Here is a 70749-nt window from a genome sequence, read left to right on the forward strand (position 1 = left end):
CAACCCAGCTTAATGGCTTAGTTGGTCTGAAATATGATCTGCTCTATGTGAAAATTGGATATGTGCCATTTTAGACCATATTAATTGCACTTGCTTCACAAAAAACCCATTTTTTGCATTTACAAAAGGGAAAATCATTTATCTTAACCAAAAAATTAAAGCTCTTCGAAAACATTGTTTGTCATGACAAGATGCACCTCTACGAAAAAATGGATACATAATCATAACCTATGACATATAAATGACCATGACTTTGTTCATTTGGTGTGAAAGCCATAATCATTCATACTTGATAGGCCATTTTGTGAAGAAGTTTTTTGAGAAGTTCTCAAAATTCAAGTTTATCCTTTTTCATGCAAACTAGTACATATATAAGGACTTCATGCAAAAGAATTGATGTTTTTCACATTTCCTTAATATTGTTTGACTTTTCTCAATATTGGGTGTAAATTGTCGGCAGATCTTATCACGACAAGGTGTTAAATACCCTCTGTCAATCTTACATAATTTTTTACTTAGGTACCTTAAAATGAATTTTGGAGAAAAAATTAAACGCACTATCACACACTTGTAGTTCAAATTTGAATTACTTTTGGGAAATAGGTAGAAATTCATTTAAATGGGAAAATGTAGCTATAAAGCTAGAAAATTCAAAATCTTTGTAAACTAGCAATTAAACATGTCTACTTTATGTGAAAATTTGATATGTGCCATTTCCAACCATAAAAATTGTACTTGCTTCACAAAATACTCTATTTTTTGCATTTAAAAAATAGAAAAATTATATTTTATAATAGAAGGTTGTATGATTATTTGGCAGTATTGTGTGGAATGGCAAGATCTAAATTTTGCAAAAAAAGAATCACATTTTTCTAATTTTGTATGAATTAGATATGAATTTTTCAATTTTCAGTGGTTTCTAGGGGAGTCAGCAGTGGTGGGTTTTAGCTAGGACCCACCACTGATAGGAGGGTCATCAGTGACGGGTTCTAGACGTAAAAACCGTGACTAGTAGCGTGGCCACTAATAGGGGTCATCAGTGGCGGGTTTTAGAAGAACCGCCATTGATGGATGATTTTTGGGTTTCACGAGGAAGCCATCAGTGGCGGGTTTTAGAGACCCGCCACTGATAAGGGTCGCCTATAGCCAGTTTTGTAGTAGTAAAATCACTTTTGGCTGATCTGACATCTCCAAAATCTTAGATCTTCAGGGAATGCCATTTAGAACGTGCGTGGTTTTAATTTCTTAGTGTCAATGCAGGTAAAGATGAGATAAAATATCACAAATGAACAATATCTTATTGGCAAGCTGATTGGATCAGACCTGGCATGGAAGAATGCATTCACCGGACAGAGTTAGCTAAATTTGACACTTTCAAGCAGAGAGATGCACCAACCTTCATCGTTGTCCTTGTCACTACTGGCCCATAGCAAAAAGTGGAATACACCAACAGCCTCACAAGCACATGTATTATCTGAACCTCAACATATATCTACAACTGCATTGTCAGGTCCAAGGTCTAGCCTACACTTACATCTATAAGTAGTTCAACAGGCAGATTCTCCAACTGATGACAAAGACATAATGCAAACACCAGCGAAAATAATAGTTTGGGATATAAGTTTGTGTTATACCTGATTTGTCACAAAGCCTTTCATCATCTCCCCAAAATCCAAGCTAATCTCAATATGAAATATTATATCTTCATTCATGTTGTTTTCCTGCATTTACAAAGAAGGTTATTTCCGGGAAGCCTCACATAATCCATGCCAAGAAACAAATTATAAACTTAAAAATCAACATCAGAGCTATGTCCCAGGTGTCAAAAATCGAACATATGGTTTGATAACTTCTCGTGATCGATGTGACACGAACAGAGCAGCAACGGTATTACCATAAAATGTTGTAGGTATAAAAAGGACATCAAAGTGATCAACAACCGGCCCCATTGAACAACCAACAGGCTCTGGAGCGCTGAAACATATTGGCAGAAGCATAATTATATTTTCTAGAAGTTTTCAAAATTATTGGCCTTGCAGCTTGCATGAGTAAAGTAACTGTTAGGAAAACAAATGCAAACTGCACAAGGTAAAGGATGGTTATGATATACTACCTAGTTCATTAAATACACTACAAATATCGCATTTACGGACAAAAATAAAGGATTATATATAAAGTTTTATATAAAGGGTGCTGGGAAGGTAGCATTCCTTTGAAAGTAAATCACACGTGAAATGAGAGGGCTACATCTTGATATCGCATTTACACAACCATTATTAACAGTTGGCATTGAAAAGCAAGTTCTTCGTAAAAATTGAATACCCTTGATATGCTGGAAAATGGTTTTGTTGTACTACAATCTATTAAATTCAATAAAAAATTCAATTGTATAAATGTATTCAAGAAGAGACTATTGGCCCGATTGGAGCATGGATACCATCGTATCAGGAAGCACAGTACAATCTAAAGAGATAAAAAAAATTGTGCTGGAATAATTTTCTTTTGATCGGCAAGCTTAATTTCCATATGAACTTAAAATGCTATGAGGGAGAATCACATTAAAGGCGATCAGTTTAGTTCAAAATCTTGATCGGGAACAACTTTTAATAAAAACTTGATCAAATCTATCAAAATTGTCCATCAAATTCGAGCACAATTTATGTAACAGTACAGTAATACCAAATGAATAAACCTCAAATCCTTCTATGGTGTCCCTAAGGGTAAAAATTCAGACAAAACATAAATACCTCGTGATATTGTCCCTAAGAGTAGAACAATTTATGTGATATTGTGGTATGGTTTGATCACCGTTCACATGAAGCATCACCTGTACAAAATAAAAATAAAAATAAAAATAAAAATGGACTATCAAAGCTTGGATTTAACCATCCTACATATACAGAAGAATACAAAATTAACACTCTCTAGCTAATATGCAATGCATATTGACTTGAAGAACTTACACGCCGTATACCAATTTTTTTCTCTGCCTACATGCATTGTACATACACCTGTTCCGCTGTTAAAAAACATGATAGACAATGTATTATTAGTAAGAGGCTCAGAGGAAAAATAAACTTAAAATTCAGATTACCCACAGGTTTGTGATAATAAAATCGTGGTGATATCTCCAATGCGGACATGGTTCAACCTTGCTATTCTCTAGCTACACGACATCCCAGAAGCAGAAAAAACAGTCAGGTACTGCCGCTGTTGTCAAAGAAACCTTCAATCATTGCCGAGCCTACTCACAGAAATCACAGGTTTACCTAATCCACCGATTGGCAGCCCGCGGTACTGGTATTGGCCGCAGTTCCCGCGGCGGGCGGTCCCTGACGCGGACCATGGAGGCGGCTGATCCGGTCTCCATGGCGGCGGGCGCAGGAGAGGAGAACGGCGGAGGCGGCCTTGGCGGGCGGAGGTGGCGGCCGCGGCACGCAGGGTAAGGAGATTTGAAAAAAAAATTGTGTGGGCGCCTGGCTCACCCGCGCCCCCGTGAGGGAAATTCCGTCGATCGAGCGCAGCACAGATCGGATCGAGCTCCGCCTCCTGTGTCGTTTCCTTCGTAGCGCCCGCCTCTCCCGGCTGATCACTTCCTGTCGACTTATCTCCCAGTTCCGATCGGCAGCCAGGGAGGAAGGGTGGCGTGGCGAAGCCCTACCCGGCGACGTCGGTGGAGGTGAACGAGCGATAGTTCACATCGCCGGGGAGGAAGGCGGTGCGGCGAAGCCCTACCTGGCGACGTCGGTGGAACCCCTACTGGATTGCACGCACGCTGCTCCGTCGCCGTCGATCCTCAGGTAACTGCTGGTGCTGCTCCTTGCTTGATCATGATCATCGCCATGTCAAGGTCCGGCCGGCTGATTAGTCATCGATCTCTCCCTGATGTAGATTACATGCTCCACCTTTGAATGATGCCGTTGGTGGCGATCGTGGAGAAGAGGAACAACAAATAACACATGTTGGATCAGTGGAGAATGAAGTACCTAATGAGGTAAAAAAAATATAGGTAACAAACTTGACAGAATATATATAATTTTTTCTGTTACAGTACACCTTTAATTGACAATTCATATGTACAGGAGGTGGTTGATAAATCTGGACAAAATTTGATCACACCTAAAATTGGAATAACTTTTGAATCCGAGGAAGAGGCTTATGAGATGTACAACACCTATGCTGGACAGGTTGGTTTCAGTGTTAGAAAGAGCAAGACGAAACACCGCCCAGATGGTAGTTTATGTTAGAAACATCTAGTTTGTAGTAGCCAAGGATATCGAGAAAATGAGTCATCACAAAAGGATATCACAAGGACCGGTTGTGATGCTCGTGTTCAGTTTAGTATCAGCAAAGAGAGGGTTTGGACAGTGCAAAAGGTCGTATTAGATCACAACCATTATCTTGCTAGTCCAAATAAGTCACATAAGCTGAGGTCCCAACGAGAGGTTATAAAGGCAGATAGGAAATTAATTGGGCAGATACGACGGGCTGGAATGAAGCCAGCCCAAGTTTTTGATTTCATGAAGGAGCATTATGGAGGGGAAGAAAAAAATACCATTTTCTAAGATGGATTGCTATAATCAGTACGATTTGGTGCAGGTAGAGGTAATCGCCACGGTGGCGCCGATAGGTGGGCCCACTTGTCAGGTTTTGCATCAAAACGCTCTAAACCGGTAAATTAGTGCGCGGGAGTACCTCGATGCACACAACCGGTGGTAATTTGAAAAATAAAAAATAAAAAATGTGGTTTTCTTAGAAGGCTGCCCCAAATGGGATGGTTTTAGGTATTTTCTCTTTTATTAAGTATCAACAATCCTGAGTTTTATTTTCGTATCGGCCTGAAATCTCAGGATCGGGCCTGCACTGTTGGCGGTGCTTTTGGCAATGCAGCGACGTTTGGTGTGGTTGTTACTATATATCACCATTGTTGCTGTTGTGAAGTATGAAGTTGGATTGGGCAAACGACCTAGGATAGTCTCTTTGTTCGGATTGGGCACGAGGGCGATAGGTTAGAAGCTTTCCTAACTTGTTGTCATTTTGAGTTGTAATAATTGAGACATGTTTGCTATTTGCGGCTTCAGTAATATTATGGTTGTGTGCATCCATGATGCAGAGGACATTTTTCGAAAAACAAAAAACAAAATTAGATTCCAGTGGACTGGATGCCCACCCTAACAAGAAAACTTCAGAATCGAAATGTGTTGGAGTATTTAGATTTCAAATGAATGAATTGTAATAACTAGGAGCCAAACGAGGTGTTAGAGAGATTTCGGAATAAGTGAACTAGCGGCCGGCCGTGCGATGCAACCAAATCGACGACGGTTAGACTGGATCGACGAGCTGAGAATCCAATGCAGAGGCATGTACGTAGGCGTGCATATATAGATTGGTGGACAGTTTGCAACCTTATAAATTTTAATTTCTGAAGGGGGCAACTTTATAGCTTTCAACGAAATGAAACAACGGGAAAATCCTTCATTTAGTCCGTCATCGAGCGCTAATATAACCGCCTAGGTAGCTCATATATTGAAATCCGATTGATATATACGTACACAACAGTGTTCTAAACCAAGTATAGGGGAAATCGATCTCGAGAATTCGATCGAGATCAAAGTCGAGCTACTCCAGTAAATTTACGGATGGAGATGAAGAAAGGCATGGTGGTGGCAACCGTGGTTGTGGGCGTCCTGGGCCTCATCACGGTGATTCTGGGCATCGCTGGCGCGGCCTCCAGCGGCCGAGCGTGTGAGTCCGAGGACGGGGCCACGCCGGGGGTGGGCTGCGGCGTTGTGGCGTCGCTGCTCGCGCTTGCAACGCAGATCGTCGCCAGCGCCGCCACGGGGTGCTGCGGCTGCTGCCGGACATGGTCTATTCCCAGCGAGGCCAAACGCATCGTCGCCATCGTCTTGTCAACTTTCTCATGGTAACTATGATATGGCTCTCGCTAGCTGACCCATGGTTTTAATGTGGGCTATTGTACACTACCCTAAGATTAATTTGAGCCATCCATTAACTCCCTGATACTCTAATTTGGGCGTGTGGAGTATCAGGTGGAAACGAGACGGAGTATTCCGCAGACAGGGGTAAAAATGTATCCCGCCGATCCCCGTGGCCCCGATTGCAGGCGTCCCCTCCTCGATGGCGGCGGAGGCAGCAAAGCAGCGGAGCCGTCGAGTCCGCCGGACACGCAGGCGCATGGTGGTGGAACGAGCGACCTCGCCGGTCGTAGATCGTTCGCACGAGGGTCGTCGCGGCGGCCTCGCCGGGCCTGGTGGCGACGGTGGGCTGGGGTACTCCGCGGCCACCGCGCCTTCTCCCGTGTCGTCTCCACCTATCAGCTCGTCCACTGCAGACACTACCAAACCGCCAATGCAACGGCAGACGCCCCGCCCCCCCCCCCCCCCCACCACACACACCACCACAATCACGGGAGACCACATCGTCGCGAGGTGCACATCGCCGGTGTGACCGCTCAACGCCCACGTCGTAGCCGCGTAGAGAGCCCACTGCGTCTTCCTGCCGTCACACGCACCCCGCTGCGCCTTTGTCTCCCGACCGACGCTGGAGGCACCGCCGCGCAGACGATGTCGAGATAGTCGTAGGCGACCAGGAGCGCCGCGCAGAATAGAAACATCCAGAATGGTGACCTATGGTTGAGCCTGAAGAGCGTCACCAAGGACACAAACCCGGCAGCGAGGCACACCGCGCGCAGCACGAAGGTGAGTCGTTCGCGAGGTAGCCCCACTCCCCAGTGCCCAGATCAGGCATCCGTTAACCTCGTCCAGGCAGGAGGCCAGCGACGACGAGCGGTCGCCGGAGAGAGGGAGCAGAACGGCGGCGCGCTGTGATGAGAGTGGAGGACGGCGGCAATCTGTGACGAGGGAGCAGGGGGCGGCGCTCTATTCAATTAGGGAGGAGAGAAACTCTAATTTATTTTTTACTAATGTATGAAAATGTGAAAAGTCAAGATTGCCCTTCTCTAATACTCCATTGAGGGCAGACGGAGTATTAGTTACGTGAAAATCTGTCTTTAATGTGTCATAACGTGTGCAACCTATGCTATGACATGTACACTTCAAAACCAGGGTCAAAATTTTGATGAAAGCTTGGTGGGTACAAGAAGTACTGTTCTGACATCGAATATTTAGCCTAGATTTAAAATAATATAAATTTGTTAAAAAAAATCCAAATTCAATGAAATATCATTTGAATAATCCCTGATTTTTTGTAGGGACTTTAGTTTTTTTGTTACTGAAATTTTAAACTATGTATAATTGTGACATCGACATACATATATAATTTTCAGGTTCCTTGCGATCATAGCGGTGATACTGTTCATGGTTGCCGCCATTTTGAGCACGTCCACAGATGTATCAACTGGTGGCAAATGTGTCTCAGACGGCACTGGACCGTTCGTGGCGGCAACGATCTTGTTCATCATCACTGTGGTGTTTCAGGTCGTCTCATACATCCTGTTGCAGGCGACCACGGCCGCTTCATCTACGAAGCCACTCGGTCAGGAGTCCGGGATTGCCATGGGGAATCCCGTGAACCAGAATGCAGCTGAAACCACGGCCGCTTCATCTACGGAGCAGAATGCAGCAGAAACCACGGCCGCTTCATCTACGGAGCAGAATGCAGCTGCCAGCGGTGACCCTCCTCCGTCGGCACCTCCTGCATCGTCAGATCAAATCACTTCTCCCACGCCAACCGTGTTAACCAACAAAGCCAATGCTGACCCCGCAAACCAAGTTTGAAACTAGTTTATGGATGTTGTCTTTGTTCGCGCGGTTAATTTTCATGTTACCCTATGATTTTTTTTTTACATTAGCACTCAGTTTTGTTCTTGTATGTTTTTGGATAATAGAGATTTCATTTCTCTTGGTCTCTAAATTGCATAAGTACAAGCATTAGAAAAGAATATAATAATTCAAAACCACTCTTTCCACAGAACGCACGTGCCGGCGGCTTCGAACTGTCAGACCGGTTTTGTTCAAAAGTACTACGGTCCTTACAAAAATATCAGGAACAACATCCTTATAGTTAGAGCCCGACACAAGGTAAACCTCGAACAATTATTGCGTCCCATTTTGTATTCATGTTTGCTTCATAGATTGGTCGAGATGCACCCTTGGCGTGGTTTAACAAGTTGTATCCGATCCATGGTTGCGGATTCCGTTCTAGCATGTCGAGACGGTGCATAAGGATTTTTTTTTAAAACAAAACACGACCAACATATATTAATCACCCACGTCAGTCAGATTACAAGTAACACTAAAACTTTCTAATACATCTTCAGGGGCATTTCCAAACATGATGCCGCCCCGACGGGTTTGACGGCCCCGTTGCGCCAAAAGACGGGCACTAGTATTACAGAGACGGTCAACTTTCTTGGCGCTACATCCATGGGCCTGTAGCAGGATTTTAGCTTCTTCAATGGCGCCAAACCATGAGGATCTTTCCTTGCCGCCTTGGGCGAGAGAGGAGATGACTGCAGCGCTGTCAGACTCCAAAATGAACGGCTGGTTTAGCTTAGCGTGGCCAAGGCGAAGACCTTCCTTGCAGGCAATGGCCTCAGCCTCAGCAGCACAGCTTACACTGTCAATGAAGCCCCATGCAGCAAAGATGATGTTTCGGTGTTCATCGACAGCAAAAAAAACCCAAGCGCCAACCTTTTCTGTCGGTAAAAAACTGGCATCAGTGCTGATTTTAATCTTCCCTGGGCCAGGCGGATCCCAGGCAGGAAGCTGGACGGACAAGCTGCTGGGTTGGTTGATTTTTCTCCAGGCGACCGATTTCCCCCAAGGATTGAGGGACTGTGTATCAGCTCTCAAATTTTCTTTCAAGGCCATCAGGAAATGGACAGAGGCACTGACAGATTTCTCACCTTTATCGAAGATCAAATCATTGCGGAGGTCCCAAGCCCGCCACCACAGGAGCATGAGATTCTCCTTTTCATCATTTCGGCATTGATCCAGCAGAACAAGGAGCCAGTCCTTGCCCGTTTTATTAAGCTTGCTCTCCATGGGCAGATTCCATCTATTTCGGAGTTCATGTCTCAGGGCTTTTGCCTTTGGGCACATCATGACCGCGTGGAATCCATCTTCATCCTCTTCGCCGCAGATCGTGCACGTAGGGAGTTCCTTCTTAAAACGGTGGCTTCTATTTTGCTGCACGGCGGGAGAGTCAGTGGCCAATTTCCAAGTAAAGGTGCGGACTGTCGGGGGAACCTTAGCCTTCCAGATCAAGTCCCACAAGCTGCGATTGCCGAAGGGGGACGAGCTGGAGCTAGTAGGGGCCTCCTCTTGGGCACACATCAAGGCCAGCTTGTAAGCACTGCAAACAGTGAATTTGCCATTCGGTGCATAAGGATTTAGTAGTGGGAGAAGCTCAAAAAGAAGTGGAGCGTGATTCATAAAGCAAATATGATAAAGAAGACGGATTTTCTACTACCGAGCGTGTTGCTCCTCTTATCGAAGCCGCACGTTTCGCTAGCTAGATCTGTCCGTTCAGCAGGCTTCTTCTGTCTCCAAGCGGCCCTTCCTTCTTTCTCTCCCCGCGCCGACCACTGACTCTAGGCGCCCCCAAGTCCCCATTGTGACCCTGCGCTGTCTCCCACCTGCATCTTTCTGTCTCCCCCATGCCTCTGGCCATATGGCAGCAGGGTCGCCGCCCTCTCTTTCTCTCCCCCCCCAACCATGCAGCGGCCTAGTTTTGAAAACCGGACCGGTGATCGAACCGGCGAGGCTCTTGGTTCTGGTTTTTCCGGTCGAACCGTTCACCGGTTGAACCGGTCTGGTTTTTTAATTCAAAATAATATATTATAATTCGTAACTGCTGCAATAAACATGGGCCAAAATCGGGCCAGGCCGGCCAGCCCACTCTGTCTTTAAAGCCTCAAAGCTAGCTAGAAATAAAAAGGCTTAAGTTGAAGGCCTGGCCAAGAGGCCCAAGGCCAAAGCTGGCTAGGGCTACCAGACGAGAGACGGACTCGTTCTTTTCCCACGATACCAGCAGCACGTCGTCTCTCCCGATTCCTCAACTCCATCGTCGTGTGCCTGCAGCCTGCGCTCGTACCAGACGGCCAGACGGGCCCGTTCCCGTTCTTTCCCAGCCTCCGAGGACGGAAGGGAGCGGCGCCGGCTGCGGGCGACCGCGGAGGCACGGTGGAGCGCGGCCAGGAGGCGGGCGAGGTGGGAAAGGGAGCGGCGCCGGCGGCGGGCGGCCGCGGAATCGAGCGGCGGCCAGGAAGCGGGCAAGGCTTGAAGGGAACGGCACCGGCGGCCGGCGGCCCCGAAATCGAGCGGCGGCCTGGCGGAGTGCGGCGAGGAGGCGTGCCATCTTGGAATGGCACTTGAACCGGGCGGTTTGGGCCAAACCGGCCGGTTCAAGGTTTTCGACAAAACCGCCGGTTCACCCGGTTTTTCCCGGTCCGGTGGCCCGTCCGGTCCGGTGCGCTTAACAGACCGCACAGGGCTTCGGTTTCGGTTTTTTCTGGTCGGACCGCCGGTCGGTCCGGTTTTCAAAACTAAGTGCAGCGGCGGCTCCTATCTGGTAGCGGCGGCACGCCACGTGCTTTTCGCGAGCGATTTTTTCTTTGAAGCGTGGTAGACGGAGGCGCAGTGCGAGGAAATTGCAAGTTCCACCACCTATTAGGAACATTGTTGCGCAAAACATCACTTTTATGAAATTTTTGCAGATTACACCACATATTGGTCTAATGAGTTGCAGATAGGTCCTAATTGCGTATTAGACAAGTTAATCACGTTTCTAACCTGTGGGTCCTGCATGTCAATGCCAACATGTATCGGGCCCTTTGCCACTGTGGACCGGGTCAGGTTTGGAGCCAACTGGTTAAAAGAAAATCACGTCTGATTAGGTTCTAAAATATGGTAAATCGGGTGGGGTCGGTTCTGCCTCCACCGAATCGGGCATGATTTCATTTTAATCGGTTGGCTCAGACCGAAACAGTCCACCTTGGCACTGACACGCTAGGTCAAAATGTGGTTAGCTCGCCTAACACGCTATTAAAACCTATCTGCAACTCATTAGAGCAATATGTGGTGAATATTGCAAAAAAATTATACAAGTGGTGTTTTGCGTAACAACGTATCCATTAGATTACCGGTGGAACGTGCTCCCGGGAGTCAGCTCAGTGCTCTCGAGAGTAACTGAACTTTTCCCTTTGATAAATGTACTCTATCAGCGGCCTTGTTTTAGTTCAACCCAACACGCGCCTAGTAAAGGCCGCCCATATCTTTGTACGCAACTTCGGCGCCGCCCAAACTAGCTTAGAATACAAGTCAAGAGGAGACAATCTTAACTAGCTTCCTAGAACGAATCACCCGAATTCCACTGACGCTAGAAGCTGCCAGCAGCTGTTCACCACACATCTGTCTGCTCGAACGAGGGGTTGTGTACTGTCCTCGGCCGGCCATGGAGAAGAAGGCGGCGGTGATCATCTGCGGGACGGCGAGCCTCCTCGGCCTCGTCGCCGTCATCCTAGGCTTCGTCGGCGAGGCCACCAAGTCCCAGGTAACGCACACATACTACTGGATATACGTTCTGGTAGTTGTCCCCTGCTTCTCTCTAACAGTAACAGAGCATGATTCATGCGTGCTGCAGTCGTTTGGTGGGTACGACGGGGCGAGCTGCGTGTACCGGAGCACGCCGGCGGTGGGCTGCGGCCTGGCGGGCGCCCTGTTCCTCCTTGTGGCCCAGGTCCTCCTCTCCTCCGCCACCGCCTGCTGCGGCTGCTGCCGCCCGGAGACGCGCAAGATCCCGCAACAGACCAAGCGCGTCTTCGCCATCGCCATGGCCGTCGTCTCATGGTACTCCCGCCCCTTTAACTCTGTTTCACTTTCATGGGTACTTATATACTTACGGATGCACGCGTGATTACGAATCTAGGATTCTGATGTTCATCGCGGTGTGGCTGTTCTTCTCCGGCGCGATGTGGAACACGGCGAGGCACCGGAAGCCGGCGGAGGCGCCGTCCAAGGCCAACTCGGGAGAGGGGGAGTGCTACGTGCTGCAGGGCGGGATCTTCGCCACCGCGTCGGCGCTGTCGTTCGTCGTCGTGGCGTTCGGGATCGGCTCCTACTTCCTGCTCGGGGCGGCGTCGGGGCCGCCCGAGATGCCGACGGTGCAGCTGGGGGGGATCGCCATGGGGCAGCCGCGGGAACCCTACTTCCAGCCACAGGGCGGATATCCAACGGGTGCCAATTGGTAATTTGGTACACACGTGTATGAAACTGCACATCAAGCCATGAATGTTGGAACTTGGAAGGAAAGTGTCGACTCACCGTGATAGTAGTTCTAGTCTTCTTATTTTTTGTTCTGATGTCTTTATATACACATGAATACGGCCGGATTGATTGTAACTGCGAGATTTGTGAGAAAGAAATAAGGAAAACAGAGCATGCCATATTGCTATGCCCCGTCCTTTGCTTTAAAATCCATTCTTGGAGGCACCGGCCGTGGACTAGTAGTGTGGCCAGCGGGGATTAGTTAGCCTGGTCGCATGTGTGATGAGACAGATTAGAGGCAGGATCAAACACATTATAGGAACAACCCCTGTGCAGCTGTGCTGGTACCGCCAACCCAGTTAGTATGCTTCTCTAGGAACAACCCCTGTGCCCCATCCGATGGTAACACAATGATGATTAATCTGATGAAGATTCCAAAATAAAGTAGCCAGGGAACAATGCCCATACCAAATGTCCTCCCAAAACCTGGCCTTGTTAACCATTAGTCCATTACCCAACTTCCGCACGTGTAACCATATTGATTACTTGTACAGCCCAACTTCCACAGGTCTGGTTCTTATTAACTCGGTCATCACAAGTATGGTCATGTACATGCTCCTTTATTCGCTCAAAAAAAAAATGTCCATACTCCTTTTCTTCGATCTTCCTCGTGTGATACTAAAGTGTAAAGTGTACGTACAATTATTGTTCAAGATAGCCAGCATAAGAAGTATCGTCTTGCGAAGAGGAGTGTTTTGTGTCGGCCTAAAAAGCTAGGAGGCCAGTATAGGCGACAGATAACGTGAAGTATTAGACCCGATTTATAACGAACAAAAGAAACAAAAGCATACACATCTATGCACATCTTTGAGTTATCAAAGTAAATCAAAGCAATAGCTCAATAGCACTAATTTGCACAGTTCCAATTACTCAGAAATTACAGGGCATACCTGGAATTTTTTGGATGTTATAAGGCAATCAACGTGCACATGGACTGACGTACAGAAAGTGCTAGCAGTAGCATTTTTCCAGATCAACACACTTGAGCTTGGAATTTTCCTTCAGTCAGTGTGACCAAGATGTTGCTTGCTTGGACAGACATTGAATTCCACATCACTTAGTCACCACCTCATATTTTTTTCTCCCGAGACTTGACTTCCAACAAGACTTGCAGTCCAGTATCGGTATTAACCAAAATTCCACACAGTTTACTTTTAGCATCAGTACAATTCTAGCATGGCAATGTTCCACAATTCACAGCTGCATCGCCAGTCACAAGTGCTTCAGCTAAATCTTTTGTTATATGTATCTGAAATACGTAAAAGAAAAACATTGGTACTACAGTATAGAATAAGTTAAGACAAGCTGCTTCCCGATTCTAATTGAAATAGTTACATTTTATGTGTTCAGGTGAAAAAGAAATTCCTTCAGAGCAATCACAGATGATACCATCAAACAAAAACTCTACTGCAAATCTGCAAAGTTAAGTCAAGTCTATTAGACGGTAAATGCGTTAGCAGAGGCTCTTACTGTCTGACCTCTGTGACAACTGCGCAGTGCCCTCGCACTTAGTGTGACAACTGTGCGTTGCCTATTTGATCTCTTCTTCTTTTTTTTGGAAAAGAGGCTTTTCAGCCCAGCTTTATTAGAAAGCCAGAAGTCTTATGCTGGTGTTACCAGCTTACAACATTCAGCAAATACCGCCAAAACACAGCACCGTCTGAGCAAAAGTAAACAGTCAAGGCACTCCCTAGCAACCACAATTACAGACACAGCACAGCATCATCCCACGCCTTGCGCCTCCTTAATCGCCTCCTCCATGAGCTTATCAATGACTGCAACAGTCGCCACCTTTCTCTTATCCGGAAGCAGGGACTTCCATTGCCCCAGCAGCGCCACGGCCTTGAAGACCACCTGCAAAGCAGAACGGCAAACTTTTTGATTGAAAACCATATCGTTTCTTGTAAGCCAAAGCGCCCACGCCACTGCAGCAAACAACGACCAGAACTTATGATTCGCAACTCTCCCCTCCTGCGGCATAACCAACTCGAATTTTTTTGCACAGGAAGTCGGCGTCCTACCCCAGCCCAAGCAATCCCTAATAAAGCTCCCGCAGTAGAAAGCTATTGGACAAGTGAAAGTCAAGTGTTGTGCAGTCTCCGGTAGCCCACACAACTCACACAACTGACAACCTTCCTCCCCTTGCCAACCTTTGTGAAGTAGCTCATCCGTCACCTGGATACGTCCCTTCACACACATCCAAGCGAAAATTTTCTGCTTCAACGGGATATGAGACTTCCATAGGTCTATCATCCGTAAATCCACAATCCCACTATTCATCATAGCTCGATACATCGAGCTAGTAGAAAAGATCTTTTTGGGAGTTAGCTCCCAACGAGCCTCATCCCTTCCCGCCACTAAACGGACTGATGAGAGCACCTGGAGTAACTCTTGCCATTCCTCGGACTCCGCCTCCCCAAAGGAGCGTTTGAACGAAAGGCAAGGCCCATCCTCCAGGAGAACCTCACACATCAAAGCTTGTTGCTGTTCATTACAGCAGAACAACCTTGGGAAACGAACATTCAGTGGCACCTGACCGAGCCAAACGTCACGCCAAAACTGAATGCTTTTGCCATTATGAAGATTATAGGCGCTGCCCACCGAAAACCATTGTTTTACTGCATGCAGCCCTTTCCAGAATTGAGAAGACAAAGCAATACTGGATTGGAAAAAACCATTCTCTCCCATATACTTGTTCCGTAGCAGTGTACAACTTAGGTCATTATCCCCCCATTCCAACTTCATAATCCACTTTAGTGAGCAAGGTGATGTTCCTGGTCCTGCTTTCCACAAAGCCCAGACCACCAAACTCCTTAGGCCGGCAAAGAAGCTCCCACCGCACCATATGATATTTTCTTTGTGCACTGATCCCTTTCCCAAAAGAACCGCGCTCTAATCATGTCCATTTTATAGTGAATACCTTCATAGAGACGATAAACCCCATGATATAGGTTGGAAGGTTGTCCAAACACGAATCAATCAACACCTTCCTCCCGCCAACAGAAAGGCTGCCACTCTGCCAACCCTCCAGCCTCTTCTCCACTTTATCAACCACACCCTGGAAGCCATCTAACAAAATCTTTTTAGGGGACAAAGGGATGCCTAGATATTTCAATGGGAAATTGCCGACCTAACAATTCAACCATCTCGCTATCTGCGCCTGTTCCCCCTCCTCCACTCCAAGCACAAACACCTCACTTTTCTGGTAATTGATTTTCAGACCTGACATCTCCTCATAGCAATACAGCAAGAACTTCACCATGCGGATCGACTACAAATCATTATGAATGAAGAGCACCGTGTCATCCGCATACTGCAAGTGTGATATCCCCCCCCCCCCCTCAGCGCATCCCCCACCAAATTGAATAGAAGTGGCGACAGCGGATCCCCCTGCCGCAAACCTTTAAAGGTCCGGAAGTACTCTCCCAATTCTCCATTCAAATTAATACAAACTTTGCCTGATTCCACCGCCGCTCTTACCCAATCAATCCACTGTTGACAAAAGCCCTTCCGACTCAGCACCTCTACCAAGAACGGCCACCGCACTTTGTCGTACGCCTTCTCAAAGTCTAGTTTCAGCACAGTCCCTTGTGCCTTACTTCTATCCAGATCATGTAAAATCTCATGAAGTACCACTACTCCTTCGAGAATGTGCCTGCCGGGATAAATGTTGTTTGAACTTTACTAATGATCCTAGCAGCCACTGGAGTCAGCCTCAAAGTGCGCACCTTTGTGATAATCTTGAAAATTACATTGAGCAAACAAATAGGCCGATATTGCCGGATAACATTGGCATCCTGAAATTTTGGAATGAGCGTGATTACTCCATAGTTAAGACGCCCCAGGTTCAATCTGCCATGATAAAGCTCATCCATCAACTCCTTCACTAAATCCTTCACCTGCGGCCAAAATTCCTTGTAATATTGTACCGGGAAGCCGTCCAGACCAGGCGCCGTGTTGGTCTTAGTCTTCTTGACCGCCCGCTCAATCTCCTCCAAGGAGAATGGTTTACACAGATTCAGATTCTCTTCTATGCAGACACGCTGGGCCTCACTCCAAATATCCGACGCCAAATGAACCGACGTGTCAGGTTCACGGCCAAAAAGCTGCTTGTAGTACATCGTGATGTGCGCCTTAAGCTCCTCATTTTCCGTGATGAGGCCCTCATGTCCTTCCAACGAGATGATCACAGTTTTCCTTTTGCGACCATTAGCAACCTTATGGAAGTAGCTCGTGTTGTTGTCGCCTTGCAATAACCACTGAGACGCACCTCTGCGTTGCCAGTACAGCTCCTCCGCCGCATAGATTTTAACCAGCTGATCCTCAACTAAATATCTTGCTCGCCAGTCAAAGGCACCCCCCGGATTAGCCTCAGCGAATTTATCCATGTCACTCAACGTGATCAGCAGCCCCTGTTTCTTACACCACGTCTCCCCTCTAAGATTGTTCCCCCAACCCTTCATAAACTTGCGAATGACAGCCTGTTGCCAGTGCCAAAAATCAGCAGCATTGTCCTCCCCTATGACGGGCCACCTACTAATCACCATGTCTTTGAAGTCAACCTCCAAGAACCAGCTCGGCTCCATCCGAAACTGAAAAACTTTGTCCTGCACCTGTTCGCCCAAGTTGACCACGATAGGATTATGATCCGAGCGCACTCTTGTCAAAGTGTCAACAATCGCCCGAGGAAACAGCGAGTCCCAGTTGTTGTTCATGAAAACTCTATCCAAAACTTTCATAGTAGGCTGTTCTTGTTTATTAGTCCAAGTGAACCTACACCCAACTCGATGAAGCTCTCTGATCTGCATCAGATTGATGGCGGCATTGAACTGCACCATTGCCGTCCTATGTAATAAGCCCCTCGACTTATCTCCACTAAACCTGATCAAGTTAAAATCGCACCCCAAAACCAGGGGCGCATCGCTTTGCATTACATGGTCCGAGATTTCCGCCAAAAATTCCGCTTTCCTCTCATGTAACACTGGACCATAAACATTTATCACCTCCCACTGTTGTTTAGAAATTTTTTTCCTCACCACCATACTCACAAAAAACTCCCCCTGCGAAGCTCCAATACAGTCAAATTGATTGTCCCTAGCAGCAATCAAAATCCCCCCCCCCCCCGAATGTCCCACTGCCGGTTTGATGGCCCAATGATAGGAATGTGATCCCCCAAGGGACACCAACTCCCTGTGAGTAAACTTTGCTTTTATAGTCTCCTGCAGACAGAACACAATCACCCCTTGTTGCCAAATAATTTCTAAAATCTGACTTCTAGGTCCTGCCGTCCCCAGCCCTCTAACATTCCAAAAGAGCACACTCATCGGAATCGCGCCTTGCAACCTCCCCCCTTCTTCTTCTTGGAAGGACCCTTGTTCTTCTTCGAAGATCCTTTGGATTTCTGAGGTGTTTTTACTTCCAGCACACGATCAAGCTAATCTTCAAAATCTTTCAGAGGAGAGCAGCCACATGCCTCCTCTAACAACCCCCCCCCCTTCATCTCCTCCAAAGTCCTTCGCTCCCCCGAGGGCACCCCCTGCACCTCAATCCGGGGCTTCACCATTTTGTTCCTGAATCGATTGCTCCACCTTCTCCTTCGCCGCCGCTTCCGCCGCCTTGAACTGAATTTTCTCACGCGCCTCGGCCAGTAGCGCTTCAGCCCTCTCTTTTGCTTTAAATCTCTCTAAACACTCATCAATCTCCTCCCCCGAAGTCCCCAAAACCACCCCACAGTCAACTGCAACTTCAGAAAGCTCAAGATTGGAAGAAGATTGCAACACCGTGAAATATTAGCGTACCTGAGATATCATCCTTGCGTTTCGCCCTCCTCTCGGCGCGTTCCAGGACCGACTGACGAAGGGGTGACTTCGACAATGCCCATGTTGAGGGGCTTTGTGTTTAGGGAGAGCGACATGCGTGTGTGTTGGCGATCCCGTCGGCTAACAAGGACACAGGGGACACAGTTTTACCCAGATTCAGGGCCCTCGGAAGGTAATACCTCTACGTCATGCTTGTCTGATCTGGTATTGATGGAGAGATTACAAGGTTGCCGTAGAGGGTATGGTGCGCAGATCGGATCTGGCGTGTATGACAGATGAGATCTGTCTCGAGGGAGAGGGTTGTGAGAGTTTCCTTCCTTGGCTACCCCTCCTGGTCCTTTATATATGCAGGAGGCCAGGTCTCGGGTAGAGTCCAAGTCGGTTACATCATGGAGATATACTATGTTTAAGTTTCCTTATCTTGAGTCGCAAGATTACGCATCAGGACTCCTGGAGTCAGTAGGCTCCCGAGTGGGCTTCATCCTGGGTCGTAATGGGTATGCCAAAGATGAGGACCCAAGTGGTCATAACCACGTCACCGTATGCGATGGCTCTGACGTGTGGCCCTCACTGGTGACTTCATCTTTGCTTTGCCTTTCGCCACTTGAGTCCATCCTTTGCCTGTCGGTGGAAGCTCCCCATGTTTGGACACCAGCGGTATATCAGCCCCCACCACCTTGTGAGTATCAAACACAGTAACTTGCTGTTCATCATCCCCAGTCTTCAGTTTCTTGCAAAGCTGCCCCTTCACCTCTGTTTTCGATTGTGCCTCGTCCAACTCCTCTTCCTCCTTTGTCCAAGTCTCATCAGTAGAAATAGACACCTTCTTTGGGTATCCAATATACTTGTGAGCCGTGAAAGAAAGCTCTTGCGACACAGAAGTACCCTGCTCTGCCAGTTTTTCCTTTTCTTCAGTATGTGCAGTCAAGATCAGCCGTTCAGGAGCCACCAAACCCCTAGCCAAAGTCGCCGCATTCCTTGGCACCTCTAAATTGTTACCACACCCACTTTGCTGAGAAACATTCTCTTTCGATTGCCCATCCTTGGAATGTCGCTGTGTATCTTCACTCTCTTTCAGTGAAGGAGTATCCTTAACCTCTGTCTTCTTCTTGTCTTTATCCATCGGATCTGAGTTTGAGGCCACAGATTCACGTTCCACTTCCCACTAAATACGAAACCCCTTGCCATTGAGGTAAACAGCGTTCTTGCCATCAATGTCATCTGTCGTTGGGCTAGCCACCCGCACACGCACCGGAGCATGCGCCGCACCTTGCAGAGAATCGAGTGTTGGGGAACGCGGTATGCTACGCTAGCACAAAATAAAATTTTCTACCGCTTCCGCCCGGATCAATGCTGTAGATAATGGATCACGAGATTACCACTAGACGCGCAGACCCGTAGCGGAAGTAGAGTCGATGTAGCGCGTCGATGCCGAGTAGTCGAACAGCCTGCTCCTCCTCGCCGATCCCATGAACAGTTCGTCCAAGCGCCGCAGGTGCAGCGCCTCCGAGGTATCCACACGTACAGGGAGGAACTCCGTGCGGCGGACTGCTAGATCCGATCGCAAGGCTTTGGGCGTGGAGGTGCGACGGCCGAGTCTAACTCGCGTCTGAACTGGAGTTAACCCTAGACGGGTTGGTCTCCTCCACTTATATAGACGTCCCTAGTGGGCTCAACACTTGAGGCCCATTAGGAGTCTAAGCCCGATACGAGTTGGATCCGATCCAACTCGGTTCCCACCCCTTAAGCGTGTGACCCTTCAGGTTCGCGGTCAGTCGGCCACGACTACGAGCTCGGACTGCAGGCCCGAGTAACACCTTGCTCGTCCACTGGCACCGACTCAAGTCGATAGTTGGTAGCGGCGCCTAGCAGCACGTGCCAACTCCCGAGTAACCACAAGGTATATTGACGAACCATACAATGTGTCATATGCAACATTCCTTTTGCCTCGCGATATGTGTGTCGAGCTCAAGGCGAGTGCGTGTCATCCTTGTGGATAGCTCGAATCTCTTCTCGTTCCTGTGATACAGATTCCCGAACGGGTTAACACTTAACCCAAGTCGCATGGCCATGCTTTCCGAATCTGATCACTCGAGAGGGCCCAGAGATATCTCTCCGAACAGGAGGGGCAAATCCCATCTTGATCAACCATGACTCGCAGCATGCTTCTCAGCAAACCCGAAAGCTACCTTTATAACCACCCAGTTACGGAGTAGCGTTTGGCAACCCCTAAGTAGGCCGATTCACATCCCAAGCTCATACGATGACCTCAGGTCTAGGACTGGCATATACATCGTACTTGAGACTAACAAATGACAATCATCTCGTTGTGTCTCAGTGCGGGTCTGTCCGACTCAACAATCTCATTGTCGAGTCCATGCTATCAGTCGGCAACACCTTGCCCTATGACTTGTGAAACATAGTCATCACACTGATTCACATTGCTAGTCTAGGTTATGTGTCCGCATAACCTCAATGACCAGGGACCATTAGAACAACATCATAGAATACATAGTTTCACAAACAAATCACGTATTTATTGATACATATCAGTGATGATGTTCAAGGACAAATATCTCATGAATACATAGGAAATAACATCATCACATGATTGCCTCTAGGGCATATCTCCAACATCGAGATCAATCTCCACAGGCTCCGCAATGATAAACGCCAAATCCCAAACAGCTTCCTCAGTCTTTGCCCAGGAAGGAACACCAAACAGCTTCACCCACACTTCTTTCAACGTCCCAAAGCTCTCAAATTCTCCATCAAAATCTGTCACCTTCGCCTGCACCGAGGTGTCCGAAACAAAGCAGAAACCATTCGCAAATTTCACCAGGCTGTTCTGCGATGCGACATCCGGAAACTCAACCAGGAACTTGCCCACAGACATTTCCTTCACACGCCAATCCCAAGTTTTCTCAAGCAGCATCTGGAGTTCACGCCCAATCGCAGCCGCCGAGCAAGAACCAGTTTGGATAGTCATAATCCCCGCAGCCGTCGGCGGCGCTTTGAAGTTCTTGGGCACCTCCACCTTGAGAGCAAAGAACATCGTCCCCTCGGCTCCACTCCCACAGATATGAAGGCCCTGCCTCCGCCTGCGACGCGTCGGGCACTATCCAAACAGATAACCCGGGTTCTTGCACTCGTAGCAAACCACCGGATTGGCACAGTCCTTCTGGCTATGACCATATCCAGTACACTTATGGCAGAAAAGCTTCTTCTTCTCCTCATCTTGGGGAGCAACACATTCTTCTTGCGCTCCTTGGCCTTCTCCAGCTTCTCCCGCGGCTCGGCCTCATGCTTCAGATTCTGTGCTGCTTGATTCACCATCATCTCCCCCTCCTGGAGATTGCCCCGCCCACCAGCGCCACCAGCCCCTCCCGCACGAGGACCCCCCGCCCCCCATGAGAGGGGCCTTGGCAAAAGCCCTCATGAGGGCGCTTCATGCGGTGGTCATACCCCTCGTGGCGATAGTACGAGCTCCCACCAACACCGTGGTACCCACCGCCTCCCCCCTGATTTTCCATCAGACGCTTGGCCGGCCTGCCATCTTTGTCACGCTGCATCACAACCTCCGCGAATGAGCGTTCGTCAAGCCCCGCTTGCCGAAGCTCAATCACCTTGCAGCCTGCTCCAAATCGCTTCACCTCCTCCGTAGTCGCCCGAGAAACCGTAGAAGGAGAAAGAGGAATGAGTTATGGTTTCCACCAGAAACCCGCACTCAACCCTAAATCGCCGCCAGCCTCGAGCCGAACTGGGCCACCAACCGTAGTTGGGCCAACAACAGTTCTAGAAACCCCCGGCCCATCTTCCACACCTCCACCACCTGGGCCTCCACTCGGCTGACCCATCTGACACGTGGGCCAGAAATCTGGAGAGCACCCAAACTCTCCTCCAGCGCCGGCAACCTAGGCGAGGGTTCTGCCGCCGCCAAACTCGTCGAGGATACCGCCGCCGGTACCCCGTCCCGCTGCGGTGGATGCAACCCATCCCTTGATGAGCCTTGACCATTCGCAGCAGTACCAAACGATGGGCGACCAATCCTAGCCAGGAACTCGGACGACACCTGCGAAATCTGTGAGGTCGGCGGCGGCGACACCGCCGCCGCCGGCTGCGAACCCCTCACCGACTCCCCCCCCCCCCAAGACTACCAGAAGTCACCACTATCTCGTTGTGTTCCGCAATGAGCTTGCGTCGTTTCTCACGTTCAACATCCAGCACTCCCTGCTCCCCGCGTCCATCCCAGCCACCGACTCGCGCTGTAGCGGTCTCCGACGAGAGTGGAGGGAATGCCTCCAAGCTCAACATCGTCTCGCCCCTAACCACCTCCTCCTCACGCAGCCATCCCGACACAAGCGCCTTCGCCTCATCCATCTCGTACCCTGCCACCACCAAATCGACCACAAGGTTTTGAAATTCCGACGAGGAATCCCGACTAACCTACTGAACCTGTCGACTCGCCGTCGCAGACCCCATCCCGCAAGAAATCGCTCCGCCATCTCGCTGCTTCCACCAATCAGCTAACGAATCTCGCGCCTCCGAACACGAATAGCCTGCCCACATGAGATCGCCCACCAAATCGAGGTACTCCTGAGGGGAATGCGTACCTGAATCCCGGTTATCCGCCAGCGAGGACGACGAAGATGGCAGCGCCCGCTTGCGCGAACCCTCCCCCGCGATTGTCGTCGTCACTCGCGGATCGTCGAGCCCCTCCGCTAGATCGACCTCCATCGGAGCAATCTCCCCCGCATCCTGACGCACGAACTCGCCCCGACCCACCTCCACCATCTGCGCCCTCTCGAACTCCGCCTGCACCTCCCGGTCGAATGCCTCCTCCCTCACCGCCACCACATGCCGGCGCGGAGTCCAGCCCGTCGGGCCGAACGGCGCACGGCCTAGCGCAAGCGGAGGGTTGATCGCCCGGGGAGGGGGAGAGCATCGTGGTGGAGAACCCATTTCCCGGAGATCAGCACCGCCGAGGCCACCTACCATTCTTATTTCCTGTTCCATGAGTCTTCCCTCGGTACAAGCAGCATCGATCTGCTTTTGTTCCCTCTCTGATCTCTTCTTCTCAATGTCGTAATCTCTGCCTTATCAATTTTCCACAGGCATGAGAAAATGAGAGGCAAAAATGACGACACTGGAGAAGACCAAATAGGTAGTCGTGACCTCCACAACAAGTCTACAACACTCTTGCACAATGGGTGTAACATCCTGCATTGTGCTCTATAAGTAGAAGAGTGCCCTGCCCATGTAGTCACAACTCACAACTCCCCACAAAGTTACTTCAGACACCTCTCATCAATTTCTTGCCCAACACCAAATGTCAAAACACTTACTCATGTTGCTCGTGTCATGCCTTCCTTGCCTTTTTCAGTTACACGCGGCACAATATGGAGGCATCTCTCTCAAGTCTCAGCAAGCGGCCCTGCTCCATTGGAAATCTACTCTCCAAAGCTCACCGCTGCAGATGAGTTCCTGGCAACACAATACCAGCCCATGCAACTGGACTGGCATCACGTGTAGTGCCATACGCCGTGGTCGTCGAATGCACTGGGTTGTGACCAACATCTCCCTACCAAATGCTGACATACATGGCCAGCTCGGTAAGCTCAACTTCTCGGCACTTCCATTCCTCAGATTTGTTGACATCAGTGACAACATGTAAGGGGCCTTAGGGAACTAGGGATTATCGGGGGATAGGGCATGGATTCGATTTCGCGTTCGCCACCACAGGTGCGCCTTGTTCAGTTCGTTCGTCTGGTCAATCGACAAGCAAAGATTACAGAGAGCAACAGCACTTATACAACGCAACACACTCACGCGACCTAGTCGTCATCGATGACTCTTGAGTTGGGCCTTCGCCTCCTCATGGGCTTGGGCTGGACGTCCCCCACTGGTGTTGGAGAGGCAAGGCCCATGACATCCCTCCCTTCTTCAACAGCAGGTTGTCCCCAAACTACAGCTCTCTTGAAACGTAGCTGTAACTCCTGTTCATTTTCCCAAGTAGCATGCGACGAAGGCATGCCAGACCACTGGACTTGCACTTGATCAACCTCCTTGCCGTTGCACATCGCACGGCGGCGCTGAAGCAGTTTCTCCGGAATGGTGTAGCGACCCCTGATCTCATCCATAGGAGGCAAGTCTGGCAAAGCACACTGGGAAGGTGGTAAACTAGAACGAAGGAGTGAGACATGAATTACCGGATGAATTTTGGCCGAGGCTGGAAGCTTGAGCTTGTATGAATCTCACCCACACGTTTCTCAACTTGAAAGGGCCCATAATAGCGGAATGCCAACTTGTGATTTGCTCGTGTTGCCACCGAGGTCTGCACATAAGGCTGCAACTTGAAGAAGACCCAATCACCAGGTTCAAACTGCCGGTCAGATCGTTTCTTGTCCGCCTGAAACTTCATTCGCTGCTGCGCGCGATTCAGGTGTTGTCTCAGCAAGCGAGTCATCACAGCTTTGTCTTGAAGCCAATCCGCAATATTCTGCACACAAGACGCAGACTCCAACAACAGGCCAGTGGAATTGGGCCGGTGACCATACAGTGCCTCAAAAGGAGAAGTACAAGAGCAGAATGATATGAGGAATTATACCAAAACTCTGCCAAGGCCAGCCAGGAAGACCACTTAGAAGGACAAGCATGAACATAGCAGCGCAAATACGTCTCCATACATTGATTCACACGTTCCGTCTGGCCATTGGTTTGAGGATGATGTGCGGAACTCATTCATAACTCAGTTTTGGAGAGCTTGAACAATTCCTGCCAGACGCGACTCGTGAAAATGGGGTCACGATCAGAGACCAAAGCCACGGGCAAACCATGCAGCTTAAACACATTCTGCATGTATGCTTGGGCTACCTGCAAGGCTGTATACGGATGGGCAAGAGGCACAAAATGACTGTATTTGGTCAATTTATCGACGACCACCATCATGGAATCAAATCCAGAAGAGCGTGGCAGACCATTGACAAAATCTAGAGTGACGACGGCCCAGGCAGACCGAGGAATTTCCAAAGGTTGCAGCAAGCCTGGCGTCTTCACCCGCTCAGGTTTTGCTTATTTGCAGAGAGAACAAGAAGCCACAAAGGATTTGATGTCAGCTTTCATACCTGGCCATGCAAACATTTTCCGGATGCGGTGATAAGTTGCACGAAAACCAGAGTGACCACCTATGGCACCCGAATGAAAATTCTGCAAGATCTGCCGATGCATGACATAATTATTGCCCAACCAAACCCGCCCCTTGTATCTGATCAAGCCATCTGTAATTGAGAAGAAACGGGGCAAAACTTGAGCTGATTCCACAGCACGGACCAGCCGCTGAGCTTCTGGATCCTGGAAATAACCCAATTTGACCTCCTCAACCCACGCCGGAACACAAATGGACACCGTGCACAAGTCACTAGATGGGGAATGAACACGGCGAGACAAGGCATCCGCCGCCTGATTGGCACTGCCCTTTTTGTATTCGATACGATACTACAGCCCAAGCAATTTCGTAAGAGCCTTCTGCTTCCATGGAGTACTCAGGCGTTGATCATCAAGGTGAGATAAACTGCGCTGATCTGTGCGAATCACAAATTCAGAGGTCTGCAAGTATGGCCGCCATCTATCGATCGCCAGCAAAATTGCAAGGCATTCCTTCTCATAAGTAGACAAACATTGCAATCGAGGACCAAGAGCTTTGCTGAGGAACGCCAACGGGTGTCCAGATTGCATAAGCACAGCGCCAATGCCTTTATCCGAGGCATCCGTCTCAACTACAAAAGTCTTTGCAAAGTCCGGCAATGCCAGAACAGGGGCAGTTAGCAGGGCCTGTTTGAAAGCCACGAAAGCTTCCTCATGTAATGATGTCCAGACAAATACAGTCCCTTTCTTCAAAAGATCGATCAAAGGACGACTGATCACCCCAAAATTACGAACGAACTTGCGATAATATCCAGCCAGCCCAAGGAATCCGCAGACCTCTTTTGCACAGATAGGCCTTTCCCAATGTTGCACGGCCTCCAGATTTTTGCCGTCAGTAGCCACACCATTGGCACTGATCGTGTGACCTAAATACTTCAGTTTAGGTTGTGCAAAGGAGCACTTCTTGCGCTTGAGCTTCAACTGAAATTCACTGAGTAACTGAAAGACCGCTCGAACATGCTGCACATGAGCTGCAAGGGATGGACTGTAAATGAGGATATCATCGATAAAGACGAGAACAAATCGTCGCAAGAAGGGAGCGAGTATAGTGTTCATCGCGTGCTGGAAGGTTGCTGTTGCCCCTGTGAGACCATAGGACATGACCTTGAACTCACAATGCCCTTGATGCATTTGGAACACCGTTTTATGCTCGTCACACGGAGACATCCTAATCTGGTGGTACCTTGCTCGCAAATCCAAGCTCGTAAACCAAGCTGCCCCTGCCAATTCGTCCATTAATTCATCAATGATTGGAATTGGAAAGCAATTCTTGATCGTGATCGCATTCAAGTGACGGTAATCAATACAGAACCGCCACTCGCCGTCCTTCTTCTAAACCAAAAGTACAGGAGATGCGAAGGGGCTAGAACTGGGCTGGATAACCCCTTGAGCAAGCATATCTGACACTGGGCACTCAATCTCGTTTTTCTGAGCTGGATTATAGCGATAGGGACGAATGTTGACAGGCTTTGCACCGGGAATTAAGGGAATGGAGTGATCGAATTCCTGGTGGGGTGGCAGTCCACGCGGTTCATCAAAAAGATACTCAAATTCATGCACCAACTGCTCGATCCCGGCAGGGACAGAAACTGGTTCAGCTCGGTCACGAATGTCAGATAAATGGACCACATGACAAATCGCATGGCGATGATCCAGGGCTTGAATTTGCTGCAGAGAGATAGCACGGCACTTTGCCGTATTCGGACAGACACCATGTAACAGAATTGGTGTCCCGTGGTACTCGACCTGCAGAGTTTTCGCAACCCAATCAATCTGAGGATTGTACTCTTCTAGCCGGTCCATTCCTAAAATTACATCATAGCATCCAAGGGGTAACAGCTTGAAGGTTGTTTGGAAATCACACCCTTCTGTCCACCACTGACAAGCTGCGATCTGATGAGTACATGGCATGACACCCCCATTGGCAATCTGAACTTTCAAAGGAAAGGACACTGGGTGGGCGTCAGACCATTGTGCAGCAAACGTGGAGCTAATGAAGCTATGCGAGCTCCCAGAATCCACCAACATCAACACTTCTTGCTGTCGGATCAAGCCTAGCAGACAAACAGTATGCGAACTAACAGAACCACTAATAGCAGCCAAGGATATCACACACAATTTCCCATCCAATTGCTCCGAATCGACTGAATTGTCCTCCAACTGAAGCAAATCAAGCAACTCCTGAACAACATATAACTGCACTGTCGCAGAACAGACATGCCCTGGTTGCCATTTCTCTCCACACACAAAACAGAGTCCACCAGCTCAGCGATACGCTTTCATAGACCTCAACTTTTCATCTGTACCCACACTCGGCCGAGCACTGGAAGGCACATGCTTATCATCTGGCAGTGCCGGAGGCAGCATTGGAGTTGCACGAGAAGGCAAAGGAGGTGGTGGTAAAGGAAAAGCCTGACAAGTGCTTGAACGAGGAACAAACGTCGTCTCAGAGCGCACTGGGGGTCCAACCGGTGGTCGATCCAACTCTTCGCGACTCAGAGCAAGAGCTTCTTCCTGTAACACAGCCAGAGATACCGCCGTGTCTAAATCCTGCAGTCGATGGAGCATCACAACGACCTTGATCGGGGCACTTTACCCCTCCACAAACTGCGTCACAAAATATAAAGGATCCCAAGACGCATGATGCGCACGCAAGCGATGCATCGCGGCATTGAACTGCTCCGCGTACTCCAGTACGGTGCCGACTTGCCGAAGCCGAGAAAATTGACGAACATGCAGTTGAAATTCCTGGCGCCCAAATTTCTCTTGAATGGCCTCCATAAATTGATCCCAAGTCCGAGCTCGCAAATGTGCTTGCGACCACTGAAACCAGAGGTCAGCAGCCCCTGAGAAGGAGACCACAGCAGTATCGATCCACAAGTCCCGATGCACGCCACATGCTCGGAAATATGCTTCACTCTTGAGACGCCACGTGATCGGGTTCTCGCCATCGAAGGGGGGAAAATCCAAACGAGAATTAGACCCCGATGCAGCAAAAGGAACACGCGAATCAGAGATAATGGGATCCACGGAAGAAGGAGTATCGATCGTACCGTTGACCAGAGTCGACGTGGGGAAGGAATCCCCAAACGTCAGACCCCGTGAGGAAGATGCAGAGCGATGGCCATCAGGCCCGAGCCCGACGTCGGCTCTAGGAGGAGCATTGGGGATCGACAACCCACGCACAGGGCCGTGAAGGCCGCGCGGGTCCGGATCCACCGTTGTTGGCGTGGAGGGAGGCCGTGTTGACGATGAGCCGACCAGCATGTCGATGGAGGAACGCAGATCCCCCAATTCGGCTTGGAGCACGGTCACCGCCTGATCCATGAGCGGCTTCCAAGTAGTGAAATCCTTCAACACGGGCTTCAGCTCCTCAAGCGAATCAACCTTGGAACTGATGTGATCCAGCTTGGCAAGGTGAGAGGATTGCGACTGCACGGCAGCTAGCAGCTCCGCCATCTGCCGCTGAGTCTCCAAGGCCGTCATCTCCTGAGTAGCAGGTGCCAGGATCGCGAATATGATACCAGATGTAAGGGGCCTTAGGGGAACTAGGGATTATCGGGGGATAGGGGATGGATTCGATTTCGCGTTCGCCACCACAAGGGCGCCTTGTTCAGTTCGTTCGTCTGGTCAATCGACAAGCAAATATTACGGAGAGCAACAACACTTATACAACGCAACACACTCACGTGACCCAGTCGTCACCGATGACTCTTGATTTGGGCCTTCGCCTCCTCATGGGGTTGGGCTGGACGTCCCCCACTGGTGTTGGAGAGGCAAGGCCCATGACACAACATTCTCCATGGTGCCATTCCAGCCACCATCAACTCTTTATCCATACTCTCCTACCTTGACCTCAGTAACAACTCGCTTAGCGGTGAAATACCATCTGAGATTGGAAACCTACAGATCCTCAGGGAACTGACGCTGACATTTAATAACCTCACAGGCCCAATTCCTACATCGTTGGGTAATCTAACCATGTTGACCGATCTTGCCATCCACCAAAACATGTTATCCCGCTCCGTTCCAAAGGAATTAGGGAGACTCGTCCAGCTACAGGAACTTTCCTTAAGCAACAACAGCTCAAGCAGTGAGATACCGTCAATTCTTGGAAACTTGACCAAACTAGATTATCTCGGGTTGTATGGCAACGAACTGTCAGGTGCTATACCTTCAGAACTGGGGAAGCTTGTCAACTTGAAAATTCTTTACCTCAACAACAATCACCTTTCTGGTGAAATCCCTGCCTCTTTAGCAAATCTAACCATGCTAACCACGCTTTATCTCTATAACAATACAATTTCAGGTTCAATCCCCCTAGAACTTGGCAATCTATTGAATCTCCAGGATTTAGGTTTATCCACTAACCAAATTTCTCGTTCAATTCCCGCTAGCCTTGGAAACCTTACCCAGCTAGGAATATTAAGTTTATTCCAAAATCAAATTACCAATTCCATACCTCTGGAGATTGGTAACCTTGTGAATCTTCAATCTCTGTGGTTGGCTGATAACCAGATTTCTGGCTCCATCCCAACAACTTTTCATCATTTCAAGAACATCCAATAGTTGACCATGAAAAACAACCAGCTTTCCGGTTATCTTCCTCGAGAATTAGGGAACCAAGGCATGGTCAGATTTGAGGTGTCCAATAATTCATTCTCTGGGCCTTTGCCTGCGAATGTATGTATGGGTAACAAGTTCTGGGCGTAGCTTGAAACATGTTCAGTGGCCCTGTTCCAAGTAGCCTGAGGACATGCACAAGCTTGGTCTACCTTTTCCTTGCTGGAACCCAGCTCACAGGAGATGTATCTCAACATTTTGGGGTTTACCCACAACTTAAAATAGCACGTTTAATGTCCAACAGACTCTCGGGGGAGCTCTCGCAAAACTGGGGCGCATGTCCCAGCCTGGTGTCTCTAAATCTAGCAAATAATATGATCACAGGGAAAATACCTCCCAGCCTGTCTAAACTGTCCAAGATTGGGTTACTAAATCTCAACAATAATCTTTTGACTGGTGAGATTCCACAAGAAATTAGCAATATGACATGGCTGTATAACCTGAGCTTGGCATCAAATCATTTATCTGGACCTATACCAGCTGAGCTTGGGAAAATGGGGAATTTAGCATACCTTGACATATCAAGAAACAAATTGAATGGATCCATACCGGAGGAGCTTGGCAGCTGCACTAAACTGCAATTCCTGAATATCAACAACAACAACTTGAGTGGAAATTTACCTGGTGCAATTGGAAAATTGACAAGCCTGCAGACAATGTTCGATCTTAGCAATAACAAACTCGATGGTTCCTTACCGGAACAACTTGAAAGGTTGCAGATGCTGGAAATTCTGAATTTATCCCATAATCAGTTTATGGGAAGCATTCCAGACTCGTTTGCAAGCATGATTAGCCTATCAGTGTTCGATGTATCATACAACAGTTTGGAGGGACCAATACCAGAAGGACGTCTTTTTCAAAATGCATCGGTCCATTGGTTTGTCCATAATAAAGGTCTTTGTGGTAATCTTCTAAGCTTACCACCTTGTCACTTAACCCCTTGGAACATCATACAAGAAGGCAACTCGGTTTGATACTATCATACTGTTCTTCCAGTTAGTTCTATCATTCTTCTTACAACAGTTGGCATTGTAACATTCATTTACAAGAAGAGAGAAGATCAAGAAATTGCGACCACCGAAGGAAGGCACATATTCTCTGTATGAATTTCGATGGAAAACTAGCATTTGAGGATATGATCAGGGAAACAGAAAATTTTGATGGCAACTATGTTATCGGAGAAGGGGGGTATGGCAAGGTCTACAAAGCACACCTCCGAGATGGGCAACTCGTAGCTGTCAAGAAGCTTCACCCAACTGATGAAGTGACTGATGAAACAAGATTTCAGACTGAAATTGAAGTGCTAACAGAGATCCGACAACGAAGCATTGTCAAGCTATATGGGTTCTGCTCACATTCGCAGTACAAGTTTCTTGTCTATGACTACATTCAGCAGGGAAGCCTTCACGTGACCTTTAAAAATGAGGAATTAGCCAAGGAATTGAGTTGGCACAAGAGAGCCACTCTTGTAAATGATGTGGCTCAAGCAATATCTTATTTGCACCACGACTGCAGTCCACCAATAATCCATCGTGATATCACAAGCAACAACATCTTACTTGATACAACCTTCTATGTCTCAGATTTTGGCACGGCAAGGATTTTGAAGCCTGATTCATCAAATTGGAGTGCACTCGCAGGGACATATGGCTACATTGCCCCTGGTAAAGATACATGCCCGACACCACAACTATTTATACCAGTCCTTTTAACATCATAACCATTTATGTCCTCGCCTCCTCAGTCAATCACACTTATGGTTGAATAGCTCCTGGTGGCCTCTAATGCTTGTATTCTTTTTTGGTGCAGAATTATCCTACACATCAGTTGTAACAGAGAAATGTGATGTGTACAGCTTTGGTGTGCTTGTGCTGGAGGTGGTGATGGGAAGCATCCAGGAGATCTACTGCAACATCTTACTTCATCAAGGGAGCAGTATACACTTGTCAATGAAATACTCGACCAATGACCTTTAGCACCAACAACAACAGAAGAAAAAAGCATAACTTTCCTCATCAGAGTGGCATTTTCTTGCTTGAAAGCTTCCCCACAAATGAGGCCAGCAATGGAGGAGGTCTACAAGACACTCGCCCATTATCAGTCTTCCAGCTCACAGTCAACACATCATAGTGCACTTACATTGGATGAACTATGGGATGCATAAGCATGGTAGGGAGATGAGCTCCTTGCTCTCGAGAAAAAGATAAGCATGGGAGGACTCTTGTCAGGTCTATTCTAATAAATATCATTTCAGTGGACTAAGAACCTTGTATGAACTCACACATTGTATCAATAATTTACATTCGCTTGCGTTTTACTCAAATTTCCACAACACATTGTGTACATACTGTCTTGTTTAGTGGAGCTTAAAATTCCTCGTTACAGTCTTAATTTCTCAGTCATAGCCAGTGTTTCTAGCTTTTATCCAAGTCTGTAAACCCTGACTGCAGTCTGCATGAGACTAAACATTATGGGGTTGTTTGGCTTCTGGTTAATGTATCATTTCCTACTGAGCTGCGAAGGAATTTTCAGAAATAATCACTACAGCAAGAGAACTGGAAAAATATTATGCACCGAGCCTGAAATGCTGAAATACATAACACCAATGCATATGAGCATACCTATTTCATACATCACGCAACAGATTATGTTGAGGTCCAGAACCAACATAAATTGATCTGTCGTGCAGCTGATATACACGAACATCATCAGCTTATACTCAAAAACATATATCGCAAACTCATGAATTTATGGCATACCAGTAAGCTGCTTGTGTGGAAACCCTATAGAGAAAAAAGCATTATCAACCAGTAAACAAGGATATTCAGATAACATAATTTACTTTAAGTTCTCACTCACATTTGTTTTTCCAGCTATTGTCATGGCATGTTCTCGTTTCATATCCCTGGAATCATCAGAGCAAAAACAAAAATATGGGTGTCTGGCCGACTGTACACCGTAGCATAGTACTTTTGGACATGCATGTTTACCTTTCTATTTCCGATTGAGTGTTTTGATGACGAAGACTTGTGGGCAACCTAAGGGTGTGTTTGGTTCGGTGAGTCAGGCTACCCCGCGCGGGCTGGACCGTTTTTTTTCGCGTTTGGTTTCAGATCCACACGTGGGCGGAGCCACCCCGAAGGGAATATTCGGCCCAGATGCCGCACCGCGTGAGCCGGCCGGTGGAACGCGGGTTGCTCTCTGCGCTCCTCTCTCTCGCTCGCTTCTGCCTCTCTATCTCTCTCGTCCCCCAGGCGCCTGAGCTCGTCCCCATCGCCGGGCCAGCCCGCGGCGTTGCCATCGGAGCTCGCCGAACCAGCGCGCCGCGCCACTGTCGGAGCTCGCCGGACCGGCCCGCCGCACGGCCGCCTGAGCTCGTCCACGCCGCCGGACCCGCCCCCTCACCGCGCCGCCGCCTGAGCTCGGCCCCGGACCGGCCCACCGCGCTCCTCTCCCGCTCTCGCCGGCGCGGACCGGCCCGCCGCGCTCGTCCCCCGCCCTCGCAGCCGAGGCCCTCGCCGCCGCCAGAGCTCGACCTCGGCACTCTCCATTCCCGCATCTCCCCACCTCGAACGAGTTGGATTGATTCGCTGCAAAAAGGAGGCCGCGTCCTTGCCGCTCGCCGCGCATCGCGCTCTCTACCCACCAGCGACTGCGGCTCCTGCTCGCGGCCGAGGAACCCTCCCTTCCCGGGCGGACCTCGCCGCCGAGGATCAGCCCCTTGCCGCCGTCGAAGCTCACCGCAGTCAGCCGTGTGGACCAGTTCGCCGGAGGAGGAAGACGGGCAAGAATGATTGGGGGCACTGGTTTGGGCCGGCCGGAGGAGGAAGATGAGCAGCATGAAGAGATAAAAAAAGTCATCATTGAATATGATCAAGTTAACCAACCAAAATAGGCTGGTTCCACCCACACAAACCAAACGGTTCATCCCACCCCTAAAATCTGGTTGGGGTCAACCCACCCTTTTACACTCACCAATCAAACACATCTGTAACGAGAGCTTCTTTGACACAAAATGTTTGCTCTAAATCACCCAGTACTATTCAAAAAGTAGTAGCAATCATCAGTTATTCAAATAATTAAAATTTACACGGTGAAGAAATTATGTATCTCACTCCAATTTTTAAGGAGCAAACTTTAGGAATACAGCACGCCAAATTCAACCAAATAAGAAACGGGTCATCAGAAAACAAGCAGCCAAGTATCTCCACACGAGCGACGCGCTCAACGGCTGGGTCGACCTGTGAGGTAGTCGCCGCACAGGCGCACCACGATGGCGCCTTTGGGGGACGACCCCAACCGGAGCTCCTCTTCTAGTCCTCGCCTACACCGCACAGTACCGTGGACACTGCCAGACTTGCAACGCCACCCAATCTTCTCGACAGAGTCACCAGAGCAGACAGAGTAGATGGTCTGAGTCGGAATTTTTTGGCAGACAAAACTTTTGTGCAGGAAAAGACGAGGGTAAAAGGGTCATTTTGCATGGTACAAGTAGGTCCTAATTGTCACAAGGGTAAACCATCAAGAAGGCAAATAAATATGGCAAATGATCAAAGCCAAGTAAGATGGGGAATACGATCAATTGGCAGCAAATGAGGCATATGATCAAATCCCCCTATCAAACTGCTATTTTGAATGAAAAAACTCTGTCTGAAATCAACTCTACATGAAAATAGATAACAAGAATCCCAACCAGCAAATTCCTTAAGGTTTAGGTGTGGCACGAGATGAAATGTACTTTTGAGACAAAAATGGCACGGCAGGCTTAGTTAGTGTCAGTGAGTGCTGATGCTCATGAATGTCGACCATTATCCATTGGTCATCTCGACCATTATTATCACTCTCTTGTTTTCGCTCATATTCCTTCACTAATATACAAATTATCAAGTGAACATGATTCCGTTGCAGGTTATGGTAGTGGGAGGTGTTTTTGCATATTGTTGCAGCACAGAAAATTGCAATCAAGATGCCATTTCTTTTCAATCCAAATACATGCCTTTATAGCTAAAGCAAGATAGGAGTCAACTATCCAGTAAACGTGAAAAGCCACATTGACAGTGGCCAAAGTAAACTCTTTGTAAAGAAAAAATGGGTTGCCCCTGTGGGTTCCATAGAACTCATAAGTTTCATTTATCCATCAAAGCTAGCATCAATAGGATGCAAAAGCATCTTTGAATTAACTGTACCATTAAATTTACCTCTACACCAATAAAAATGACCAAACATACTGATCAAGCATGACCAAAGATATACTGTACCTGCTAAGACTTTGTCCATTAATCCTTCCACACCGAAGCCTCTGATCTCACTACCCCAGTATGCATAGTAGTTTATTCCTATAACAGTTTAGGATCCGAAATGATGATACACCAACTACAAGCTGAAGAACCCTTTGGAAACTACTCCCTCCGTTCCTAAATACTTGTCGCTATTTTAGTGCAGCGACAAGTATTTAGGAACGGAGTCAGTAATTGGAAGTCAGAGAGGCCTCGAAGCTAAAGCATCTAATCAGCCAAATTTGATCAAACATATGGCAGTTTCACTGGATAACTACATTTAATTATCTCCAAACCCTTTGTTCCATCTTTTCAGACTAACGCTCCAGCTATACATCATAGCAATTTAGAACGTTGATATTCACTTAGCCCCAAACATATAGATGTACATGTACACATACATACAGGAAGTCAGGAACGCAGAAACAAGAAGCACGGCACGTCAAGCCTTGGCAGCGGCCGCCCCAGCTTCCTCTTCCTTCTTCTCAGTCTCCTCCGCCTCAGTGTCATCCGCCAGATCCGCGACGAGCGCCTCGAGCACCACGGACTTGGGGTTCACCATGGGTGGGCCCTTCTCCCTGCCCTCGAGCTCGTCGACACCAAAGGTGATGAGCCTGTCCCAGTTCCCTCCCTCGAACAGCACCCCGACCTTCCCGTCGGTGACGCGCTGCACGATCCCGCAGTACATGTGGTACGCGTTGCGAGGGTTCTTGACGAGCACAATCATGCCCGGGAGGAACAGCGGCAGCTCCGGACGCCTCGGCCGCTCCGCCGGCACGACGGCAGCGGAGCCGGCAATCCCGTCCGGCTGGGTCCTCTTGGGGGGAGGCGGCGGGTTTTTGGCGACGAAGTCCTTGAGGCCCACCTCGCCGCCGGGGAAGCCGCCCGTGAGGCCCATCATCTCCTTCTCGAACGCGTCCGGGTCGACCGCCGGCGGGTCCGCCTCCGCCGCGGCGCCGCCTGGCGAGGAGTCGGCCGTGGGCGTGGACGGGGTGGTGGGGGTGGAGGAGAGCTCCTTGCGGATGCCGACCTCACCGTTGCAGAGGCCGCGGCCGCCGAGGATCTCGGCGAGGCGGAAGGAGGCGGAGGGGGGAGGGGGAGGGAGGCGCACGCGGTGGTGGGGCAGTGGCGGGGGTCGGAGGAAGGAGGGGGTGGTGGGCGCGGGCGCCATTGGAGGGAGATGAGAGTGGGGATCGATCGAAGTAGCGGAAGAGGGGATGTGTGGAAGCGGGGAGCGGGAGGAGGTGATGAGGCGGCCCGTGTGCCGCATGCCACGTGGCGTGGGTTCTCTTTTTTTTTTTTGACGGCTAGCGTGGGTTCGCTGTTCGTTGTGAATTGTGTGAAAGGTGTAGTTGCGGCTGAGAAATGTAACGCGGAGGCTGTAACATGAGTCCGTAACTCTATTTACCTTATCTTTGTAGCTACACATTTCATGTTAGACATTTTATTAATTGTTTTGTCTAATTAACGGGAAATTACTACTTGTGTCAGTCATTTTTTGGACGTGACACCTGACACCTTCTTTTTGATGGAATTTGATCCAAATTCTCGGGAGCCAATCCAGGCGCCGGAAGTTCCGGCCCAACTTTCGGCCGAACCTCCGGTCGCTCTCTGTTATTTTTCGGAAAATTGCGAAACTTGCTGCGGAACGTCCGGATATTCAGGAATATGCGGAACTTCCGGCCTCCAACCGGAACTTTCGGTGTGACCGTTACGGATCTGAGTTGCTCTAATGCTCCTGCTATATATACCCCTTGTATGCCGCCGTTTTGGGTAGAGTTCGCACGAGTTGAGTTCGTGAAATCTCCCTGGCGTTGTAAACACTCCCATATAGTGAAGTTTCGCTGGCTGGCGTCCGTGGTTTTTCCCTCTCGTTGTTTGAGAGAGTTTTCCACGTTAAATCCGTGTGTCCTTGTGCTGTGATTTCTTTTTCGTTCTTCGTTCTTACTTGTCGCGTTCATAACAAGTGGTATCAGAGCCCTAGGTTCCGCCTAGGGTTTGCGACATGTCTATCTTGAAGTTCGATCTGCCGCAGCTGGACTACACCACACGATTCTCGTTGTGGCAAGTGAAGATGCGGGCGATTCTCGTCCAAACTTCAGATCTGGATGAAGCGTTTGATTCCTTCGGCAAGAAGGATGAAAAGGAGTGGACTGTCGAAGAGAAACGCAAAGATCGTAAGGCTTTGTCTTTGATTCAACTTCATCTGTCCAATAATATTTTACAGGAAGTGTTGGAGGAGAAATCCGCAGCAGACCTGTGGCTGAAACTGGAATTGATCTGCATGTCTAAAGATCTAACCAGTAAGATGCATGTAAAGATGAAGTTGTTCACCCATAAGCTGCAAGAAGGTGGTTCGGTAATATCTCATATAACTGTTTTTCGAGAGATAGTTTCTGACTTGCAAGCTTTGGAGGTTAAGTATGATGATGAGGATTTAGCCATCTTACTCTTACACTCGTTGTCTAGTTCCTATACAAAGTTCCACGATTCAATTCTTTATAGCCATGACTCTCTAACCCTTAATGAAGTCTTAGAAGCACTTAGACAGAAAGAAAAGATGAAGTCTATGGTGTAGACCGATGGGTCATCGTCAAAGGCAGAAGCTCTGCAGGTTCGTGGCAGGACCGAGCAGAGGAACAACAACTATGGCAACCGAGATAAGAGCCGGGAAGGAAAAGCTCGTTCAAAGTCCCGTGGAAAAGATAAGTTCTGCAGGTATTGTAAGAAAAATAATCATGTCATTGAAGATTGTTATAAACTGCAGAACAAGGAGAAAAGTAACGGTACCTACAAACCGAAAGAGAAGTCCGATGGTACTGGTAAGGCCGCCGTCGTTTCCACCGACAGCTCTAAGGGTGAATGCCTCGCTGTTCTTGCTGCTTGTATTTCCCGTGATGATGAATGGATTCTTGATACGACATGTTCCTTTCATATTTGTTGTAATAATGATTGGTTCAGTTCTTATGAGTCTGTGCAGACTGGAGATTTTGTGCGTGTGGGCAATGACAATCCTTGTCATATTGTTGGCATTGGGTCCGTTCAGATCAAGACCCATGATGGCATGACACGCACATTTAAAGAGGTGAAGCACATACCAAGCATGGCAAGAAATTTGATCTCACTTAGTACCATGGACTGTGACGGGTACAAGTACGTCGGTGGGCGTAGACTTTTGAAAGTATCTAGAGGTTCTCTTATTTACATGATAGGTGATATGAATTCTGCCAAATTATATGTTCTTAGAGGTAGCACTTTGCCTGGTTTTGCTGCTGCCGTTACACCTAATGATTCTGATGATTGTGCAAAAACGAATCTGTGGCATAAGCGCCTTGGGCATATGAGTGAACATGGAATGGCAGAGTTGGTCAAGAGAGAGCTCATCGATGGCTGCAACTTGAGTAAGCTTGAGTTTTGTGAGCACTGTGTTTATGGTAAGCACAAGAGGGTTAAATTCATTTCTTCCATTCGTACCACCAAAGGCATATTAGATTATGTGCATGCTGATGTTTGGGGACCCTCCCGTAAGACCTCTATTGGTGGTGCTAATTACATGCTTACCATTATTGATAATTACTCAAGAAAAGTTTGGCCTTATTTTCTGAAACACGAGTCTGATGTTTTTGGTGCTTTTAAGAAGTGGAAAGCTATGGTAGAAAAGCAAACTGAAAGGAAGGTGAAAATTTTGCGTACTGATAATGGTGGTGAATTTATTTCTGATGAGTTTGAAGAATTTTGCAGCAATGATGGTGTGGTTAGACACTACACGGTTACCCGTACTCCACAGCAAAATGGCATGGCTGAACACATGAATAGAACCATCATATCCAGGGCCCGTTGCATGTTGTCCAATGCAGGTTTGGGCAGGCGTTTTTGGGCTGAGGCAGCTTCCACCGCATGCTACCTCATAAACAGGTCACCTTCTATTGCATTTGACAAGAAAACTCCCATTGAGGTATGGTCTGGTAAACCTGCTGATTATTCACAGTTGAGAGTTTTCGGTTACACCGCTTATGCTCACATTGATAATGGAAAGCTAGAGCTTAGAGCTGTTAAGTGCATTTTTCTTGGCTATGGTTCTGGAGTTAAAGCTTTCAGGTTGTGGAATCCTGAAGCAAAAAAGATTTTGCTGAGCAGGAATGTTGTCTTTAATGAAAAAGTTATGTATCATAATACTTTGTCCACTGATGCCTCTCGCATTGAGATGAGAGACTGATGATGCTCGGGTTGATCATGGTAATGATGATGGGAATAATGATGACAATAATGATGATATTGTTCCACCATCATCACCTGTTTTGCAGCAACCCACACGGTCTATTGCAGTTGACCGTCCAAAGAGGAATAAAGGTCATCGCCCACGTTTGATTGAAGAGTGTGATCTTGTTTATTATGCTTTGAGTTGTGCAGAACAGGTGGAGCATGATAGTGAACCGGCCACATATAATTAAGCTGTTGTTTCTGTTGACCGTGTGAAGTGGTTGTCTGTCATGCAAGAGGAGATGCAATCTCTTGAGATGCCCTTGCCTAATCAAAAGAAGGCCGTTCGCTGCAAGTGGATCTTCAAGAGAAAGGAGGGTTTGTCTCGTAATGAGCCTATGAGGTTTAAGGCAAGGTTAGTGGCAAAAGGTTCAGTCAAATACCAGGTATTGATTATAATGATATGTTCTCTCCAGTGGTAAAGCATAGTTCCATCCGTACTTTCTTTGATATTGTTGCTATGCATGATCTTGAGCTTGAGCAGTTAAATTTGAAGACTGCATTTTTGCATGGAGAGCTTGAGGAGTAAATATACATGGACCAACCTGAAGGGTTCATAGTTCCTGGTAAAGAGGAATTTGTGTGTAAGTTGAAGAAATCCCTTTATTGTTTGAAGCAATCTCCTAGACAGTGATATAAAAGGTTTGATTCATTTATGATCTCACGTAGCTTTAGTAGATCTCAGTATGACAGTTGTGTCTACATTAAATTTGTTGATGGATCACCCATATACTTGTTGTTATATGTTGATGATATGTTAATTGCTGCCAAGAGCATGAAAATAATCACTACTTTGAAGGCACGACTAAGTAGTGAATTTGAGAGGAAAGATCTTGGTGCTGCTAAGAAAATCCTATGTATGAAAATTAAAAAGGACAGAAAATCTATGTTGCTATTTCTTAGTCAGTAAAGTTACATTGAGAAAGTACTTCACCGGTTTAATATGCATGATGCAAAGTGTGTTAGTACTCCTATTGCTTCTCATTTCAAGTTGTCAGCGTTGCAATGTCCTACTTCTGATGAAGATATTGAGTATATGTCACGAGTTCTCTATTCTAGTGCTGTTGGTTCCTTGATGTATGCCATGGTTTGTTCGCGTCCTGATTTATCATAAGCTATGAGTTTGGTCAGTCGTTACATGGCTAATCCCGATAAAAAACATTGGAAAGCTGTTCAGTGGATTTTCAGGTACCTCCGTGGCACATCCAATGCTTGCTTGAAGTTTGGCAAGACTGATGAGGGACTCGCTGGCTATGTGGATTCAGATTTTGCTGCCGATTTGGATAAGAGGAGATCCCTCACAGGTTATGTGTTCACGGTAGGTGGATGTGCTGTGAGTTGGAGGGCAACACTGCAACCAGTTGTTGCTCAATCTACAACCGAAGCAGAATATATGGCTATTGCTGAAACTTGCAAAGAATCTGTTTGGTTGAAGAGTTTATATGCTGAGATTTGTCAATATGTTTCTTGCATTAACCTGTTTTGTGACAGTCAAAGTGCTATTTACCTTACTAAGGATCAGATGCTCCATGAGAGAACCAAGCACATTGATGTCAAGTACCATTTTGTTCGCGACGTTGTTGCACAAGGTAAATTGAAGGTATGCAAGATCAGCACACATGATAATCCTGCTGATATGATGACAAAGCCTGCTCCTATTGCTAAGTTTGAGCATTGGTATAACTGTTTAGCCCATAGTGGCTGTTGACGCCGAAAGTGTTTTCTTTGTTGTTTCAGGAGTTGTTGTTGTTCATGTTACAAGGAGGAATTTGCTATAAAGAGAAATTTGTCTCAATGTGGAGTTTGTTGGAATCTGATTCAAATTTCCAGGGGCCGGAAGTTCCGGCCGAACTTCCGGCCATTCCTGGCGCCGGAAGTTCCAGCCCAACTTCCGGCCGAACCTCCAGTCGCTCTCTGTTACTTTTCGTGAAATTGCGGAACTTGCTACGGAACTTTCGGATATTCAGGAATATACAGAACTTCCGGCCTCCAACCGGAACTTCCGGTGCGACCGTTACGGATTTGAGTTGCCCTAATGCTCCTGCTATATATACCCCTTGTATGCCGCCGTTTTGGGTAGAGTTCGCACGAGTTGAGTTCGTGAAATCTCCCTGGCGTTGTAAACACTCCCATATAGTGAAGTTTCGCTGGTTGGCGCCCGTAATTTTTTCCTCTCGTTGTTTGAGAGGGTTTTCCATGTTAAATTCGTGTGTCCTTGTGCTGTGATTTCTTCTTCGTTCTTCGTTCTTGCTTGTCGCGTTCATAACACTTTTTTCTTTGCTTCTCTCCTTTGTGTCAGGAACACAACGTTTTCTTTCTCAATATTTCTTTCCCACTCGTATTTTCTCATGTTGTTATAATATATTTTATTTATTTTGTACATTGAAGCCCCCTTGTTTCTTTTGTACTAATTTTTTTTGTATGTACGGATTACAGTACGTTAGGTACATGTACACCTAACGATGATACAGAAACGTTACAAGACAAGTACATTATTCATTTGCAGTACATGAAACATTGCATGGCAGACACATCAACATACATGACAAGTACATAATGTACTCATCGGTATATAGTTCAGTTCATCAAGATACATGTACAACAAAAAGATGTTATATTGCTCGTTTATCAATGTACTTTTGATACCAACGAGAGTACACGCTGGTACATGATACATTAGTGCAAATAACATTAATTTTAATCATCTCTCATTCTAAGTACATTGTGTTACATGAAATGCACCTTATCAGTTTTTAAGTATCTCGTCAAAAAAATCAAGATCTTGTACGTCAATCTCTTGTACAGGAAAAGAAATCACAATACCCACATCTAACTTGTCAATATTTAGTAGTACATTATGGTACATCATGTACCAAGGAAAAATCATAGTACAAGCATCGTCAAAACTTAGTATCTCGTCATGTATGGTACATGTTAATCTTATTTGCGTACATTAACACATCAAATAACATACCTGCCTAAAACATCAAGAAACAACTACAACACAAGATAAGTAACTCCTCAATCAGTAACCCATTGGTACATCACAGGAAAAAAAAATACACCTCAAAAATAAAAAATTGGATAGGCATGAACATAAGAAATACACCTCAAAAATAAAAAAACAAGGCATCATCAGAGGAGACATAAACTCATTCGTAAGTACATCATCAATCGTCAATCACAGTACCTCATGAATCTAAGATTAAAAAAAAGAAACCTTTTGCATAGTATCTCATGAATCAAGTACCTAAATCAATGGATCAGCACTCGGTGGATCTAAGAAGAAAAAAATGGAACCGAATCAGCCCCGCGTGCTCACCACCGGCTTGCCCTCACGGGCACTAGAGCGGGCTTGGCGGCAGACCCGTTCTTCTGCGCCGCCCAGGACGCTGGTGCCGCGGCAGGCGGGGCACATGCGTCGGTTGTCCCATTGCGGGGCAGACCGGCCTCGCCGGATCCTGAGTGGTGCAGGCCAGCGTCAGCGGATCCGGAGCGGAGGAAGCCGCCAGCGGCGGTAGGATCGGGAGAGTGCCCAGCGCAGGGCTCTAGATGCAGGTGAGGTAGGGATGGCCGTGAGAGAGAGGGAGGAGACAGGAGACTGTGTGAGAGAAGAACACGGACGAGACACGCGTTTTGACTTGTGAGGAGAGAGAGAGAGGAACATGGGGACCCATCCATTTGCTAATCGTGATTAAGAAAAAGGACAGTGCCAGGTGGTTGGCAAAGAACGTGGGTGTATATCGCGTTATCGGCACCAAGAGGTTTGGCTTGAGAAATGGGCGCGGTATGATGAGAGAAATCTGTACACTTCCTTTGATCTTTCGATTCCCTGATGAGTGCATATTGGTTGGTTGAACCTGTCGGAAAGGAAGACTAGAACGACGGAGGGAAAATAGACATAAACAAACATGGGTGTTTTTATTAAGAAGGAATATTTCGGAACCTGGCCTTCAAAAATACATTTTGGAACCTGAAATCGTCGTGTTGGGAACTCTCGACGAATTGACAGGCAATTTTCTAATTTGGTTTGAATTTGCTTCGTGAGGGATATCTAGGTGTGGTCTCACATCATTCGGTTACAAAACGTGATCGCAGTTAGACAAAATGGTGGCATTAAAGTCAAATTATGAGAAAAACAGATGATGTGTCATACTCGATATATTACATGTATTCAGACGCTTTTTAGGCATAGATACATCCATATTTGGACAAATTTGAGAAAAATTAATATGGATCATAGTGAGTATCTCACACAAAAGCCTGAATTCAAGTCAAATTAAGCTTTTTCTCCTATGATAGATACTACTCTGTTGTCCAATTTTAGTCGAGGCGCATGATGGTGAGGTGTCAGCTTTCGTCGACGTCCAATTGTGTTTTGATGTTTCAACAATGGTGACATCTATGATCTTAAGCTCATTGAAACCCTTCGAAGATGTAAATAATATATTCGTAAGGGCTCATTTGGTTGCTCCATTTCCCACCGGGATCTCGGCCTTTTCACCGGATAGAAAAACCTTGTGGAAAATCTCTCAAGGAAAAATAATACTATGCGCATTTGAATGACGGAAAACATGGGGTTCTCCTGGGCTGATCCTCTTGATTTCTCTTAGAACCAATCACGAGTCCCTACTTGTGGATGTGACTCGATGTCTCCGTCTCAGGCACTTGTCGCTTTCATCGGTGTTGCCTCCGCCTCGCCACCGCCTCCATCCCCAACTCCTCCTCCTCATCCTCTATGCACCTTGGCAACGATATCTTTACTAATTTCCTCCTCCCCAGCGCTTAACAATTGAGTCAATTTTTAGGTAGATCTAAGTGTGATCTTGGATGGTAGAAAACGTCTGGGCCAGGCGATCTAGATCCGGAGAGAAGGGCCGTGACACAAAGAAGAGTAATGAAGTCACAAAAGGAGTCGGATTGGGCTAGACAATTAGAGAATTGAGGTCAATGGATTGGGCAACTTATTGTGTGAGCGGAATCCCTGAGGTTAGGGAAGGACAAAGGAGTAAAGAGAGGACAAACACAGTACAAAGATGTTGTCCCTCCCAACCCAAACCTGGACCAAATTTGGGTCGGAAATGCCCCCAGACGGACCGAAAAGCGAACACCGGCCGAAATGGGTTGCCCCGTTGGGATGCATTTTGTCCGTTTCAGTTCGAACGGACCGGTCCGCTTGAATGAGTTGCATGGCTGGAGTTGTCCTTACACGACACAATTTGGGGCAGTGCCTGCACGAAGCCAAGGAGGATGAAGCGAGAGAAAGATGGGAAGGCACCGATGGGCTAGCTTTTTTTGTTGGGAGGAACGACCGAAGCTTTATTAGCTTAAAAAGTTAAGTGAGATATAAAGATAGTTTTTTTTTAGCGAAAGATATAGAGATAGTTGGGTAGGTCTGTCAAGAGATGGGCCAGGGGAGGAAAGGCTCGGTTGAAGGGAAGAGAAGGAGAGAGTTGGGCTGCAGCCTTGAGTAGAAGAGAGGCGGTCCACGCCTAGGAAATAGGAAAATGGCTTTTCCTTTATATAAGTAAAGCCTGACATTTCATAAAATTCAAAACAAAATGAAAACGAGTTATTGAAATTCCAAAGAACTTCAAGGTTGCATATTTTTAATATTGGGAATCCATACAAAACACTAACATACACCAAGAAAGTATGACTCAAATTTAAATTTTAGTTGGCGTTAATTCAATTTAAATCAAAGATCTTAGGGAACTATCAATTAAGCGTTCATTAATTCAACAAAAATTTCTGATTATCATTTTTAGGATTTTCGCAAAGCTCCCAACACGAATCTTGTTTGTTACAACGATCATGGATGGGGAGGGGTTAATTGATATTCAGTCCATTGGTTGTCATTCATTGTGACCATCGTTTGGCAAAGTTAAATTGCATCCAATTCTAGTCTCCATATGTAACCCAACAATACGTGGCATATATTTGTATGAGGAAGGCAACATGATCCATTTTTACCAAGAAAAGAAATAATTGTCAAACAACCATTCATGACATACTTGTGAGAGGTGGATTTGATACTTTTCCATATATAGTTGGATCATCTAGGCCTGGCTAACGAGCATGCTCGGCTCGTTAAGAGATCGGCTCGTTAACCTTAACGAACATCAAAGTTTGTTTGGCTCGGTTCGTTTACTGCTCACGAGCGCTCGTCGGACGCTCGTTAAGCTCGTTAGCGGTGAAAAAAATGGACAGCATGTATGCAGAAAAAATGACAAGTAAAACATATGTACAACATTATATAATAAGTCCATAACAAATAAGACTAATAACCATTACAGGCTACAACACAAATACTCATAAGACTAGCAGCCATTACAGTTTCGGTGTCCTCATACAGTACAATACAAAAGCTCTAATAAGACTAATATTAGTTTGACGAGAGTACGAAACGAGAAGGAGACTGGAGACCCGACTGACCTAACGAGTCTTGGGCTTGGGCCGCATTCAGGCAGTTGGGCTGTTCGGGAAGATGTGCTGGGCCTAACAAGTCGTGGGTTACTGTGTTTGGTTCGACCGCCAAACACCAAATAACGAGCTAACGAGCATGCTCGCGAGTCTCGCTAGCTCGGTTCGTTAAGCTCTTTGGTGTTAACGAGTTTCAGGAGGTGCTCTATTCGGCTCTTTAGTCTAACGAACCGAGCTCTTAACGAGCCGAGTACCAAACGAGTCGAGCTACTCTCTGAGTACCGAATAAAATGTCCAGACCTAGTTGGATCCATACCCAAACAAGCTAGGGACGACGTTGTGGTCGAGTTGGACGTACAGTGACAGGGAGTATTGCGCGAGGAGACAGGAGACATGAGCATCAATGTACGTAGCCATGTATGAAACTAAAGCTAATGGTGTCACACAAAGGGTGCATCTCCACCACATTTGGCTTAGGTCGAGGGTCGACAGTCATAGCTTGGCTCACCATCGATTAGGGCGACGACAACGTCTCCTCAAACTCTTGGAGAATACAAAAGGAACATAAGTTAGGATACGAGGAATCTATTGTTGGAACGTTAAGAGACGGAAGTGCTTTCCTATAACATACGTTCTAGTGGCTGGTGCGCACATCTCTGACCATGGTCCATCTGTTCATGATCCAACGGCCTATAAACGAAGCTATCATATTAACATCTAAAGAGCGTTTTAACCATATATTATTGTGTTATGAATAAACATTTAATTCCCAAATATAATATCAATTTGTGTTCACCTTTTTGTCGTCCACTGATTGTAAGAGTACTCGAAGATACAAATATAATGCAATTACATGCAGTGATGCTTAAATACTTGATCATGAAGTAACAAATCTTTAAACAATATAATTAATTAGATTGACATGTATTGTCGTTTAATACCTGCCGATTATAAGAACACTTGCAGAAACACGTGTAAGTTCTAGCAATCCGGCAGATACCTAACATGTCATTTACCATACCTATTTACCTAATGTCTATATTTTGCCATCTATTTATAAAGCATATTTACGTCCGGGCTCCATCCAATATCGCTATCCAAAATTACCAGTCTGACTAGCACCGATTTCATAGGCACTGTCATAATACATGTTCGCTTCCTATGCAAGATTCGTATGCCTGATTTTTTGTGGGTATATTATCTAAAGGTTTTATATCTCATATCTCAGTTGACTTATAAAAAGTTATTTCTCAATCCATGGTCATAAACATCAAATCAAAATTTTCTTCACTCTTTTTAAATACCTTGATGTTCTCATCAAAACGATATTTGCCGATAACTTTAAAAATATTTATTTCCTAATCATCTGAAAAATAACAAACATATATTATACTGCTATATATTTCTTGTAGTAAAATAAAACCCTTATATGGGCCGGGCCGTAAATCCTACGTGACGACGACCAAATCAACATTCCGCAAGCACGAGTCAAAGACACCTACGTGGCGCGGTCAATCCTACGTGATAGAAAAAGATTAGTCAACGAGTCAAGCCTCTCATGCCATGATCAAGTGGTTAAATAAGATAGAGTGGGGGGCAAGAAAAGTGAGAGGAGGGAGCCATGGTCCACCATGGACCATGGATCAAGCCTTACTTTTCTCACATGGTGCACACAAAAGTTATGGACCAAAAAAGCTACTCTTACCCTTTTGCCCCCACTTTTCTCTCTCCCTCAAGGGTAGCCATGGTAATTTGTCATGGAACCCTAAGCTACAAATACCCCCCCATGGGCCATGTATCATTCACTCTCAACTTGAATAAACTCAAAGGGAGAGGGCTAGAGCCTTTTGCAAAGAGCTCTAGTTGCGAGATCCGGGAAGACGCGTTCGGCCCGGACTCGAAGGAGAAGGGGTTGGGTTAGAGTTCCGAGGGTATCCTAACCTCGATACTTGGAAAGACCCGTTCGGTCCAAGTACGAGGCGGCCCCGACGAACCTCTCGCCAAAAGGTGTCTTGGGAAGATCCGCTCGGCCCAAGCCCTCGGCTAACAACCCCCTCGAAGCCTTTCCTAACATAGGATTAAGTCGCACCCGCAGGGGCGACCGAACCTATTCAAAAAATATCGACGTGTCAACTTGTCCGAGTGTACGGCGACCTTCACTATAAGGCCGGCGTACACGCCCTATATTTATACCCGCACTTGTGCCATCGAGCATTGGCACTCCTTACTCTAATTGTTGTCGAGAACAACAACAGTGGCGCCGACCGTGGGAAACCCTCGCCGCAATCGAAGATCTAATGACCCCGACGAAGCCTACTTCATCGGGTCCCCAACTTGCCGCGAAGTCTACACGGTTGCAAACGAAGAAAGCAAGTGTCTCGGGGGCTCCCGAGGAAGAAGGAAACATCACCAATCCGGACGCCGCCGCAAGCATGATCGCCACGACGGAAGTCGCGGTCGTCCCTCCGCTACCGGCCGTCCCGGAATGAACCGAGGTGCTCGAAACCGTCGTAGGCGGTCCCTCGACACTTACCAACGTAGTGGCAAGGATCGGCGAGCTGCCTACGGTTGCCGCCCCCGCAGGGAATACGGAACTCGGCATGCCTCGCTCGATGGGCTTCGCGCCACCTTCCCTACAACCGGTGGTAACCCTGCCCTCGGAACCTACAAGAGGAAACCATGTGGCGTCGGGAGGATCCGCGTCGGAAACCAAGGAGTCCCGACCTACAACCCCTCCAACCCGGGATTACCTCCACTGGCGCTCGCTGCGATCGCCCAAGGAGCTCCTTGGTATCATCCTTATTGGGGGCTTCCGCCGCAAGGTGCTCTCCAAATCGCACACCCTCAACATCAACCTCGCTTTGCGAGTGCCCCGCAAGCGCCCCTTGCTCCCCCCGCCAGGGGCGAACAAGACGCCCACCAGGTACCACCTCAAGCTGCGCCTCGCGAGGAACGAGACCCTAGCGTGCATGGAAACGAGCAAGTGGCGGAATCCAGAGCCCGTGCCGACGGCAAAAGGAATTCCTGTCGACGCTCCGACCCCCCAAGAAAACATCGAGATCATTCTCCAAGCGACCCCTCTAGCGACGAGAGCGACGAGGGAGAACCTCGCCATCGAAGGAACCAAAACAATCGGCCGACTTGCAACCCGCTCACTCGGGAGATCCAAGATGCGCCTTTTCCGCCAAGGTTCAAGCCGCCCACGATACGGCCGTACGACGGGGAGTCGAATCCTCTTCAATTCTTGGATGTCTACTCCACCGCCATACGGGCTGCCGGGGGAGGTCCCGTCGAGATGTGCAGTCTCTTTCCGCTCGCGCTCACCGGAATGGCGCAAACTTGGTTTTACAACTTGCGGAGGAACTCCGTGCACTCATGGGAACCCCTCCAAGAGGTCTTCATCGCCAACTTTCAAGGAAACTTTAAGGAGCCCGTGCAGGCTCACGAGCTGTACGCCGTGAAACAAAAGCCGGGGGAATCCCTCAGAAGCTTCTTCCATCGCTTTGCGAAGGTGCGAAGCCAAATCACCAACCCGCCGTCCACCACCGTGATCGACGCATGCATGCAAGGTCTTCTCGAAGGAGAAGTGAATCGGGCCCTAAGTCGTAACCCACCGAAGACGACTGAAGAGCTTTATTGAATCTTGCAAGAATACGCCCGGGGCGAAGACGGAGACATCGCCAAAAAGGACGCGCCACACGCCGTTCCCGAAGGAACTCTCTCGTGCAACAAACCTCCTGCACCCGCTTCGTCTTCCAAGAAGAAGAGGAGGTGGGGGAAAAAGGGCGCCGGTGACCAAGCCTGGAAAATCTTCGCCGTCGAAGGTCAAGCATCACCTCAAAAGACTTGGCAAGCCAAGAAGCCACCTCGTCCGACCGAGGGAGTGGCTGGAAGGTGCCTCATCCACAACTCGGCAAGTCATAGCACCGATGAGTGCAACACACTCATCGCATCCCGCGAAGAGTTCCAGGCGCGAATTCAAGTCCGGCGCAAGGATGAGAAGACAGCTGAGGCTCTGTGCCTCGCCAACATCCTTGTCGCTGACCCAGCACCCAAGGAAGACAACCTCCCGTTCCAGGAACCAGCACGTCACGTAGGAGGGATACTCGGGGGCTCCGCAACGGGACGAGGATCAAACCGACAACGCAAGGAGTACGCTCGTGAAGTCAATGTCGTGGGAACCTTCACCCCGACACCACCACCTAAGTGGGCGAGCGTGCCAATTGCCTTCACCGAAAAAGACGCTAAGGGGATACGCTTCCCACATGACGACGCCCTCTTTGTGATGGCGATCGTCGCCAATTGTGAGCTCAAGAAGATTCTTGTGGACGGCGGAAGCTCCGCCGACGTCCTATATCTGAGCACGTTAAAAAAGTTGATGGAGCCACAGGGAGGATACAAGAATGGCTCGCTTCAGCCATCCCTTTATCCCCTCACAGGTTTCGTACCAGGGAAGTCTTTTCAGCCGCTCGGACAAATTGAGCTCCTCACGACCTTCGGGGACGCCACAAATCATCGAACCGAGCTCGTACGCTTCGACGTGGTGGATATGGAGGCCTCCTTCAATGCCATCCTTGGAAGGACGACGCTAAACCATCTTTGCGCCGCCCTCCACCACAATATCTTGTGCATGAAGATCCCAGGCCCGAAGGGCGTGATAACGGTCTGCGGCGAGCAATCTTCCGACAGGAAGACACTTTACTGCCACGAGACCAAGTGCGTCGAAAAGGGAGAATCATCCGAGAGTATTAACTTGCTTTCGAGCACGGGAGCATCCGAAACCAATTCTCAGGAGTGCTACATCCCCAAGCCTCTCCCCGAGGGAGAACTCAAGGAAGTACGCATCTCCCAAGATGACGCCACGCGCACGGTGAAGATTGGAGCCGACCTCCCGAGTAAACTCGAGGAAGAACTTGTCGGCCTGCTCCGGAAGAATTCCGACCTCTTCGCTTGGTCACCTTCCGACATGGGAGGAGTCCCGCGTGACGTCATGGAACATCGCCTCGCCGTGAGACCCGACAAAGCTCCCGTGAAGCAGAAGCTTCGAAAACTCTCCACCGAGCGAAGCGAAGTCATCAAATAAGAAATCGCTAAACTCTCCGACGCCGGGCTTATCCGAGAAGTTTGGCATCCCGAGTGGCTAGCCAATCCTGTCTTGGTGAAAAAGGCCAACGGCAAGTGGCGAATGTGTGTCGACTTCACCGACCTGAACAAGGCATGCCCCAAGGACGAGTACCCGCTCCCCCGAATCGACCAACTGGTCGACTCCACGGCGGGATGCGAGAGGTTGAGCTTCTTAGACGCCTATTCAGGATATCACCAAGTCCACATGGACAATTAAGACGAGGAAAAGACCAGCTTCATCACTCCTGTCGGCACCTTCTGCTATCGTAGAATGCCCTTTAGATTGAGGAACGCCGGCGCGACCTTCCAATGCCTCGTCAGCCTCATCCTCAAAGAACAATTGGGGAGAAACGCCGAAGTATGCATGGATGACGCCGTGATCAAAAGTCAAATTGCAGGAACTCATCCCAAGGACCTGCAGGAAACCTTCAACAATCTCCACAAGTATGGCGTAAAGCTCAATCCGGAGAAGTGCGCATTCGGAGTTCGATGAGGAAAACTCCTGGGCTTCCTCGTCTCTCAACGAGGGATCGAGGCTAACCCGGAGAAAATCTGGGCCATCATGGAAATGGAGCCTCCTCGCTCCGTCAAAGATGTGCAGCGCCTAGCGAGAAGAATGGCGGACTTGGGACGATTCGTCGCCCGATCAGCCGAGAAGGGCCTTCCTTTTTTCAAAGCCTTGAGAAGCCTCGACAACTTTGAGTGGACCGACGAAGCTCAAAGGGCCTTCGAAGAACTCAAGACCTATTTGTCGACCCCTCCGCTTCTCACAAGCCCAAAGCAGGGGGAGCCCTTGCTCCTATACCTTGCCGTGACCCCGGTCGCCGTGAGCGCAGCACTCGTGAAGGAGGAAGACGGGTCACAACGCCCGGTATATTACATGAGCGAAGCCTTGGGAGGAGCAAAGGGTCGATACACCAGATCGAGAAAATCGCTTACGCCCTCCTCATGGCCTCTCAAAAACTTCGTCATTACTTCATGGGCCACACCATCATGGTGCAATCCACTTTCCCACTCAAGAAAGTCTTCGGCAATAAGGAAGCCACCGGAAGAATTGCCAAATGGGCAACGGAATTGGCCCCTTTCTCGCTAGAGCTCATGGCAAGGACGGTCATAAAATCCCAAGTCCTGGCTGACTTTGTGGCCGAGTGGCATGCTCCACTAGCCCCGCCCGAAGAAATCACGTCCAAAACCGAGCCCCCCGAACCACATTGGATAACGAGGTTCGATGGCTCCAAGCGCCTCGACGGCACCGGGGCCGGAGTCATACACATCAGCCTCGAAGGGAAAATCTTGGAGTACGCCGCCCACCTGGACTTCAACGCCACCAACAATATGGCGGAGTATGAGGCGCTACTTCTCGGGCTTCGGCTAGCCAAGGCCATGGGAGTCCGACACCTTCTCATCCAAGGAGACTCCCAACTGGTGATAAATCAAATGGACAAGTCGTATCAACGCCTTGATGAGAGGATGAAGAAATATATCGAAGAAGTTTGCAAGATGGAACGGTACTTCCTGGGCATGGAGGCAAGATGCATTCGACGAGGAGAAAATCACCTAGCCGACAGGTTAGCCCGAACGGCTGGTTCCAAAGAACCGCTACCACCCGGCGCATTTTTCGAAGTGATTCGCACCCCATCCATAAAGGAAGAGGCCGACACCCTTGATGAAGCTTCAAAGACCAGCATGGTCATCAAACGCTCCACCCTCTTGGATGACACCGATTATCCACGCCTTGAAAGGCGAGGTGGACGAAGAAGCCGAAGGCCCAAGCGCCAAAACTCTACTCGCGAAAGCCAAGATGTACGTCCTCCTCGACGGCATCCTGTACAAGAAAGGGGCGGCGCATTGCTTAAGTGCATAACTCCTGACCGGGGGGCCGAACTCCTCCTAGAAATCTATTCGGGAATATGCGGCCACCATCTTGCGCCAAGAGCCACCGCGGCGAAAGCCTTACGACAGGGATTCTATTGGCCCACCATGGTGCAAGACTTAATCACCACATTGTGGAAATGCGAAGCTTGCCAGAAAATGGCTAAGTCAATCCATGCGCCTGTGACTTCCCTGAAGAATCTCCCGATAACATGGCCATTTGCACGCTGAGGAATGGACCTTCTCGGGCCTTTCCCCACATGCAACGGGGGCTGCAAGTACCTCGTGGTGACGATTGATTACTTCTCCAAATGGATAGAAGCAGCGCCACTCGGCAAAATCACGTCACAGGCCATTCAAAAAAATTTCTAGGAGAATATCATATGATAGCGACCCTCACAAGGGTACTAGAACCCGTGGCTCGTAACCATGGCCTATGGCGCCGAAGCCAAGTCGTATCCCAACGGCGACAGCAATTGATGGCACAAAAGTGCAATCATAGCGAACGATCGCGAGCTGTATAAACTAAGGAAATATAGTACTTCACAAGAAGGAAATATAGTACTCCAAGAAACACATGTTGAGCCAAGTTAACATTTCTGATAATGTCAACTACATGGTGAAACATGAGAAATACATGCCAACCTAGGTTAACATTTCCGATGATGTTGACTACATAGTAAAGCATGAAACACAACAAAAAAGCTGCATTGCGACCTCTACGACTAAGAGCCTAAGCATGCTAGACATGAGGCTAAGTCAAGTGGGGATATGCAACATCGCATAAGTAAGCAGCTGAGGTATATCACCACCTCCAAGGGCGACGAGGCTCACGACCCACCATCACCCTCCTGAAGAGCAGGCTCAAGGTAACGCACGAAGCGTCGAGCCTGAGCGCGAAGAGGAGCACCCTGGTCCGTTAGAAACTTCTTCGCCCCGTGAGACATCTTCCCCTCAAGCCCGCTCATCCCGGCACCGCCGACGAAACAAGTCGGGCACCCGTACTCAGGAGGCACTTCTTCACGGTAGGCTCAATGAGTTCCACCTGGGAAGTAAGCACCCTACTCGCCTCATCCACCGTGCGACACGGAGGAAGATCCGGCTGGGGAACACTCCTCAGGCAAGTCATCGTCTCCCGAATCTCGGTGGCCTGGGCAAGCAAAAGCGAAACCACCTCAGGACGACGATCCGGTGGAGGACGAGCACGAGGAGCAAGCATCGGGCCGTCACCCGCTGCCGCTAACTCCACCTTGAGGGAAGCTGCCTCCGCGCGGGCGTGCTCCCTATCAAGGTTGGCCACCACCATGTCCTCCTCAGCTCGACGGGTCCTCGCGATCTCGTCCTTCTGGCGCTCCTCAGCGAGTCGAGCCCTGGTCTCCGCGGCCGCGAGCTCCGCCGAAACACGGGAGAGCTCAGCCTCCACGGCCTCGCGCCGCACCCTCTCCGAAGCCAACTCACTCAAGGCAAAGGTAGACTTGGACATCTCCACGTCCAAGGCAGCGGAAAGCGCCCCCACCTGAGTCTTCAGGGCAGGAAGGGCCCCCACGGCCTCGACCAAGCCTCTCACCTGCAAAGAAGAGGAAGTTAGCACAAAGCTAACCCAAAGGGCAAAGGGAGATACGTCACGGATGCTCACCAGCTCCAGTGTCACGAAAGGGTCTCTCGCTCCGTCCTCGGACGCCGGAAGCACTCCAGCCCTCGCCTGAGTCGGGGGCTCGCCCTCAAGAGCCCGGGGCTCCGCGGCCCTCGAACCTAAAAGAAGCCAAGAAGATCGCATCAAAATCATTCTTAAAAAGAATGACGCGAACAAAAGAGAAGGGCACTCACCCGAGGTAGGAGCATCCTCCTCAGGGCGCTCGCGACCAATGGAGAACACCTGGACGCCCGCACCGCAGGCTCCGGTCGACAACTCCACCACCGAGTCGCTCCGAAGCCGAAGCCCCGTCTCACGAGTGAAAGCCTCAACCTCGTGACTTGAAGGAGGAAGAACTTGCTCGAGTCCAATCTTCCCCTTCATGTGTAGGTCCAAGGTCACCCTCATGGGAGACCTCGACTCGCCCACGACAGGATCTGCCAAATCCGCCGGGGCATAGTCAAGAGAAGGAGAAGGAGTGGGGGGAGCTTTCCTCTTGCATCCACTCGATGGGCGAGGTATCTTGGGGATCGGGCGACAGGCACCACCAGGCCCAGCACCGCCGCTCCCGCCTTCGCCTTCCCACATGAATCCCACGGCTTGGACCCCACCGCCAACATCGACGGCGTCGCCAAGCGGGAGTAGCGATAGCCCACTCGAAGAAGGCAACCAAGCTTCGGATCCTATCGCACAGGCACCATCTTCTCGAAGCACCTCGCGATGATGTTGTGACATCCCCCCTCGCTGATCTTGGCCTCGTAGTCATGGTGCTTTGGCCCGCCGTACGGACCTATCAATTGCGTGGCCCACAACACCGCCTAAAATTGTTAAGTACCTTCACAAGGGAAAACAATCAAGGCGCGGAGGGGAGAGGAGCGCCACTCACGTGCGGTGACGAGCTGAGGAGGACGGAAAGATCGAGGGATCCCAATCTCGGACCTCGGACGACTCCTCATCATGAAGCGTCCCGCCATCACCATCTCCTCCATGAGGTCACGAAAGCTCCTCTCGGCCGACACTTCCTTGATCTTGGCCACCTTCTAGAGGTCGGCCGACCGAGGATCGTCGGGGTGGGACACCTCCCTCAGACCTCCGGCCCCAGAGTGCCGGGGGAGATCACCCGTGTGCCGAAGATGGGTCTTTGAAGCCCGAAGAAGAAACCACTGGGACTCCCACTTGACGAACAACTTCTCCGCGCTCTTCCCCAGCATGAGCAGGAAGTCGTCCCCAAAACTGGAGCAGAGCCTCAGGTTCACCGAACCAAAGGCGCTCAAGGCGAAGCCGTCCGGGGTGAGCGACTCCCTCACCTCCACGGTGAAGTAGAACAGCGCCGTCTCGCACAGCCACCTAAAAACGTTCAACCTCACGATTGTCGACGGGTGAAGCTGGGTCAGCTCGATGCCGTACGTCTCCAGGAACTCCAGCAAGAAGGGGTGAACAGGCACGCACAGGCCAGCATGAAACCAGGCCGAGAATGCCACAATGCATCCCGGGCGCCGTCGCTGGTCGAGCCTCACCTCCACGCCATCGGGCAGGATACCATCCCCCTTGGGGAAGTATCCCGCCTCCTCCAGCTGGGCAAGATCCTCGGGGCCCATCAACGAAGGGAGAAGGTGGTCGTGCGCCCAACCTCCACCGTCCACGGGCGCTGTCGGAACCAAGGGAGGGCCACCGCAGGGGTGGAAGGAAACCTTCTTCTTATGCGACGGTCGGTTCGCCGCAAGCTGCGCCGCGGAAGACCCCCTCGCTGGCTCGCCCGCCGGACACTCGACATCGGGCCCCGCCATCTCACCTGCGAAAAGGTTCACCAAGAGTTAGCGAGATGCCAAAAAATTCCGAGAATAATCCCCCCCAAAAAAAGGGGGAGAGAGGAAGAGAGGGGAGGCCCGGGCCGATTGGGCCGTCCCACGGGCCGCAGGCCCCGCAAGCGCCCGGCCAGCCCCAGTGCGGGAAGAAAAGGGAGGAGGCCACCTCCTCACACGCGCAAGGTATTCGGCGCAATGCCGTGCGCATGCCCGCACCCACGCCTAAAGCTCACTGCGCGCCGCGCCCTCACCTAGCCGCGCCCGCGTCGCGCCCGCGCCACGCGCCTTCCTAGCTGCGCTCGCGCCGCGCCCCCGCCGTGCCCACGCGCCATCCTGAACCGCGTCCGAGCCACGCCCGCGCCGCGCCCTCACTACAACCTTGCGCCCGCCGCGCCCTTGCCAAGCTGCTCGCGCACTCGCCGCGCCACGGCCTGCTCGCGCCAAGCCACGGCGGATGCATGCTGCTCCATGATTCCCGAAATGCACCCAAGGTGCTCGACGAAACGCCCGCAAGCCCCGCCGGCGGCCAAAGGACACCGAAGCTCACGCCATGGAACTCCGCTCACCCTTGCACGAGCAGGGAAGACGCGGCCAATAACGAGGATCGCCCAGAAGCACTGGGAGACACGACCGGCACCGAGCTCCGAGTGGCCTCACCCGTGCTCCACACCCCCACGCGGACTCGACGAGGAGGAGCCTCCGCTGCGGCTCCTCGGCCACCAACACAACCGCCGTCGTTACAAGAGGTTGGCTACTGCCCCTGCGGAGCTCCCTACTACACCAAGCTCTCGAAGGAATGCCGGATGCCGCCGAGCGCGTCTTCGGCACCGGGCAAGCCAAACGAGTATGGTGTGAAGCTCCGCCGTGCAGAAAGGCTCCATTTTATAGGCCGCCGGAGCTTCTAGGCGTCCGGTCCGGGCCAATGGATAGCGACACCTCGCCGTCCTTCATCTCAAAGAACAAGACAAGGGAAGGGAAGAATGGAAGGGAAAGCTTTCTCTTTTTCCTAAAGGAGGGTGGCGTGGCCGAAAGAGGGCGTCCCACGCCCGGGACCCCGCGTCCTCGCCTCGCCGGCGTCATGGCCGGTGACGCCGAGGCCCTGCAAAGCGTGGAAAAGAAGACCGGGCGGTCCCCTCCCATACTGAGGAAGACGACGGCCCTTGGCCGTCCGATCTAGGGCGCCCCCCAGCCCCTCGCCGTCGGATCCCTCACTAAAGCCCCGAACCGGTATCGGGCCTGGCTGGGCCTCGGCCCAGTAACAGCCCAGAAAGGCTGGCATAAAAAAAAAGAGGAAGCGTGCCCGAGTGCGGCCCAGCTCGCGCGCGAGGTCAGCTCGAGGCGGCCGACTGAGTTCAAAAATCTTGCAGAAAAGCCCAAGTTTTTGGAGGAATTGCAAATATGCCCCCGGAATTTTCGGGGAGGCCCGCAGGGCCCCTAATTTTTGCCAAAAAGTCATTCGGGGCACCAGATTTCTCGCAGCAAGGCCCCTAGGGTCCCGGTTTTGGCAAAAATACCCCCCGAAAATCGATTTCTCACAGAGAATTTCGCCATGAGCATGGAACTTCTCCGCAACGCCTCAAAGGATCCCATCCTTTGCAGGAAAAACACCAAGCACCTTCGTTTCTCACAACGGATGCCATCGGAGTATCCGTCAAGGGACACCATCGCAAATACAAGGACATGACTCAAGAGTCTCGCCTCAGAGGTTGACCCGAAGGCATTCTCAATGCCTCTAGCTCAAGGGGGCTCCTGTTGTAGTAAAATAAAACCCTTATATGGGCCGGACCGTAAATCCTACGTGGCGACGACCAAGTCAACATTCCGCAAGCACGAGTCAAAGACACCTACGTGGCGCGGTCAATCCTACGTGGCAGAAGGAGACTAGTCAACGAGTCAAGCCTCTCATGCCATGGTCAAGGGTCAAATTAGCTAGAGTGGGGGGCAAGAAAAGTGAGAGGAGGGGCCCCTTGGTCGATGGTGGGCCATGGACCAAGCCCTACTTTTCTCACATGGTGCACACAAAAGTTATGGACCAAAAGAGCTACTCTTACCCTTTTGCCCCCACTTTTCTCTCTCCCTCAAGGGTAGCCATGGTCATTTGTCATGGACCCCTAGGCTATTAATACCCCGCCATGAGGGCATGTATCATTCACTCTCAACTTGAATAAACTCAAGGGGAGAGGGCTAGAGCCTCTTGCAAAGAGCTCTAGTTTCGAGATTCGGGAAGACGCGTTCGGCCCGGACTCGAAGGAGAAGGGGTTGGGTTAGAGTTCCGAGGGTATCCTAACCTCGATACTTGGAAAGACGCGTTCGGTCCAAGTACGAGGCGGCCCCGACGAACCTCTCGCCAAAAGGTGTCTTGGGAAGATCCGCTCGGCCCAAGCCCTCGGCTAACAACCCCCTCGAAGCCTTTCCTAACATAGGATTAAGTTGCACCCGCAGGGTCGACCGAACCTATTCAAAAAATATCGACGCGTCAACTTGTCCGAGTGTACGGCGACATCCGCTATAATGCCGGCGTACACGCCCTATATTTATACCTGCACTTGTGCCATCGAGCATTGGCACCCCTTACTCTAATTGTTGTCGAGAACAACAACAATACTATATGGTAGGGGTAAATGTTGTTCCTCAGTCATGCATCCTGATGGACTGGTACATGGTTTATTTTTCTTTTGCTTCGGTCTTCTACCGGTTGTCATCATTCAATAAATGTGCAGTAGTCGTCTAATGTGGTCGGCAAGTAGTTCAAATCACCTTTATTTCGGGGTGTGTGTGTGTGTGGGGGGGGGGTTATTGTCCTTACCTCGGACATGGACAATGGGGTGCGGCAGCCATTTAGTGAGGTGTCGAACAAAAGATTTCTTTATATTTTTTTATTAATTCAAATTATCATCTCATGGATATTTACTGAAGCAGAGTTTAGCGAACTAAATCAAATATAATCTTAAGTTATGTAAATGATTAATTCGTCTTTTTCTGTGCTTAATGTATTTAATGAAGGAAAAAAAACTATATTGAGTTAACATAAAATCAGTGTGATACGCTGTTTGCGAGAGTTCTTGTAGATGTAGCTTTCACGAGAGTTCCCCAGCTTTTCTGTGTGGATGGTTTCTCTTTCGAATTAGATGAACACATTTTAGTTTCATTAATTCTCAAACGACTGAGAAATCCCTAAAATGTGTAAGTCACGATAAGAATTATCCGTTTGATCATTGAGATTGTTGTAAATGCAAAGGTATATAATGTTCACTTAATCAAGAGTAAAATGCACACGAGGTCTCTATTCTTTCGTGAAGGTGTCAAGTAGGTGCATTTTACTCCTTAATCAATATAGACGTCGGGTGAGAAATAACTATTTTCAAACTTGAGTGAAAAAGTAGTTACGTCGAACACATTTTTCCACATAGGTGTCATAGAGCTTTATATATTTGTACATAATTTATTTTGAAGCATATATGTTCGCCATGTTGTCGCTATGTTCCGTCTCCAAAACTAGTATTCATCCTTCATTTTTATTTGCAAAAGAAGAGTTTGATAATAAACACGAATTGTTTTTTTTAAGTTGCAACACAAGAATATTATAGACATCCACCCATATTTGAGCTGAATTTATAATACATTATGTCGGCACACACTACGAGTCATAGTAACAGTGCTCAAAGCAGAGTATAATGAAATGTAATTACCTACTACAAGTTAAAACGTAAATAGTTGGTTTGTGAGTCGGAAGCTTTACAACCAGCCAGCCTAGCTACCATAGTACCATATACTAGTATCTTCGAGATAACAATCTAAAAAAGCAACCAAAACCTTGTTCCGAAACTAGAACAAGAAAGATAAACAGATCACTTGTCCTACACAAAGGAAGAACGAAAAGGACACAAGTCACAAACCAACGAGAGATGCATCACCACCAGCAATCACTGCGTCGAATTAATTAAACACATCTTCAATAGCCGATGCCGTGGATCCCGTCCTCCTCAGCGTCCTTTGCTTCCAGCTAAAATTAATTGGAAACACCTCCAGGGAAAAAAGATCTTCCATTCCGTCCCTTTGATCCGCAGTGATCTGACGGACGGGTGACAGCTGCTCTGCTCTTTTCTCGACACGCAGCAGAAGCAGCAGCCGGTTTAAGATTAAAGTTAATCACTCAACAATTAATCAATTGCGTCAAAGGAGGAGGCGTAGCACGACTTAGGACGCGGGTTAATGGCGATACGCCTCCCTAATAAACTCGCGTACACCTACGGAACAACTACCTCCTCGTGTTAAACTTAAAATCCGACTCGCGTACGTGTCAGGAGGGAACAAGAAAATAAAATAAAGAAATACTCCTCCCAAGAAGTCAAGGGCGGGGCGGAGAAGCGACCAGACAACAAACAGAGTTCCGGTCGAACCACAAGCTAGTGCGGTGCGGGACGTGCGGTGCGACCGAGACGAGATGCGAGCGCAGCAGATCCCCAAGCGGGACCCGGGCCCACCTCCCCCTCGTCCTGCGGCCGACGTAGCCACGCTCCTCCACGTCACCTTGACCTACAGCTGGTTCCCGCCTCCCCAGGCCCCACCGGACAGAGACACGTGACGTGATCGGTGTTGTTTCGTTTGGTGCGCGTAGCGGAGGGCTGTTGGAGCTTGGGGCCTAGTGGGCTATAAATACAGCCCCCACCCCTCGCCTCTTCTCCTCACACCCACCCTTCCCCTGCCGAGTTCCCCGTCTCTCTCTCTCTTTCGCGAAGGAGGGAAGAAAGACGAAAGGAAGCGAAGCTGTAGTCGTCACCCCAAATACGCAGACCGCTCGTGAGGAGGGCCGCCGAGGTTGAGAAGCCACCAAACTGGGAAAAAGGAAAAAGAAAGCAAAAAAAATACTTCGAGAAGAACACAAGCACACACAGACGCGTCGCATCGCACGCGAGGGGGGGAGCAGAGGAGGGAAGGAACCCTAGTCAAACAGAGAGCCGGATCTGGGTTCCGCCGCCGCCGCCGACACCGACGACGACGACGCCGACGATCGCCTGGTACGGAGATCCCCGCCACCCAACGACTTCCTCCTCCTACGATTTCGGCGCCTCGATTGGAACCCTAGGATCGCGAACAGATTGAACGGGGCGGGGGCAGGGCAGGGCAGTTGGTGGAATGACGAAACCCTAGGTCTTTGGGTTGGGACGACACGAGACGGGACCCTTTTCCCTTGCTTCCGGGGTTAGGCAGGCGGGGGCATGGGCATGGGCTGCCGAATTCGGGCTTTAAATTGTGCATTTTCCCCAAGGTGATTTTGCCGAATCTGGAAACGGAATGGGGATCAGGGTTAGGGGGGTTTGCCAAATCTAGTAACTGCTCCAAGGGACGATTTTTGGATTTCGTAGCAAATTTCCACGGGATTTCCTGATTTAAGACTGGGATATAAATACTGCATCTAGGTAGATCGAGCAAGCGAAAGCAGGTTACGTCATGGTGTGGCAACAGTAATTGAAGGAGGGGGGGGGGGGTGGCACGTGCTCTTTATTTTCTTGAGTGAAATGTTGAGGGCTGCTGCGGTTGCAACGTCCTTGTGCTGTGCTGTTATGTGCCTGTATTAATAATTTTTCTGTTGCAGTTTAGCTCTTAGTACATGACCTAGGTTCGAACCTACATTGTTTTGCTGTCATCAGTTGCTTATTCTGTTCGAGTCTTTAAGAGTTATTAGTTCATCTGTTTAGGCTAATACATGACACTCCCTTCGTCTACATAGTGGATTATTTGTCGAATTGTGATATTTCTGTTAAGTTGTAGTTTGTTGTCAAGGTATGTTTTGCAAAGTAGAAAATTGGAATGTTAGTTTCGCTCTTGCCCCTTCGACGTCCTGTTTTTATTTTCTTAGTAAACCCCAATTTGCGCTGTAACAGAACTTATGTAGGATCTGTACTTATTTGGGGTGGATTTAAGAAACTTGTATATCAGAAGGCAAAAACAGTCCTTTCGTTATAGTAACTTCTAATTCAGAGTAGAAGTGAATCATTGTCGCTCCTTTGTCAGGTTTGTAATAAAGGGATAATTGTTGTTTTGTATTATAAAGTCCTTTTTAGGTAGCTCTTAATTAGAGTTAATGGTTCACTGTCCTAGGCCAATGGAAACATCATTTAACCTTTCTTCTGTTATGTGATATGTCTAGATGTGGACTGATATGTCAAATTTTATGTTCCTTTTATGTTCTACTAGTAGTCATCAAAATTTGTGATGTCAAGTAAAAGGTTCGGAGAGTCAGTTGGGCTATTGCTACACTGTGGTCCTATTTTGTTAATTAGTTATAGACATGTCTGATGTTGCTAGCAGGAGGTACTCCGTACTCTTTTTTTTTTTCAGATAGCTTTTAATTCGTCGTTGCGCTGAACAGTTGTGGCAATGCTGCATATTGGACTTTGTTTGAAGGGGTCATTTGCTACGTATTTATTTTAGTTAGTTTTTAGTTCAGAGCTGAGTAGTCCACCTGCTTAGTTCAATAGGGGAAGCATTTCACATTTCCTCTGTTATGTTCGAATGTAGACTTACATGGAAAATTTGATACTCCTTTTATGTAGTAATACATCTTCCTCTAAAATTTAGGGTAGCTGTGAACCAGTATTAATGCTTATCTGTCAGCTTTAAATTATTTGTTCATGTGTAACATAAGGTATCAATGGATAATTCGGAGTACCTTTTGGTCAATAGTGTAAAGAGATCATTTTTCAGTTGTAGTGAACTAGGGATGCTGTATTTGTTCAGGTGTAACATGCAGCCATGTCGCCCCCCCCCCCCCCCCCCAAAAAAAAAAAAAACATGCGGCCATGTTCTTTTTTAGCCTAATAGACTTCTTACTAGAATACTGTTTTGGTAACTATTTAGACTCCAATCAGAATTTGTTTACAGTGAAATTTTGGGATTATCATGGTGATTGATATTACCAGATTAGACCTTGGATTTGGGTGTAGTCGGGGAAAAGTTTTTAGAGTTAGTCGTTGAGCTATGCTCTTTCTTCACTGTGCCTTAATTTAGCCTCTGTTGGATATGAAAACCTTTGTTTGGGTTGGAGGAAGTTGTAACTAGTCTCACCATACGAGCTTAAATTACTGTATTCTTTGTTTTTATTAGTTTGGTAAAGTTGAAAGCATCACCACTTTATTGCTTTATGTTGAAGTCCAACAGGGATTTGCCCTGTACGCAGAATATTATGTATGCTGTTCCTTTTTGAAATATAATTGTCTGTATGACACTGTTGTTTTGAAAAATGGCACCAAATTTAGGCTATCCTGTGCTCTTAGGTTGTTTTGTTAACATTTCCACCCACCTACACAATAGGCCAATGCACTGTTGTTCTTTTTTCTCCTTGCCATATTCTACATACTTATTTGCTTTGTCTGTAAAGGGTCTGCCTGGATGCTGAGATCCTGTATCGCTAGAATCCAAATTCTTGAGGTGGGTAAGAAGCGGGCAACAAGAGGACGAAGTGGGATGGGTCTGAACATGAAAGGAACCCAGCGAAGAATGGTATTCAGGTCGCACCACCCGATCGAGATGTCTCTTTAATGAATACCATGCAATGAGGCTCTGCTGTAACTGTTCGCTTTCTTGTTCAGTTCTCCTTACTGGCCTCTTGTTGGTGTGCTATCTCGCTAGTGGAATGAAGCATCCAGGCACCCCTTGAATATCCTGTTCTGGTTCTATATTACTGATATCTTGTGCTGGTTGTTGTTGCAGATATCTTATTCTACAGAAGATCAATAGCAGCTCTCCTCCAGTCAGTGCTATCACCCTAGAAGATTGTAGCAGAATTCACCATTTAAAATATTCGAGCTATATGCATTTACACATGACATGGGGTCTCGTGGAAGGATATTATTTGATCTCAATGAGCTCCCAACAGAAGCTGAAGAAGAAGAAGCTGCAGTCGTTGTGTCCCAACCGCAACTTCCTGTTCCCACTGTATATCCCTCAACTTTATTTCCACCACAGAAAGTGCCACAGTCTCAAGGGATATTGAACAACCATGCCTTTAAGCATGCATCCTCTGGTTCAGGTTTTCAACCTTTTGTGAGAACCAAAGATTCAGAAAATTTGAAGGAACCGATCAAAACAGAAAAGAAGTTGGACACTACTGCTGCTTCTACATCTACGGTAACGAATCATGTATCTGATAGTGTCGCACAACATGCTGAGCCCTCGAATCAGGTTTCACAAGCAGTTGAAAGAGAAGAGGGAGAGTGGTCTGATGCAGATGGTGCTTCTGACACTGCAGGAAGTAGTCTCAGCAACAAAGAAGAGTCGTCTGGTACTGCAAGTACTCAAGTGAAAAGAGATTCCCCAGAAAGAGAACCTGCTACTGTTAAGTCTTGTGGTGTGATTAAAGATGACACTGCTGCTGAGCCTAGTGACACTGAGATGGCTGATGTGTCTAAAGATCCAGTTCTTCGTGCTCCAACAGGACTAGAGCCTCTGAAAAATTTAGATTGTAAAGGAAATCAACCTGGGGATGATTTAGACCCATGCAACAGGTCAAAGGATGTCAGAGGAGTAGAAGCCAATTATGCATTGAAGTTTACGAACAACCCTGCAAAGAGGCCTAAGTTGGATGAGCACAAAGTAGCGATGCTTGGAAAGAAGCGAGCCAGGCAGACTGTGTTCATTAATGTTGAGGATGCAAAACAAGCTGGCACAATGAAAACCATAACACCCAGGAGACAATCATCTTTTCCAGCACCAATTGTTACACGTACCGTGAAGGAAGCTTCTCGTGGTGTTGGTGAAAGAGCTGCAGAAAAACAGAGCATGCCAGTCATCAGGGATCAGAGACAAACTGATATGGTCGGTTCTGAAAGAAGTAATTCTGCAGATCCAAGTGACCAAAATGGTGAATCCAATGGTGATGTTGAGTTGGGAACTTTGGGCAAGTCAAAGAAAATTAATGGTGAAGAACCCCCCTCAGATGGCTTTCCTCAATCTGTGCCAAGGCAGGCTTCTTCGAAGCAACCATTGGATTCTAAGCAGTTCAAGGGCAGACCACTCTCTTCCCAGAGAGGAGTTCTAACAGGACAAAATACCGCAGATCAGAAACAAGCCAACAAAAGGTCTCTTGTTCCAAAAAAACAAGCTTCATCAAATAGCACACAGTATAATGACACATCTGTTGAACGGCTTATACGGGAAGTGACAAGTGACAAGTTCTGGCACAATCCTGGTTAGTTCTTCGGCATTACATCTCTTAGTTCAACTAACACCCTTGCTTCATCCAAAAAATTACGCACAGTACTCTGAGAGCCCAGCACCTGTGAAATTTCCTTAGAATACAATATACTTTCTCGCAAATGCTATTGTCTTGTTTCTTGTGACTTCCATCAACATAAGTGGCACTGTTACATTCTCTAAGAAGAGTGCAGTGCTGTAGACATTTATGGTTTGTTTTATACACATGGTAAACTTCCTGTTATAGATGTCTGATTGTGTTCTGTATTTAAAAGACCGTTCTAGTTCTCTCAAAGTAGACTCGTTGTGTTTCTTCTATCATGCTTGCATGCTGTCTTCTTTCTAAAATGGAAAAAACATTGTATCTCTATGCGTGTGTGCGCTCTCAATTATGTGCAATTAGTTTGACACGGGAAGTTCTATATTTGACTATTTGTTATCTAAACAGAGGAGGAAGAACTTCAGTCTGTCCCTGGAAGCTTTGATTCTGCCGAGGAGTACATTAGAGTTTTTGAGCCTTTGCTTTTTGAGGAATGCAGAGCTCAGCTATATAGTTCCTACGAGGAGAGTCTTGAGGCTGTATCAAGAGATGCACATGTAATGGTGCGTGTAAAGAGTGTGGATAGGCGTGAAAGAGGTACATCTTCCATATTTTTTTATTGATATCTCTTTTGTAGGCAGTCATAAGATGATGTGGTCTCATCATCAATTGCAATCACCTGACTTAAATGTGGTTTGTGCATTCAGGATGGTATGATGTTGTTGTTCTACCAACACATGAATATAAATGGATTTTCAAAGAAGGTGAAGTTGCAGTTTTGTCGTTCCCTCGGCCTGGTCCAGGTAGTCATACTGAATATGCATTCTTTAATCTGCATTAGTATTTCTGCCTTCACAAAAATGTTTCTACAGGTGCGCTAACTTTGCTATTGTTTTTAGCTTCCCAATCAAGTAGATCTAATAGGAAGGCTGTTGCTTCAAATGAAGACGCTGAAGCAGAATGTGGACGGCTTGTAGGTACAGTCAGGCGCCATATGCCTATTGATACACGTGATCCCATTGGAGCAATAATCCATTTTCATGTTGGGGATTCATTTGATTCTAGCAGGTAATCCAGTTTTTAGTGCTATCATTATTCTCTAGCTTTCCTACACTATGTTTTGATAACACCATGTACTTATGCATTTAAAATAAAATTAGCTGCCAGTTCATTCAATTGCATTAGGGCATGTACACTGGTAGATAAGACTGCCTTCTCTTATACATTCCACGTCATGTAGAGAAGCGAATACAACATGTTATACAATAGGTTATCTCCTAGTGTCACACTGGTAGATAAGATTGCCTTCTCTTATACATTCCACGTCATGTAGAGAAGCCAATACAACATGTTATACAATAGGTTATCTCCTAGTGTCATATCTTGCAATTAATGTTTAAGTGAATACAAATAATGAAATAGATGTGAAGAAAAGGTGAAATCTAGGGTGCGTTCTTTTCGGCTTCTTGGACTGGCTTCTCCTAGAAGCTGCCCTCACCTAGCTTCCTGCAGAAGCCGCGTCACAAATTTAGGTAGACTTCCAAAATGGTTTAGGCCAAACTAGTTTGGTAACCTAATCAAATTTAGGTGGCTTCTTCTCCAAGAAGCTAGGGGAGGACAGCTTCTCAGAGAAGCCGGTCCAGGAAGCCGAAAAGAACTGGCCCTAGTACGATGGGGAAAAATGCCTTATCCGTCTTGTGAAGAGATCATCTCTTAGCTAAGAGAAGGCTCAAGCCTCTTTTTTTTCTTTTCATTTCTCTGTTCCACATCAGCAATCATCCTATGTGGCACTGTTAAGAGAAGGCTGACATCAGCCCTATTTGTACATGCCCTTGCTGCTCATTCTTTTAGAACTGTTACTTGGAATGTCTGGTGTCGTTTGCTGAGTATGAGGACTCCACTCTGTTCCCTTCATACCGTACCATTAGTGTATATACTTTTCTTCTAGATAAGTGAAAATTCTGTTTGATATGTTTTGAATCACTGGCTTATGATTGGTTTCTTCACAAGCATGTCTTGCATGATTTAGGTCAACTAGGCCTGCAGTTTATCTGTGTTGCACATGATAAAAAAAAAATTTAGGTCATGTTGCACATGATAATTTTTGCTCCGCACAATGTACACCATTACTTAAACGAGCATTATTTTTCTTGATACACTAAACAACACTTTCTTCTCTTAACTTGTCAGTATGCCTTCTGCTTTAAAGACCGTGGTTTTCATGCACGTAAACTGTGTGCTCTTTGTTCTAGCTTTGTAGGTCTTGTTTTTCTAGTGCTAGCAACATTACGAGCCGATTCAATGAATTTAAAACTATAACCCAGATAAACTTGCTCATCACAGACCCGTATAATTTTCTTAGGTAACCGATGTTAGGTTCAAATTTTTTTTTGTCAGTAGGTTCAGTTTATGTTTCTTTGCTAACTCGATTTATTGAACACTATTGTGAACCTTTTCTTGTTTATAATTTGGTTAAATGTATACTAATACTTTTGGTTCATTTTTATGTGCTCTGTTTACAGCAACGAGACTAATGTTCTGAGGAAACTCCAACCTCGGAGTACCTGGTATCTAACTGGTCTCGGTTCCCTTGCAACAACACAGAGGGAATATGTAGCATTGCATGCTTTCCGCAGACTTAATATGCAGGTAATGTTTATCATACTTCACTGTTGTCTCGCATTCTTAGTTACTCCCTCCGATCCTAAATTGTTGTCAAAATATTACATGTATCTAGACGCTTTTTAAGAATAGATACATCCATATTTGAGCAAATTTGAGTCAAGAATTTAGGATCAGAGGGACTACCATTTTTGGTTGATGCTAATAGAAATTTTCCCAGCAGATGCAAAATGCAATTCTTCAGCCAACTCCAGAGCAGTTCCCCAAGTACCAAGAGCAGCCACCTGCTATGCCTGATTGTTTCACTCCAAATTTTTCTGATCATCTCAATCGTACTTTCAACGGGCCTCAGCTATCGGCAATTCATTGGGCTGCAATGCATACAGCTGCTGGCACAAGCAATGGAGTAGTGAAGAAACAAGAACCATGGCCTTTCACATTAGTACAAGGTCCTCCGGGGACTGGGAAAACACATACTGTGTGGGGAATGTTAAATGTTATTCACCTTGTTCAGTATCAACATTACTATGCAGCTCTCTTAAAGAAACTTGCTCCTGAAAGTTACAAGCAAGTTGCTAGTAGCACTAGCAGCAGTTCAGAGGTTTTCGCTGCAGGGTCTATTGATGAAGTTTTGCAGAGCATGGATCAGAACCTGTTTCGCACTCTTCCCAAACTTTGTCCCAAACCACGGATGCTTGTGTGCGCCCCATCAAATGCTGCAACAGATGAGCTGCTTTCTCGTGTTCTTGACCGAGGTTTCATAGATGGTGAGATGAAGGTCTACCGCCCTGATGTTGCTCGTGTTGGAGTTGATACACAGTCTCGTGCTGCCCAAGCTGTTTCAGTGGAGCGACGGACAGAACAGCTTTTAATGAAGGGCCGTGATGAAGTAATTGGGTGGTTACAGCAGCTAAAAGGACGCGAGCAGCAGTTATCTCAGGAGATAGCCCTTTTACAGAGGGAACTTAATATGGTTGCAGCGGCAGGTAGATCCCAGGGTTCAGTTGGGGTAGATCCTGATATGCTTGCCAACAGGGATCGTAACCGTGATATGCTGCTTCAAAAACTTGCTGCCTCAGTAGAAAGCAGGGATAAAGTACTTGTAGAGATGTCGCGCCTGCTGATATTAGAAAGCAGGTTCCGTGGTGGTAGTAACTTCAATCTGGAAGATGCTAGGTCTAGTCTGGAAGCCAGTTTTGCCAATGAAGCAGAAATTGTTTTTACAACAGTGTCAAGCAGTGGCCGCAGGTTATTTTCTCGCCTTAGTCATGGTTTTGATATGGTTGTTATCGATGAGGCTGCTCAGGCCAGTGAAGTAGGAGTCCTCCCTCCACTTGCACTTGGTGCAGCTAGATGTGTCTTGGTTGGTGACCCACAGCAGCTCCCTGCCACTGTTATTAGCAAAGCGGCTGGAACTTTACTATACAGCAGGAGTCTTTTTGAGAGGTTTCAGCAGGCTGGTTGCCCTACCATTTTGTTGTCTGTGCAATATCGGATGCACCCTCAGATCCGTGAGTTTCCCTCAAGATACTTCTATCAAGGGCGTCTTACAGACAGTGAAAGTGTTGTCAAACTGCCTGATGAGGCTTATTACAGAGATGCATTAATGTCACCTTACATTTTCTATGATATTTCACATGGTCGTGAGTCTCATAGAGGGGGGTCATCTTCATACCAGAATGTTCATGAAGCACAGTTTGCATTGCGTTTGTATGAGCATCTTCAGAAGCTCATGAAAGCTAACGGTGGCAAGAAAGTATCTGTTGGTATAATCACTCCATATAAGTTGCAGTTGAAGTGTCTTCAGCGGGAATTCGAGGAGGTTATGAATACTGAGGAAGGGAAAGATATCTACATAAACACAGTTGATGCTTTTCAAGGCCAGGAGCGTGATGTGATTATTATGTCTTGTGTCCGTGCTTCAAACCATGGCGTGGGTTTTGTTGCAGATATACGCCGTATGAATGTTGCTCTTACTCGAGCTAGAAGAGCTCTGTGGGTACGGTCCTAACCTCTTCCCAAAAATGCATCAACTGCAATGTACTAATGTTGTTTTTACAGCTGCTCAGGGCATATGCTATGTTACTAATAGTATTTGTTGTTTTCTAGGTTGTCGGTAATGCCAATGCTCTCATGCAGTCAGAGGACTGGGCGGCATTGGTAACAGATGCAAAGGCCAGGAAATGTTTCATGGACCTGGATAGCATCCCCAAGGATTTCCTGGCCATGAAGATTTCATCCAACACTCCAGGCAGGAACTCTTCAAATAACACAAGGAACATGAGGACTGGTGGACCAAGACCGAGGCATCTGGACATGCTTCCGGACCCCAGGAATGGCATGAGGGCTGATGAGGATGAGCGTCCCAACTCTGTTCCAAGAAATGCTAGTTACCGCAATTTGGATGATCTGGGACGCCCTGGTGATAGATCTAGGGAAAATTTGCAGTTTGGAATGCCCAGGAGGCCAAATTCATCCAATGGTTCTAGGCGAGAAGTCTGAGGAAAATGCATCGCTATCTTCAGCTTTGCATTTGCAGTGCAGCG

At 48.1% G+C, this 70749-nt stretch overlaps 5 protein-coding genes and 1 pseudogene across 11 annotated transcripts in view; 4 read left to right on the top strand and 2 right to left on the bottom strand.

The window, feature by feature from the left end:
* The first annotated feature begins 5567 nt into the window (after positions 1-5567).
* Positions 5568-7827, top strand: LOC112271896. Its single transcript, XM_024462117.1, has 2 exons — positions 5568-5923; positions 7307-7827. The coding sequence occupies exons 1-2, from the start codon at positions 5640-5642 to the stop codon at positions 7755-7757; spliced, it is 735 nt and encodes a 244-aa protein (XP_024317885.1). The 5' UTR covers positions 5568-5639; the 3' UTR covers positions 7758-7827.
* Positions 7828-9967: 2140 nt separating this feature from the next.
* LOC104583607 lies at positions 9968-12457 on the top strand. The gene is made up of 3 exons (XM_010236297.3): positions 9968-11535; positions 11626-11831; positions 11911-12457. Exons 1-3 carry the CDS (start codon positions 11437-11439, stop codon positions 12230-12232), a joined length of 627 nt encoding a protein of 208 aa, XP_010234599.1. The 5' UTR covers positions 9968-11436; the 3' UTR covers positions 12233-12457.
* A 611-nt stretch (positions 12458-13068) lies between these two features.
* Positions 13069-29488, bottom strand: LOC112271528. 2 transcript variants are annotated; one of them, XM_024460771.1, is made up of 2 exons: positions 28384-28993; positions 13069-13557 (listed from the first exon to the last, which is right to left on the bottom strand). In XM_024460771.1, the coding sequence occupies exons 1-2, from the start codon at positions 28814-28816 to the stop codon at positions 13532-13534; spliced, it is 459 nt and encodes a 152-aa protein (XP_024316539.1). In that variant the 5' UTR covers positions 28817-28993; the 3' UTR covers positions 13069-13531. The 2 variants fall into 2 exon arrangements, 1 of the variants encoding a protein (XP_024316539.1); XR_002964614.1 differs by lacking the exon at positions 13069-13557 and adding an exon at positions 13659-14162 and having other exon boundaries at positions 28384-29488.
* On the top strand, positions 22884-32117 carry LOC100842145 (annotated as a pseudogene).
* Positions 32118-35449: 3332 nt separating this feature from the next.
* Positions 35450-36430, bottom strand: LOC100844387 (NAD(P)H-quinone oxidoreductase subunit S, chloroplastic). The gene has a single exon (XM_003573694.4). It carries the CDS (start codon positions 36398-36400, stop codon positions 35672-35674), a length of 729 nt encoding a protein of 242 aa, XP_003573742.1. The 5' UTR covers positions 36401-36430; the 3' UTR covers positions 35450-35671.
* A 24603-nt stretch (positions 36431-61033) lies between these two features.
* Positions 61034-70749, top strand: part of LOC100842761 (uncharacterized ATP-dependent helicase C29A10.10c) — an 11554-nt gene continuing 1838 nt past the window's right edge. For 2 of the 6 annotated variants that reach the window (XR_731459.3, XM_010236299.3), the window contains exons 1-9: positions 61034-61364; positions 63728-63857; positions 63939-65536; positions 65990-66178; positions 66289-66384; positions 66481-66649; positions 68104-68230; positions 68427-70202; positions 70313-70749. The exon at positions 70313-70749 is cut by the window's right edge. Coding sequence is in view for 1 of the 6 variants with exons in the window: in XM_010236299.3 (XP_010234601.1) it covers positions 64177-65536; positions 65990-66178; positions 66289-66384; positions 66481-66649; positions 68104-68230; positions 68427-70202; positions 70313-70705 (4110 nt within the window). In the remaining 5 variants the exon portion in view is untranslated. The other 4 variants (XR_002965758.1, XR_002965759.1, XR_002965757.1 and 1 more) reach the window with 4 other exon arrangements.

Source organism: Brachypodium distachyon, chromosome 3 (assembly GCF_000005505.3).
Source record: "Brachypodium distachyon strain Bd21 chromosome 3, Brachypodium_distachyon_v3.0, whole genome shotgun sequence".
Taxonomy (NCBI): domain Eukaryota; kingdom Viridiplantae; phylum Streptophyta; class Magnoliopsida; order Poales; family Poaceae; genus Brachypodium; species Brachypodium distachyon.

Coding starts and splice junctions, on each gene's coding strand:
- LOC104583607 (XM_010236297.3), top strand. CDS start 11,437: ATGGAGAAGAAGGCGGCGGTGATCATCTGCGGGACGGCGAGCCTCCTC. Junction 11,536..11,625: donor GCGAGGCCACCAAGTCCCAG/GTAACGCACACA, acceptor TGCGTGCTGCAG/TCGTTTGGTGGGTACGACGG. Junction 11,832..11,910: donor GCCATGGCCGTCGTCTCATG/GTACTCCCGCCC, acceptor TTACGAATCTAG/GATTCTGATGTTCATCGCGG.
- LOC100844387 (XM_003573694.4), bottom strand. CDS start 36,400: ATGGCGCCCGCGCCCACCACCCCCTCCTTCCTCCGACCCCCGCCACTG.
- LOC112271528 (XM_024460771.1), bottom strand. CDS start 28,816: ATGACGGCCTTGGAGACTCAGCGGCAGATGGCGGAGCTGCTAGCTGCC. Junction 13,558..28,383: donor CACGTCGACTCTGGTCAACG/GTACGATCGATA, acceptor TACGTATTTCAG/ATACATATAACAAAAGATTT.
- LOC112271896 (XM_024462117.1), top strand. CDS start 5,640: ATGGAGATGAAGAAAGGCATGGTGGTGGCAACCGTGGTTGTGGGCGTC. Junction 5,924..7,306: donor GTCTTGTCAACTTTCTCATG/GTAACTATGATA, acceptor TATAATTTTCAG/GTTCCTTGCGATCATAGCGG.